The following is a 72,089-nucleotide window of genomic DNA, read 5'->3' as shown; positions in this document are numbered from 1 at the left end:
AAACTCTACCAACTAGTCTCTATGATTCTCCCCTTTGCAGTGCCTCTCAACAATTTCTTTTATTTATTTTCTATGACTCTTGTTATTTTTATTTTAATTGTTGTTCAAGTACATGTTTCTGCCTTTTAGCCCCACCCCAGCCCACCTCCCAGCTCTCCCCACCTCCCTCAAGTATAAAGTACACATAGACGCCCTGGCTGGTGTAACTCAGTGGATTGAGCATGGGCCTGTGAACCATAAGGGTCACTGGTTCGATTCCCAGTCAGGGCACATGCCTGGGTTGCAAGCCAGGTCCCCAGTAGGGGACACATGAGGGGCAACCACACATTGACATTTCTCTCCCATTCTTTCTCCTTCCCTTCCCCTCTCTCTAAAAATAAAGAAATAAAATATTTTTTTAAAAAGTACACATAGACAATAACAAGGTGGGGAGGTAGAAACGGGAGACAATTTCTTTCAAATGTAACTGTTGTTCTTTCACTCAGAGTCTCTGTGTGGCTTCCCAACCACATTTACATCACCATCCATAGTGCTTAGCAAGGCCCTATGGCTAACCTATGGCCCTTGACCTGCCCTCTGGCTAACTCTTAGACCTCATGTCTAACTTTTCATATTCTTGTTCAAGCATTCCAGACTTTTTCCCCACAAAATTAACCTATTGCATTTTCTTCTGGAGACTTATACTAAATTTATCGTCAGGGTAGAAAGCTCATGCCCAGCTCATATTTAAGAAATAGCAAGAGATGAAGTGTGGATTTGGTGGGGCAAACATAAAATATCAGTATGCCATTGTTTTTAATTGCTAGAATTATGTAAGAAATATTGATGCGTGACTACTTGTTTTCCTTTTGCAGAGCATTTTGGGTATTCTTGCATATAACACACTCTATATGAATTTGAAGTCAACTTTTAAATTTGCATACACACAAAAGTGTCTATCATTATAATTGGACTTTTTGTATTTATAGATTAATTCATGAATAATTCATATGGCTGTGCTTTCTCTTAATTCTCTGCTCAAATATCATCTTTATACAGGTATTCCCTGACAATTGTATCTAAAGATGTGTTCATACTTTCCTAAAACTCTATTCTTTTGCTGTTATTTTTTACTACTGAAAATCACTTTACTACTGAAAAGACCCTGTGTTAGGGTCTTTTTTTTTTGTCCTTCCACTTGAATATAAGTTCTATAAATTTAGGTGCTTTTTCTGTTTCATTCATTATTCAGTACTGGGTCTCTAAAACTTAGAACAATGCCTGGGGACATAAGGCCCTAAAAATAAAACAAACAAAACAAAATCCAATTCTCTTTAACAGAATAATGGAGAAAGAAAAGCTACCTCAGTTTGTACGTGAAGCAGACTAGTAGCAACTTGGCCTAATCTTAATTGAAGTGCTACATCAGGTATGTGGGTTGTAATTAAATAACAGAATTCTGTTCTGCATTTGTTCTGTTTTGCCTGGCAGCACCCTATTTTTCAGGCTCCTGCAAGTTGAAAGTTTTACACATTTAGAAACCATCTGGGTTCATGAGGAGATTCAGATTATTTGTGGTGACAGGAGCCTCTCTAATTCCACTCCCTCTATTACTAGACCATGAGTTGAACATACATTGTCTTTCACCAGAATCAATATCTTATCTATTCAGCTCCCTGAAATGAGCTTTTAGTATCCAGGTAGTTTTAGATAGATGACTTCCAACTTTTATTACCTTTAGTATTGCCTGCTAGGATATATTGGGAACTTCAGGTACAGGTATAGGCATACATCAGACTGGGTGACCTTGAGATGAAAAAATCGATGGCGAAGAAAATAACGGTTGAGTACTGAATAACGGTTGAATTTAGCACTCATTTTCAAAGCAACATAGTACATATAACTGGTTACAAAAACAACTACATGGTAAACTCTCTGAAGCACAGACCTGAGGTGTTCAAGCTGTGAACTATTTTGTGAGAATTTTTACTGGGTTTAATTCATTTATAAAGAGCCCTTGTAAACAAGGGCCCACTTACCTGCACCTTTGAAGTTTCTATGGAGTCTTGATGCTCAGTTCTACATGTGATGGACAAAGTTACAGAGACTTATATGAATGTTTAAATTATGAAGCTACATTTAGAAAATCTTCGCTGAATAAGAACTCCTTAATATAAAATTACATGAATAATTATATTCGTTATCCAGAAAAGTGAAATCTAGAGACAGAAATGAGAATAGTGTTTAAGTAGGCCTGGTGATGACAATTCTAATTAAATGGAAATTTCTGTATATTTACAAAAAAATCGTTGAGTTGTACACTTAAAGTGGGTAAATTTTTATTGCAGGTAAATTATACTTCAATATAGCAGTTTTAGAAATGAAATAAATGAACCAAAATGTTTGATTAAGGCTCATGTGTAACATTAAATAATATATTTTATCAAGATTGTAAAATACTCTTTCAAATGTGCAAACAAGGATGGGCATATTTAGAATCTGGTTCATGGCTGACCAGCTGAGGGAAAGCCCTTATAGCAGGAAAGACCAAAGAAATGTCCCAGAGTGCTTCCACTCACTCAAGTCCTGGGTGGTAAGTCAGGAAGACCTGCAGAAGTCAGTGACACCCTCAAAGTCTTTGAAGAGTCAGAAGTAATTTTTTTCTATGATTTACCTATTCAGTTCACCTGTAGGGCCATTCAAAGCACAGGTAAACAAACTATGGTGGGGGATAGTGAATTACTATAAATCTAAATAGTGATACCATATATGCAACTGTTTTCTGAATATGTTTCCTTTTTATTGATTTTTTGGGGAAGAGAGAGAAGAGGACAGAGAGGGAGAGAGAGAGATAAAAACAATGATTTATTACTCTATTTTTAAAATGCATTCATTGGTTGTTTTTTGTGTGTACCCCAACCAGAGATTGAACCCCCAAACTTGGACTAGATGTGTTTCTGTAACAGAACATAAAATCTGGTACATGTATGTCACTATTACTGTGGAAGATACATTCTTCTCAGTTTCCATCGATAGATTATCAAAGTAACACATTTTGTTAAGGGAAGAGAACCAATATTCATTCACAGTTTTCTACTAAGAATCACAGTGATTCTCTTGTTCTTACCACATTATACTCATCTGAGGCCTCAGGCATCTCTTGTGATTTCATGGGACATCACAGTGGTTCACATATTGATTTCATTATGGTAGCCGTTTCTAGTTGTTCCACAAGTATTTTAGACAAACTAGTAAGTTGAATGTATCCTGGAAATGGTAAAAAAAAAAAACCTCCTAGATTAAAGACATGCCACATTAATGAGGATTTACTTTATGAAATAAAGGACCAGTTATTGTTCCTCACACAGCCACCACTGTGATAGAGTCATAGGACTCTGTGAATCTTTCATACTTGGGACTAATGTTCTAGTGTGTTGCATACTGACCTGCTGCTTTCACCACATAACTATTAAATTCAGGGTTTCAGAAGTACCTAGACTAGATATAGTTGTTGCATGTAGCTCAAGGTCATGTCCTCTGTAGAAGAGGACTATCTGCTCTCTGAAAACCAGGTCCTTACTAGCTATGGAGACCAGTAGAATTGAATGCAGATATGTATATGTGTTAATTATGCAACCAGAGCAGGTCTCCGCCAATGAAATGTAACACGTGCAATATAATTTAGTGTACATTTGAAATTGTGTATTTGGATTTGGACCTTAGCTGATCCAGGAGGAACAGTAATTTACATGAAGAAGTTAAAGTATTTCATTTACTCCATGGAAGGAATGCTTCTCCTTTAGTCCATACCTATGGCTCCATGGGGGTTTCCCTAACTGAGAAAACTAACTGGATGTATTGCTGCAAACCAAACTGAACTTCCACCACACTACATCCTAATCAGAGATGCCCCTGAAGGCAGTGGTCAGAATAAATTCTCCCAGTGTGAATAGGTGTGAGCAACATGTAGGGAGATATGGTCTGATTTCATATACACAGATACTTGAGCGGCCACAGATGGCTGGCTTGTTGATGAGGTGTCTGATTGAAAAGAGGAAGATTGGGATGCAGTGACGCATGCACTGGCCTGCAGTGCCTGTGGCGTTATGGATGGAAAATCAAGACAAGTTCACATGGACTACCAAGTCCTGTGGAGGAAAAGGGGTGGCAGGACTACTCCCTCAAGGGAGAGATCCTCAGAATGGCCTGGCCACCCTCTCAAGGGAAGAGCACTCCAACCCTTGCCTAGACAGGCTTTTATTGGGGTTTTTGTGCAGGAGTTCAGGTACAACTTATTAATCATTTCAGGCAGTAAACAGTAGACAGCATACAAAGAACTGTTAGGGCTTCTTCTGAGTCAGGGTCTATCTGCTAAAAGGCTACAGAACTTTGGGAAAACAAACTCATTTTCTGCCCAGGCCTTTATCATTTAGCTAAGAGCATTCTTAGCAAAGCAGGCTTCACAGGATTTTACATATCCTTTCTCAGGCCTAATTACCCAGGGAGCCCACCATTCCCAGCACAGGACCGCACCACCCCCCGTCATTGTTTTCAGGGTTAAGTCAGGTGGAGGAGGCAGTTAGCCAAGGAATTCTCAGAGACTTCTAGCAGACAGAGGACTTGGGCTTCGTCAAAGCTGGGTGGGGGGGTGAAGGTCCATCACCCCCTCTTTGCTGTAGCCCCCCCGAGTCCTTCCTTGAGGGCCTCCCAAGTAATCATGCCTGGCTTAGGTTGCCCCCACTCTGAGGGGTCATACCCACCACTGACTAACTGACCAAGCATTTGGGGCAGAGATGGATGAAGCAGAAGCAGCGCTCCTGCCAGGGAGACAAGCTTTGTCTCCTTAGTGGCTCACAGTCTGAGGGTCACTCACTCAGCCTTATCCATGATGGACAGCTACAACTCCTAAAACCAGGCAGAGTGGTTTCCAACAATGCAGTGATAAAACAGTAAGAACTTTACAGGAGAGGCGCGTGGATAAATAACAGGTATGGGTATAAAGCATGAGAACCTGTGTCTCACCTTATTCTTATTACTTACCTAAGAGTATCCAAACTAGAGGATTCCCTGTTAACGGTGTTATCACCAGGAAAGGTAAGAAGACCTCTTAAGGATATTAATGAAAACTTCTCCTCAGCTACCTCAGTGCTTGAGCAATGGGCCCATGAAGGAAGCAGTCCAAGACCAGGGTTTTCCTTCCTTTATGTGGGATCTAGCTGCTGCTACTGTTGCATGCTTAACCTGCCAATATTGGAGGTGAACATGGAGCACTTCACGGGGCAAAGTCAACTAATGGAACCACCAATCACATGGCTCTAGTTTGACTGATTATATCAATCGTGTCCCAACCATCAGGGGACAGTAATTCACCCTGATTGGAATTGGCATCCATTCCAGGTATGGATTTACCTTTCCTGCCCCAATGCCTTTGCTGGTATTACTACCATCTCAGGCCCTATATAATATCAAATTATAATGCAGTGTGCCATATAGCATTTCTTTGAACCAAAATTCTCATTTACTGATGGCGGATATATCTGTTTTTATTATTTAAACTCTGTGTGTGTGTGTGTATATATGTATCTCATATGTGTGCATACATACATATCATATACTCATTAGTATGTATGATACATAATTGTGTATGTATAATATGGATGAGCAAAACGATATAAAAATAAGATGGATAAAAACATATGTGCATGTATGTGTACAGTCATTCATTCATTTATTTCACAAGCATGTATTAATCCCTTATAAGCTGGTCAGTGTTAAACCCTTGGAAGCATAAAGATGAGAGAGGATCATCTCGGCAGTTGAGAAATCTCCTGTCTAATATACATACATTTTTGTTCTAAAATGAAAGTACAACATCGTACTAGTGCACAAGTATTTAGTAGTTTTTTGTGGTTATAGAATAATGAATAATTGATTATATCAGGGAGTGGTAAGTCAAGGAAGACCTAAGAGGTAAATGTAGTTTTGTTAGTATTGATTCTTCAAGCAGAAATGACATTCAAGAAAACTGAATAACATTCAGAGAGAAGTCATGGTAGGTTCAAAGAACGATGTGATTTGTTGTTGCTAGAACCAGAGTAGAATTTTAGGCAACTAAGCATGAAAGGTAATTCAGAGTTAGATTTTAATAGGCCATGAAGGTAATGTCACCGAGTTTGAATTTTATCCCATAGACGATGTGTTGTCACTAAAGCTTTCAGGGTGAAAAGTGACAGAATACAATCTGTGTTTTAGAAGCATCAGTCTGCCAGCAGTGTTGATAATTCACTAAAGGGATGTGAGATTAAGTTTTGTTGGTCACTTGAGGGGGCATTGACAGAGAATTGTTGAAAATAAGGTTGCTTTAAAGAGAGTTATAAGTTAGGTTTTATAAAACTGGTACAGAAAGCACCTGTAATGAAATATGATGTGTATCCTTATATATACTATTTGTTCATATATTTTAGTATTTCCCCCAAATATACAGGCTCCTTGAAATTAAGAATTTATTTTACTATTTTTATTCTGTATATAATAAGGGCATTGGAAATTAAAGGGACATTTAGAACAAGCTTAATTTAAACATTTACGAGGTTCTGCAGGAATATTTGTGCCAGTCATGAGATGACATCATGCAGCATATTTTTCCTTCTGTTCAAGAAGCCAAACAGTTATAAAAAAATGAATGAAATTCCAGTACAGGAAAGTTGTGGAGGTGTCCAAGGATATCATCAATTTGAGAGAGTTTAATAATTTAGCAAGTTGAAATGTGAGGCACATTTGATGTTTAGGGGATGAAAGGAACATTTTGGAAAGTAATATATATATATATTATGATTAAGGAGTTTGCACTTTATCCTAAGAGAAATAAAGAAAAATTAAAACAGAATGGCATCATCCGTTTGATATTGAAAAAATACTCTGGCTTATTTCACTCAGCATAATGCTCTCCAGTTCCATCCATGCTGTTGCAAAGGCACTGAAATAGAGAACAGGGAGACAGTGACCAGAGGGGAGAAGGGAGGGAATTTCGGGGGGAAAAGGGGAGGAACTTATGGGAACTAGTATAAAGGACACATGAACAACAACAAGGGGCGGGGTAGAAATGGGAGGAAGGTGGGGATCGCTGGGGGGGGGTGGGCTGGGATGGAAGTAGAGGACGGAAAACTGTACTTGAACAATAATTAAAAATTATATAAAAAAAGAAAGGCACATAAATGCTGCTAACAGAGCTCTTTGCAATGTTTCAAAATAAATAAATAAAACCTTCCCTGCCCCCCCAAATACTCTGGCAAAAATGTCGCAACTTATTAATGGAACTACAGTGGAGAGAGGGAGAGGGAGAGGGAGAACAAGAGGGAGATCTGGTGCCATTTCATTGGGTTGGCCAAAAAGTCAGTTTAGTTTATTCCATAAAATAAAAGACACATTTTTAAATTTTCACCAATAACTTTATTGATTTGAATATTTTGAGTATGTCAGCCTTCTCCCGCATGGTATAACATTGATTTTTCTCAATTAAGGTCTCAATTTGATCACTATCAGCTTGAACTGGTCTACCCAACATGAAGTGTCATCTAGAAAAATATCTCCAGCTTTGCAAACCACTTTTGACACATTCGATCAATTACAGCACCTTCTCCATACACTGCACAAATCTTTTTGTATGTGTTTCAGATGTGTTTTTACCTCAATTGAAATTATAATATGCTGAAAATATTATGTATTTTCTTCCACCTTCGATATTAAAATAGGTACACAAAAATTCACCAGTTTTGATAAGTTTTTTTAACACATGCTGATATGACAGCTGTCACAATACAATCTAACAGAATTGTTTCAAATGAAGTGAAAGACAACTAAGTGCTACTAGAGCCATCTATGGAAAATAACAAATTAATTTTTTGGACAACCCAATATAATAGTAACCTAAAGCAAAATATAATCAGAATTAAACTAAAGGGTCAGTACAGTTGCAAAACGTTATACTTCATTCTTTATTTTTCACGACCAAGTAGTATTTCATTGGGTAAGTGTACAACACTGTTATCCACTCAAATGTTGATGGACACCTGGGGGCTTCCATATCTCAGTTATTTTAAATAATATGGCAATGACCATGAGGAAAGAATACACGAGTAACAAGATGTATTCTTTGGAATAAATACAAGAATGAGGAATATTCTTATATATATTAGGAACAAATACATGAGGAACAAATACAAGAATACATGTACCCCATGTATTCTTTCCAATTAATGTTTTGGGTTTCTTTGGGTATATACTCAGAAGTGGAATCACTAGGTCATAAGACAGTTGATTTTTTAAGTTTTTGAGGAAACTTCACACTGTTTTCAATCCCACCATGAGGGTTCCCATTTCTCCACATCCTCTCCAATGCTTGTTTGTTGATTTGTTGGTGACAGCCATTCTGACAGGTGGGAGGTGGTATCTCATTGTGGTTTTGGTTTGCATTTCTTTGATGATTACTGATGTTGAGCAACTTTTTATATGTCTGTTGGCCATCTGTATGTGCTCTTTTGAGAAGTGTCTATTCATGTCTTCTGCCGACATTTTAATTGAGTCATTTGTTTATTTGGTGTTGAGTTTTCTGAGTTGTTTATAAATTTGGGATATTAACCCCTTACAGATATATCATTGGCAAATATCTTCTTCCATTCAATAAGTTGTCTTTTCATTTTGTTGATGGTTTCCCTTGATGGGTAAAAAAATATTTTAGTTTGAAATCTTAAGTTTTGTAACAGCATGGGTGGACCATAATACCCAGCATGAGGGTATTATGCTAAGTGAGTAAGTCAGACATAGAAAGACAAATACCATGATTTCACCTATATGTGGAATCTTAAGGACAAAATAAACACATAAACCAAACAGAAACAGACATAAATATGGAGAATAGACTGATAGTTACCAGAGAGGAGAGAAGTTGGGGTGAAAAAGATGAAGGGATTGAGAAGTACAAATTGGCAATTACAGAATGGTCACAGTGATATAAATTACAGCATAGGAAATATATATTGTCAATAATATTTTAATAACCATGTATGGGGCCAGGTGGGTATTTGAAATATGGAGAGGACCATATGTAAAGTATATGATTGTCTGACTACTATGCTGTACACTTGAATAATATCAAATATAAATTGTAATTAAAAATAGGATAAAATCAAATTTAAAAAGAATCAGTAGAAAAGAAGAGAGAGAGAAAGATGTTTATTGAATAGGAAGAGCTACTGTATCTTGATGAAAATTGAATGTTGACAGAGGGCCAAGATTTTAAGAGAATTCTGAGGCTTCTGGCCTGGGAAATTTGATAATGGTAGCCAAATCATGATTTAAAAAACAAAGGACAAGGAAATATATATATATATATATAAAATAAAAATATATAAACTCACATATATGTATTTCTTTTATCTGTGCATCCATATCTGCGTTTTGAAAGGAAAGCCAGATGTTAAAGCTATTGAATCCAATTTTACACATACTGAACATGAGGTACCCGAGAGGTCCTGATCTAGAACATGCAGACATCTTCAGGAACCCTTTGGCAGTCTTCTCACTGTTCCCCAAACATGATACTGTCCTAATGTCCTCTTTTCAATATAGCAATTAACACCACTTACTGAATTCTATGCATCAAGTTTACTTTTTGCTTTTGTACCATTACTAAATTATCTATACATATATTTCTAAAATAAGCATATGAACTATAAATCCAAGCTCCCAAACAATTTAAACTCATTTTAATACTTCTTATTTGATACATGGCAAAATTTTTTCTGAGTGTTTTGATAAGAAGCATAGCTAATAATGGACATGAACCATGCTAGCAGCTTGCTTCTGGAACGTGGAAAGGAGTTTCTGTGACACAGTGGACTAAGTTGATGGCTTTCTGACTTCAGAGTGTAGCATTATCAGATTTGAGGTAATTGGTCTTCTTTATGGACAGAATCTTCTACTAGCCCCTTCTACTAGCCCCCCTCTTTTTTTTAAAGATTTTATTTATTTATCTTTAGAGGGGAAAGGAAGGAGAGAAGAAGAGAAATATCAATGTATGGTTGCCTCTCGTGAGTCCCCTGCTGAGAACTGGCCTGCAACCCAGGCATGTGCCCTGACTGGGAATCGAACCGCGATCGCGTGGTTCGCAGGCCTGCGCTCGATCCACTGAGCTACACCAGCCAGGGCCTACTAGCCCCTCTTTAAACATTTTTGAAATTATACAGATATTATCTGATGATCATCAAGCTTTCCTTGTTTACTGTGGAATCTTAGTGATCTTTATACTGCCCAACTGAAACCTAGGGACCTTTTTCAGGTTTATTAAGACCTTAATGAAATCACAATTAGATGCTGCTACATCTTGTCAATGATGCTTGGTTTCATGGTTCAGCTTGGAGAGCTTTATAGAATTTGATCTTTTGAAGCAATAACAAGTTTTTTAGCATTGCAGAGAAGTGTATGGAAGATATTTTGCTATGGATTTTAATGTATTTTGAAATACTTAACTGACATTATATGCACACAATTTATATCAATTTCTAGATTTAATGACTATGATTGTAATGATGGCACACAAATATTGAATACTATTGATGCATGTTTCAGTAACATCGGTACTGTAGAGACAGATCATTAATAATATTATTCTAATATTATTAAAATATTACTGGAAATAATTTGAACTGTGTGTGCCTACTAAATGCTTATTGAACTAAGGTAGGTAGCAGGGTAGCAGGCAAGAAGAAAGGAATTAAAGAACGGAAGAAGGAAAAAAGAAGGTGTCTGCTACCTTGGGATATCACAGACTCCTGTTTGGAGCACATGGGGACACACCCTCCCCCTTTCAGAAAGGTTGACATGATAGCATCATCTTTGTATTCAAGATCTCTCTAATGTGCGACACCTTAAGGCAGGCCGGTACTTAACTGTTAAAATCTGAAACCAGACTATTTAAGGACACCAGCAGACAAATATACAGAAAGGACCATTAGGAAATAAGATAATAAACTCCCCACCACAACTGCTCAGGCTGTGTATGAGTGAACATCCCTTCACTGCTCACCAGGGTTGGCAGAACAGCCACAGGCGGAGGAAGAGCTGGGGGATAGACGATTGAACTCAGCTCTTCGTAAGTGTCTCCTGGTTGTAGCAAGCAAATATAAACTTGAGATTTTAATTTGAAATTAAGATCTTAAATTGAACTGGACTAAGTTTTCAACTGAAGTAACTGAAGCATTAAGCTGAGAAGTGATAATATTAACTTTAATGAGATAAAATAATGTTTGCCATTTTCTCTATGGTAAACTACTATAATAGTCTTTGGAATATTTGAAATTTGTGGGGTTGTACTTTGAGATTTGTATACATAGGTAAATATTTTGTTCCTCATTAAACCCTATCCCTTTATTTTAGCAAGTATTAATAATTGGCTATCCTCATGCCTCCTATACTTATTAGTTGATATTAAACTGTAAGGAAGCAGTTTTCTTCTCCCCATTTAGTTATTTATTCATTCATTTATTGATATAGCAGTATAAACAGAAATCTCTATTTTCATCTATGGATTATAAACTATAATTATACTTATTTGTTTTGTTGATTAAATTGTTCTAGAATTGGCCAGTGACATGTCATTCAAGCTGGTTTCGGGTTAAAGACTGTTGATTTTCTTTGTCTTTAGTAGTGAGATTTTTGCTGGTCCTCCTTGTAACAAAGTGATTTTGCATTGAATCCTAAATATTTTTGCTGTGGTGGTTTGTGCATTTGTGTTCTATTAAAACCCTATAGAAATGATTTAATTTTTTCCCTTTAGTAAGCAATCAAATTGTTCAGAGTGAGACCATAATAACTAACACAGTTCCACACACAGGCAGCTTGCAGCAAGCGTAAGACTTCACACACAGATTTAGGATCGATCCTTTTTTCTTCCTTCTTTCTTTCTTCCTGAGGTTTCCTCACATCCTGTGGCTCCTAGACTCCTTTTTCCAGATTCTTGGGCTAAAATGATGTTTTAATCTCCCACACATTTTCTTCAAATTGGTCTCCTTCGGGGGTCAATCAGAGAAAGATAGCAGGAATTCCACGCATAAACTTCAAACTGTAGGAACATCTACTGCTCAGCTCCTTTGGCCAAATAAGAACATTTTTCTTTCATGAGTTTAGGTACATTTTATCCTCTGCTGATTTTAGAGAGGAGCTTCATTACTGTAACTTGATTGGACCCAGGAGGGTAAAAAACAAACAATCAAACAAAGGATTACTCCAACAATCTCTCTTCCTGGGCCTCCTTCAAGACAGATAATACTTCTCTTGAAGACGTTTCTGATCTGTGCTCACTGCGCAGTTCTGGGACAGCAACAATCACAGAGTCCAAGCCTGACTGTATGAAACAGCGGTTTCAAAAAAGATACCATCACCTTGTCAGCTCTTACTTGAGTTTTGATTTCCTTTCCAGTCTACTTGTCATTGTATGTTTTTCAGTCCAAACAGGTAGCTGTTTATTTATTTTCCAGGGTTTTTATTGTAATCAGTGGAAGATTTAGAGCTAGAATGCAGTGATTGTTTCAATTTAGACCTGAAAACTGTCCTTTAATTTTTTTTAAGATTTTATTTATTTATCTTTAGAGGGGAAGGGAAGGAGAGAAGGAGAGAAGTATCAATGTATGGTTGCCTCTTGTGAGTCCCCCACTGAGAACTGGCCTGCAACCCCAGGCATGTGCCCTGACTGGGAATCGAACCGTGATCGTGTGGTTCGCAGGCCTGCACTCAGTCCACTGAACTACGTCAGCCAGAGGCAAAACTGTCCTTTAATTTTAAAAATTATTTTTCTGGGTATAGAATTTTAGGTTGATAGTTGGGTAGTTGGGTGGGTGAGTGAGTGTGGGTGTGGGTGTGAGTGAGGGTGTATTTTAGTGTTTTAACTTAATGAGACATTGCTGCATGTCTTCAGTCTTACACGGTTTCTGATGAGAAATCTGTAGTTTGTATCTTTTTTCCTGTCTATATAATGTGCCATTTTTTTTTCTGGCTGTTTTCAAAATTTTAAATGTGATGAGCCAAGGTGTTTTGTTTGTTGGTTTAAAAGAAAACATTTTTATTTCAGAACACTTTAAGGTATATAGAAAAATCATAAGGATAATACAGAGTGTTTCCATATATCCCATACCAATTTTTTCTATTATCAATAAATTATATCAATATAGTATATATATTACAATTAATAAACAAATATTAACAGATCATCATTAGTTAAGGTCCCTACTCTATTCAGATTCTCTTAGTTTGTACATAACGTTTTTTTTCTCTTACAAGATCCCACCCAGCAGACCATATAACATGTACTTGTCTCAGACTCTTCTTGAGTAAACTCTGAGATATCAATTACAGATTTATAATTTTCCTTTTGCCTGAAGGACTTCATTTTATCATTTTTTACAATACAGGTCTGGTCACAAATATGTTCTATTTTTTGTATCTTAGAAAGTGTTTATATCTCCTTCATTTTTGTAAGTATATTTTACTGATTATGCTATTACAGTTGTCCCACTTTGTCTCCCCTTTCTCCCCCTCTGCCCTGTACCCTACTTCCTCCAGCACCTCCTCCCTTAGTTCATGTCCATGGGTCATACATGTAAGTTCTTTGGCTTCTTCATTTCCTGTACTATCCTCAACTTCCCTCTATTTTGTACTTATCAATTATGCTTCTTATTCCCCCATTCTCCTCCCTCACCCTCCTAGTTGGTAACCCTCCATGTGATCTCCATTTCTGTGATTTTGTTCCTGTTCTAGCTGTTGGCTAAATTTTGTTTTGTTTTGTTTTTGTTATTTTTTTCTTTTAGGGTCAGTTGTTGGTAGTTGTGAGTTTGTTGTCATTTTACTGTTCATAATTTTGATCTTCCTTTTCTTAGTAAATCCCTTTAACATTTCACATAATAAAGGCTCGGTGGTGATGAATTCCTTTAACTTGACCTTATCTGAGAAGCACTTTATCTGCCCTTCTATTCTAAACGAGAGCTTTGCTGGATAAAGTAATCTTGGATGTAGGTCCTTGCCTTTCATGACTTGGAATACTTCTTTCCAGCCCCTTCTTACCTGCTAGGTCTCTTTTGAGAAATCAGCTGACAGTCTGATGGGAACTCCTTTGTAGGTGACTGTCCCCTTATCTCTTGCTGCTTCTAGAATTCTCTCCTTCATTTTAATCTTGGTTAATGTAATTATGATGTACCTTGGTGTGTGCTTTTTTGAGTCCAACTCTCTGAGCTTCCTGGATTTCCTGGGAGTCTATCTCCTTTGCCAGATTAGGGAAGTTCACCTTCATTATTTTTTCAAATAAGTTTTTAATTTCTTGCTCTTTTTCTTTTTCTTCTGGCATCCCTATGATTCAGATGTTGGAATGTTTAAAGCTGTCTCAGAGGTTCCTAAGCCTCTCTCTCTCTTTTTTTTTTTTTTTTTTGAATTCTTGTTTCTTTATTCTGTTCCTGTTGAATGTTTATTTCTTCCTTCTGTTCTGTATTGTTAATCTGAGTCCCAGTTTCCAGGTTCCCTGCATATTTTTCTTTATGTCACTTTGTATATCCTCTGCTTCCCTCGTTATTTTGCATCTGTACTCAATCATTTTTTTGTGAGCATCCTGATTACCAATGTTTTGAACTGTGCCTCTGACAGGTTGGCTATCTCATCATAGCTTAGTTGTATGTTTTCTGGAGCTTTGATCTGTTCTTCCATTTGGGCCACATTTCTTTCTGTTGCATGTCAGCAAGGGGTCAGAGGAGGAGTAATGCTGCTTGCCTGTTTCTCGCCCCTCTTTCAGTCACTTCCCACACTACCCACAAGTAAATTGTGCCCTTTTCAGTACTTCCCTGGCACTGACTCCTGGGTGGGCGGGCTCGTGTATATTCTAGAACCCCTTGTGTAACGTGGGCCCCTCCAACATATTCTTCTATAAGACTGGGAATTTCTCCCACCACCACAACTTCCACAGAATTTTATAGTTAGAGGTTTTAAATCTTTCTTTTCCTGCACTGCAACTCTGAGTCTCATGGTCTGTCTTACTTCCCCATTATTCCTCCCGATTTATCTGCATATGAATGTGGAACTGCCTGGTCCTCCAGCTGCTGCCCTACTGTGAGTCCTCCCTGTCCCAAATTCCTGGTTCCAACCCTTCTGCTGTATGAATATTTCCTCTTTAACTCCTTGGTTGTCAGACTTTCATACAGTTTGATTTTCTGGTACTTCCGGTTGTTTTTTGGTTTTGAATTGGTTGTTGTCCTTCTTTTGGTTGTGCAAGGAAGTGAACTATATCTACCTATGCCTCCATCTTTTCTGGAAGTCTCACCTTCATTTTTAAAGAATAATATTTTAAAGATTTATTTAAAGAAACCAAGAGTTTTAAATAATTCATTGGACATAGAATTCTAGGTTAGTGGTAATTTGAATACTTTATTTTCCTGCTGAATAGTCTCTGATCTTTCTTATGAATTTGATGTTTCATTAATTTGGAAAGTCTTAACCACTGCCCTGGCTGGTGTGGCTCTGTGGGTTGCTCACCAGCCTGTGAACTAAAAGATTGCCAATTCGAGTTCCAGTTGAAGCAGATACCTGGGATGCAGGTGGGTGTCCAACCGGGGGTGTGCAAGATGTAGTTGATTGTTGTTTTCCTAACATTTTGATGTTTTTCTTCCTCTCTTTCTCCCTCCCTTCCTCTCTCTCAAAAAATCTTTTTAAAAAAAACAGTTAAGAGTTTTAAAAAAGTCCTGGCCACTAATACGTCATATATTTCATGTGTTGCATTTTCTTAGTCTTCTTCCAAAATTTCGTTTTTAATTTACATTATACCCTTTGGAATTGTTTCATGTTTCTAGGATGTTATTCTGCTGTGTGTGTGTGTGTTTAATTCCTTTTTTAAAAGGGAAACCTTTTGCAATTCAGTTTGAGAAGTTTCTAGTGACTAATTTTTTGCATTGTTTTAAAATGTTTTTCATATTTTATTTTTTTACTTTATATATTTTTTAAAAATTTTATTTAATTATTTTTCAAGTACAGTTTTCTGTCTATTACTCCCATCCCATCCCACCCCTGTGCTCCCCCCCTTTCTCCCATTTCCACCTTTCTCAGTTGTTGTCCATGTATTCTTTATATATGTTCCTCTAAATCCCTTCCCTATTTCCCCTGAAATTCCCTCCCCTCTCCCCTCTGGTCACTGTCAGCCTGTTCTCTAGTGACTAATTTTTAAGCTCATGAATTATTAGTCATACCTTCAAGTTTACTGATGAACTAACTTATTGAAGGCTTTTTAAAATTTCTGTTAGAGTGTTTTATTTCTAGCATTTTATTTTGATTATTTCTTAGAGTTTCTTATCTCTCTGCTTATATTACTCATCTGTTCTTACACGTTGTTTATCTTTTTCCCATTATGGCTTATAACGTATTAATCACAGTTACTTTAAATTCCTACCATCTAAATTGTATCTGAGTCTGATTTTAATACCTACTTTGCATCTTTAGGCTGCATTTTTATTTGCTGTTCCATTGTTGTATAACTTTTAATTGAAAGCCAGATATGTAGTATGGAGTAATGTTAACCTGGCTAGCCGTAAGTTATGTTTACTGTTTTGCTCTAGACATAGATACCTGAGACTGCAATTTCCTTCTGTCTTTGTTTGTGTCTCCTTTCTTAAATTTGGGACTCCCTAAATAGGTCTGGGGGAAAGGGAAGCATTTTATATAATACATTATGATTAAGTTTCAGTAACGTGGGGCTGTGACCTTCACAAGTGTTTCCCAGTGGTATAGCTTCCCCCTTACACACACACCTGAGATGAAAAAACAAAGAATGCTAGAGTGATCAGGAATGGGGTGAATATCCTTCTATTAGGATAGGCTCTGGAAAAAAATATATTTCCCTGGAGAATAGGCCTTTTTTGAGATATATATTCACAATAATAACTCATTTCTTTCTATTGTCAGAATCACATGGGAATCTTTCTTGAATTCTTACCTGCAGGACCTAATGGGAATCCTAGGGATAAAACCCATGAAAATTTTAACTAAGTTTTCCCCTTAATAACATGGCCCACAGGAGTTGTTCACTCTCATTCTACTAGACACTCAGCTTCCCACAATTGAACAAAATTACCATTTAAATGTTTTTACCAGTTTGTGTCTGCAGCAGCTTCTTCTCCAGGTGAGTAAATCTTGTGACTCTCTAGATTTGCCTATCTTTCCAGACCTCAGGATGAAAATTTGTGGTGCAACCTGAGGTCTCTGATGTATCCAAGAAAACTTATTGAGCTTCAGTTCTTTGAGCATTTTCCTCCTACGATAATGGGAGTGACAACTTCTAAGCTCTCCAGATGCTGGAGCTGAAATCACAATTCCCAAATGCTATTTCATTGGTATTTATTCATCTTTCTGTTTTCTGATCTTATTGGATCTTTGTTTGGTGTTTGTTATGAATTTAAAAGATTTTAAGCCACTGTTTCTTAAAATACTTCATCTCCCATTTTCTTTCTTTCCCTAGGATTTCAATTACAAGTACATTAAGCCATCTGATATCATTCCACAGTTCTCAGATGCTGGCTTCTTTTCTAATAACTCTTTTATCTCATGTGTCAGTTTGGGTAATTTCTATTAACCTATTTTTTTATTCCATCTGCTGTGTTTCCCGAAGTGCCCTAAGGGTGATGGTGTTTGTTGCCTGTTCTTATACAGATTAAAGTTTTAGTTCTATAGTAGAGATCAAAAAATAAAAAATAAAACCCTGTTCAGATGGAGTTTCCTGTCTCTCTGATAGAAAATTTTTTCTTGTTCTCCCCCAGCAAGGTATGTATCCTCAGAGGAATTTTATCAGGGTTCTCACCAATGTTCTTTCTATTTGTACTCTTGATTGTCTTTGTCTTCATCTCCTCTCCTTTACCCTCACTGCATCCCCCTACTCCTTTTTCCTTCCTTCCTTCCTTCCTTCCTTCCTTCCTTCCTTCCTTCCTTCCTTCTCCGTCCTTCCTTCCTTCCTTCTTTTCCTTCCTTCCTTCCTTCCGTCCTTCCTGTTGTTTTATACATACTGTGGGCAGTGGAAAATTGTCTACAACATAAAAAGTCTCTCTGTTTCTAAGACTTCCAGGGCTCCACAGGTAGCCACTACTAACTCAGTGACTTGTCCAGCTGATTCATTATGTCTCAGGTAAGCAAGTGCGTGTGGTCCATCTTTTCCTGCAAGAGTTTATTATTAGATTTCTGGGTGGTTGGTTGCCTTGTGACCTTAGCTCTCTGCTGAGTTCAGGAGGACCCATAAATTTGCGATTTGTCCAAACATTTGGTATTATTGTAAGACTGCAGTAACACCCTGAGTGGAATCTAAAATTTAATTTATTTGATTACTTGATCTAATTTGTTGAGTTTGAATTATCTTAAGCAAGAGCCTACAGATTATTCACTTTAGTAGCAGATTTTATGTAAAAAATCTCCAAAGCTTTTATGAAGCTAAATGATTTGGTTGTGAAGCTGAGCTAAAAAGATTTTTAAAAAGCAAAGCAGGAGCAGAGAAGAATGAAAAGAAAAGAAGAGAGTTTTGTTTTCACATGAGATTTATAAAGAGTTGGAAACCAGATAAGACTGAGAGATAGAAAAAGAATTACCTTTAATAAAAGGGTTTCCCTTTCTGTTGTGTTCTAAGTCCCATGATAAACATTATGGTAGTTTCTCTATTACCAACATTTCGTTTACAGGTTCACATATCACAGTTTGCCTTGTTTCACTAGACTACTTAAATAACTCTCACATTTGTTCTCTCTTAGGCTTCCACATAGATCATTTTCCTTTGTCTTTAAGGATACTTTAGCCACTAAAATGACTTTCTGTGTGAGTTAAAAGCCCAATTTATAACCTCCTTTATTTTCAATATTGATTAAACTGAATGTACTATCTTTCTTTTTCAATTATTGGAAACTTTTTGCCCATAGCACTTTTCTTTATAAAATGTACTTTTTTTGTTTTTCCTTCTTCACAGAAAATGACTTTAATTCAATCCGATCTAATATCTTTCTTCTGTATTCATTTTAACCTATATTATGTATTACAACCAGTATTTCTACATGCATTGTTATTAAATAAAAGTCCAGATAATTTGTTGAGTGTTCAATACATATTGGCTGTTTTAGTAACCTAGGATTAATATTCACCTTTTATCAACCCCCTCTAATACTTTACTTCTTGTTTTGTAGCTGTCTTTACTTTGGGTTGACTGATCAATCTAAATATACAATTGTAACTGAGTATCTTGACAATAAAAATCAGCTGGTGTGGTGATGTGCTCAGAACTCAATTTAGGGATGTTTAATTTTGCTTTGTTTTTACACATATGTAACCAGAAACTCCATCTTCCACCCTTTTAGGAAAAGAAAGTTGACTCCTCATGAAGGTAGTGATAATATTTTGCGCCCAGCATTCTGGAAAATACATAGGCCTTGTGTTTTTAATTTCAAGGACTTTCTTAGCACTGGGAAAGGAAAATTAACTCTAACATGGACAGCTCGTTCCTGATGGGTTCAAACATTTCTATTTTATATAACCAAAATAAGTTTGCTTTATTAATTAAAGGAATAGAAGAAAGAGTTACAACTCGGACTGGAGAAATTATGTGGGGGAAAAAGAAATTACATTAGGAATTGAAATGTTTTAGTTCAGACTTGACAGCTCCAGGCGACTTGGTTGTGCATTCTGGTGTTTGTGGCCCTGGAAGCTCTGAGGCTACTCCTTAGACTTGAAGGCTTATACCTGTATGGGAGGTCAACAATGACCATCCTGGGAAGTGCAGCCTCTTGGTCTGTGCCCAGCAACTCCCAAACAATTCTATATTCAAAGGTCTCTGAACACATAGTGTGGGGTGAAGGACCTCAGATACTTCTATTCTAGAGAACAGGTAATGTAGCTCTGTATATATTGAATCTAACCCAAAGGAAATAGTGTTCCTATTACAAAATTGTACAAGGAACTATAAAATGGAAAAGTCAACAGTATATATCTTTCTGATATAGACAGGTATAAAGGTATGAATAAAATTGTATCTCATATAGGATTATTTGTTATTGAGGGTCTTTTAAAAGTCTTTTAAAAACCAGGTGATGAGAAGAAATCATTGATTATGACCAAATTCAGACAACCTTGATTCTTTATTGTTTCATCATTATAATTGCAAAATGTACTAAATTCTATGGTTTATCATGTGAAATAAAAACCATTAAAGTATTTTTTAGAATTTTAGAATTTTTTTGGATTTAAGGTATTACATTTTTATCTGATTAATTATAAGTACATTCACATAAACTCCCATTTTGACAAAAATCTTTGGAAAATTCACAATATCAATTTTTCCCCTGTGTATTTCCTCCAGTCTTTCTCCATTTTGGTTTTCTAATACTTTTAGCAGATACTATATGTAATATGATGCTGCATATCCACTCACCTACCTACCTGATGTTTCTTTATATAGTACAGATTCTCCATACTGTATCTTTTAAGTAAAATTTCAATTCCATTTATTTTTTCTATTTCATATATATTTATTATTAAAAAACAAACACTACTCTTGAAAATGTAACAGTGATGGTTTCAGTGGGGTCACTCTCTATTGTATTATTTTCTATTCAGATGTAAGTAAACATTTTCAGCTATCTTAAGAATGGTAATTCACAGCCCTGGCTGGTGTAGCTCAGTGGATTGAGCATGGGTCTGTGAAGCAAAGGGTCACTGGTTCAATTCCCAGTCAGGGCACATGCCTGGGTTGCAAGCCAGGTCCCCAGTAAGGGACACATGAGGGACAACCACACTTTGATGTTTCTCTCCCACTCTTTCTCCTTCACTTCTCCTCTCTCTAAAAATAAATAAATAAATAAATAAATAAATAAACAAAAAAAAGAATGGTAATTCACAATCTTCTGTATTAAACTAAAATATCCACTGTATACATCCATTTACATTACTCTTTGAAAGACATGTTATGTGTAAAAATCAATATTTCAATTAATTTCACTGTAATAAATTTTCTTCAAATAAACACTTAATATTTAATGCATGTTAAGCATTGTAGAGTTCAAAAATAAATATTCCACATGCAGTGATCTCAAATAGTTTAACTATGTATACAGTGTCTATTTGGAAATAGTCCAACTATTGTTACTAATGAGATTGCATGACATTGATGTAATGTGGCAGCCAAGGATAGTGCACTGGAATGTACATGTGTGGGCAATGCTGACTTCACTGCACTAGTCAGTGGGGGTAGTAGATGCCATTGAGTGAACATGTGTACTCTGTGGCTGTCACATTCAAAATGAGTCAGTGGAGCAACAAATCTGCATTGAATTTTGCTTTAAGCTTGAACATTCCTTCATGGAAACTGTTCAGATGATTCACAAGGCCATAGCTATGGACAACTGGTGATTGGCAGCCTCATCGTGACAATACACCCACTCATGCATCACATCTCGTGCAGGGTTTTTTGGTGAAATATCCAATCACCCAGGTGACTCAAACCCCCTACAGCCCAGATTTGGTGCCCTGTGACTTCTGGTTTTTCCTCCAAACAAAAATTACCCTTGAAAAGGAAAAGATTTCAGACCCTGGGTGAGATTCAGGAAAATATGATGGGGTAGCTGATGGTGATTGAGATAATTGTGTGAGGTCCCAAGATGCCTACTTTGAAGGGGACTGAGGTGTCATTGTCCTATGTACAATGTTTTTCATATCTCCTTCAATAAATGTCTCTATTTTTCATATTACATGGCTGGATACCTTCTCTACAGACCTCATATATCCCTAGTGTCGATCTAGACGGCATATTTTAGATATATAATAAAACTATGTAGCTATATATATTTAGTATATATATTTATATAGCATATGCACTTTCAAAAATGCAACCAATTATCAAACATAATATGTAAATATTTCAAAATATTTAGGTGGTTTAATATTGCTTTTAAAATCATGAGTTAAATTACCCTAAAATTGTGTATATACTCTAGTTCAGAAACAGTGGTGATTTTGAATAAATAAAAATATTGCAAAACATGAATTATCGGTCTCTAAAATTAGAACTTTGCACAAATATTTTCTTAAATCTATTTTTATTATTATTGAAGAACTTTTGGGTCACAAAGACTTAAGGCAAATACTTTATCATGCAGTCTTCTACAAATTCCATTATTAGCACATATTACTGAGCTACATTCTTCTTTGCTGTTTTGTTATTATTTAATGATTGTCTTAAATTTAGGAAAAATTTGTGTTCATGAGGAGTGAAATTTGTGGTGCAAAACAATTGTCTGTTTATCTGGAAGTTATAAGATCCTGAATCTATCATGTTCTTTTAACTTACACATGCATTACAAATACCTAAAGAGAATGCTTTCATTAATCAGGCAAAGTGAATGAAGTTCAGTAGACCACATGTTGCAGTAAAAAATGTATATATTTAATTTTTGACTTAGCAGGTAGTGAATTGTACCATTCTGGTTGATCATGAAGTAGCCCATGCCACAGATTTATTTTCTATACAAAATGTATTTGGAATCCTGCCTGTGATGTACGTCTCAAAATGTTTATGAAGTTCTCCAATTTTTTATCAGGAAGTGACCTTCACTAAGAAATTTGCTGAAGTTTTGGAGCAGTAAATCATGTGAATACAAATCTGTGTAAATATGCCTTTAATGTGTTTTAAAACTAGAGGCCAGAATAAATTAAACAAGTAAGTGTAGTATCTTCAGAGAGAAAACAAGAAAGTAGATCAGTCCTTGCTCAGATAGTGTTGTAACTTCCTGTCTTTAAGAGGTCTTACTGTGCCTTTCTTAGCAGAAAAGTAAGTGTAATTTAGACAAAAGGAGGACAAAATTAATTGGTTTTTAAAAGAGAGAGAGCTCCTAAGGGACATAATGCAACTGCCCATTCCTGTTTTCTGCAACTGCACCAGGGCACGTTGCCTTTTGAGAGATGAATCATTCTCACTTTTACTAACTCTGGTGTTTTGTGTTATAAACCTAGTACTCACACAGCACCCATTAAAAAATCCAGATTATCACATTACATGTTAAATTTGGGGTACATAACGAGAGAAAAATGGCCAGCATTTTGCTTCTAACCAGTTAAGTGGAGGGATGATGTTGGTATTGATCTCGCTTTCCTGAGTTCAAAGGAATCGTTCAGTGAGGCTTTGTGGGAAAGGTAATAAGACCACCTACGCTCAGCAGGAGACTTTCTCATATTTCGCACCCTACACGTTAATTCAAATTAGTCTGTTCATGTTACTTCATTATCTATTTCTAATTTAGGGCCACAGATGTTGCCTTATATTAGGTACTGCGTATGTTTTCTTCTATGTATAGTAATTCCCATATAAAATCAGGAGATTATGTCTGTGTGTCTCCATTCTCACAATGAGGTAAAGGAATTTAGATTTCTCTGTGGCGCAGTCTGCATAGTTTCCTAAAACTGCTGCTGACAGAATGTATTTCACTGGCAGTTTAGGTGATAATGTAAGAAACCAGAATATATGCCCTGTCTGTTTGCCACTATCTGATGGAATGTCTGTATGATTTTTGTTGGTTTTGCTTTATACCCATGCTATAATCTGGATGGTTGTGTTCACCCCCAAAAATTCACATGTGAAAATCTTAAGTCTCAAACATAATGATCTAAGGATACGGGGCTCTGGGGAGGTGCTCAGTCAGCTGTGAGTGTGGAACCTCACGAATGGGAATAGTGCCTATGAAAGAGGCTCCAGAGAGATGTCTTTGCACCATGTGAGATTAAAATGAGAAGTCTGAGCCCCAGAGGGGGGCCCTCCCCCAACCATGCTGGGACCCTGATCTTAGATTTTTCATCCTTCAAAACTCTGAGCAATACATTTTCGTTCGTTATGAGCTACCCAGACTTCTGTGTTTGTTACAGCAGCCCAGATGGACTAAGATAACGCGTTTATGGAAATGCAGGTAGTCAGTCTGACATCCTGACGTTCACCAGATGTGTCAAGTAGAATGTGTTAGGGCACTGAGAACATGCAGAACTCTGTGTCTAATAAAGATGAATTCCATCAATTCTATCTTTATTGAAAAGCCTAAATACCAGATTCTCTGCCAGACTTCTGTCTGTGTTAGGGAGAAGGAGTTCCTCTTGAATCTGGGGAGTACATTGTTTTCTTTTTTTTTCCCTCTGAACTAAAACTAGATTTAAGGACAGAATCTAAGAGGATTTGGAAAGTGATTATAATTTTCTCCAACTTCTACATTGGTGCATAGATTTGGGTAACCAATGTCAAAGGGGAAACCAAAAACAAATTGTTACACTTAATTGTGCTTTACAATTGCATGGCTTTTCATAGTTATTTGACATAGTGTTTAATTACTGATTAAAAAACACTTTATGAATCTCAGAGAAAATGCCTATTTGGCCCCAGTTCAATTAAATGAGTGACAAGGTAGGCCCCTGACTAAAAGGAGGCCATGGACTTCCACTGTAGAGCTTTGCTGACCCATTATCCTATTTCCATCACTTACAGCAGTGGATATAATCCTGTGAAATGTTGTTGAGGAAAAAAAGGCCTGCTCTTTTTTATTTAATTATTGTTCAAGTACAGTTTTCTATCTTTTACTCCCATCCCAGCCCACCCCCACAGTGCGACCCACCCTCCCTCCCACTCCCCTCCCCCCACCTTAGTTTTTGTCCATGTGTCCTTTATACTTGTTCCTGTGAATCCTTTGTCTTTTCCCCTGAAATTCCCTCCCCTCGCCCCTCTGGTCCCTGTCTGTCTGTTCTCTGTTTCAGAGTCTTTGGTCATATTTTGCTTGCTTGTTTGTTTTGTTGTTTAGGTTCCCATTAAAGGTGAGATCATATGGTATTTGTCTTCCATCACCTGGCTTATTTCACTCAGCAAAGGCCTATTTTGAATAATCAGGTAACATCCACGTCTTCTCTGCTAGACTTAACACTGTTACCAGTGCATAACATATTTTCAGAATCTTTGAATATCTAAAACCTGTAAATTTACACACTAAGCTTGCCATTTCCAGTTACCTGTCCATTTATCCATCTTAGGGGTTTTAACAGAGCTATCATATAACAACATATATTCAGGAAAGTAACAATTCAAAGAAACTTGAACTATTTCAACAATGAGCCTATAATCCAGTTTACTCTCTTTGATTGAGATAAAGAATATATCATTTAACTTTACCATATAAGGTACTAAACAGTTCAGATATGTAACATGATATGAAAGTTTTAAGTTAAAAGTAGTTTTATGAATGTGTTTCTTACATAAAGTGACTTAGTTTGGAAAACTTTTTTCTCTTAATACTGAATGGATTGAAGATGATTCATATTTTTATAATTGAAAGTTATTTTTAAAATTATTTTAGAGACACTATATAAGGAGTTTGCAATAAACTAAATCTTTTGTTAGTTAATTATATTTGCTTATTTTTTTTCTTCAGTAGGCATAATATTTATATCTTTCTCTCCTCCTGGAAAAGACTTTTGGGTTAAGAAAAAAGTTTGCTCCCAAAACATTTTTATCAATGTTATCTGTGTTGCTATGGTATCTTGGAATTGAAAGAAAGGTATTACCTCTCCAGGTCCTGAATGCCTTTTGATGCCTTTCTTCTTGCCACAGAGTGAAGGTTGCTGTCACAGGGTCCAAAGGTAGAAAGAGGAATGAACAGGAAAGGAGATAGTGGCATCAGTAACAAATCCTGCAGGTTTACAGAATAATCCCAAACAAGGAAAGATGGTGCATAGACCACTGGCTCAACTTCAAACGAGCCCCTTATTTAGAAGCACAATCATAGATCGATTGCCATTAGAAAGTAGGAGCAGACAGTCCACACAGTGTTGCATAAGAACCATCTGAACACCTCCATGGTCTCAACCATAAGAAGAGGTTTGCAAGTCCATTTCACCTTTGTGCTAGGGCAATAAATTCCACCATCCCAATTCCAATGTGTCCTGGGAAAGTTAATAAATTCATTCTGCAGTTTTTATTTTTTAAATGTGCTTTATTAGAAATAACTTTATATAAAGTTATAGGCTTTAATATTTATATTTGACATTTGAACAAATATTAAAATTTATCAACTACCTACTTGGTACATGTTTTTTGGTACATACCAAATAACTCAACCTTTAGCAACTCAACTTTTAGGGTTAAAGAGAGACAGAACACAGTTTCCCTTGATAGGCCTTTAATTCTTGCAGTGGAGACATATATGGGTCTCTACAATAAAAGATGGGAGGTTGCAGGTGCTCTGGGGTAAATATGTTAGGAAAATAAATGTATCGTATGTGAGAAGAAGAGGAAGGAGACTCTAGGTTCAGATCTCCTGACAAAAGTGGGTAACACGAGTAAGTAGGAGAGGGTTCAGTAGAGGTCAAAAAAATGGCGATAACTCAGTGTGCATGTCAGTTTCGCCCTTACACGTGGCAGATGTTGTGTATGTGCTGGGGGAAGTGCAAGGTGGGCTAAATGGGATCGGATAAGTTTTGGTAGTAAAGGGGGAAGTGCTAATTGTATCAGGTAGCCAGATAAAACCTGCCTGATAAAATTGCAAATGAGGGGAAACCTAATGTAAGGGGAAGAGTGAACTCCACGGATGGGTATCTGGGGTTCGGGGGAGGGTTGAATCTTCCAGGAAGGGAGAAGAGCAGTACAAAGGTTCATAGTCAGGAGGGAAACTACTGAATCACAGGGAGAAGTTTGGTGTGGCTGGAGCGGAGGGAAGTGAAGGTGTGGAACGTGGTGGTAAGATGTGACCTAAGAGATAGTAGATGAGTCTTGCTGAAAATTAAAGAACATTCCACAGACTATGGTAAACTGTTCTGACTAGTTTGGGTAATAATCTTTTAAGTTCAGGCAATTCAGTAGCTGTTTTCTCCCACTGCTTCTAGAACCATTGTAACACAAACCCTATTGGACTTCCTGAAGTCCCCCTTTCAGGAATCCAGACCTGAGTGTGCCTGAGGTGGTGGATACCTCAAGCTGAAATTCCTCCTGAACAAACCCTGGAAGCCCTTCTGAAACTGCATGGTGCTGTTTGCACAGTTATGTCTGCATGGCTGAAGCTTCTTCCAATTCCTGAAATAAAGAATTTAGGTAGAGAAAAGACTCCAGCTACCACAAAAAGTTTATTCTGCTTTTTATGTTGTTGTGAAATATCATGCCAAAATATTAAAAATGTAATTTCTTGTTGTAATTAAATGGACACCCTTGTAAAAAGTTAAAAATATTATCAGCTTGCAATGTTACCAGCAGCATGGTGGGGACCCAGGTTCTCTGCACCCTCACCGGCATTCAGGGTTGGCACATTTCTCGCTTTGGCCCCTCATGGTGTGCAGTGGTGTCTCACGGGGCTGGTATGAGACATAAAAGTTATCTATTGGAAATAGGTATTATATGCTGAAAATATGCTTAAGTTGTTCAGATCATTTTGGTCATGACACTTCTTACAGCTAGAGTGTAATTTATTTTAGGGTTTTTTTTTTGTTTTGTTTTGTTTTTTTTTTGCATAATGCCGGTAACGGAGGGAGATTGCTTAATGCTAGACTAATGGGAAGACTTTGGAAGAAATGGATCCATTTGCCAGGGGGAAATCTATTGTTAATACTGACTGTCAGCAAGAGACTAATTTTGCTTCAAATATAAACAGCTTTATTATCACAAATAAACTGCCATGCCACTGAAATAAAAATTACTATCTCTTATGCTGTTTGTGTTGTTATGGATTGTATCTCCCTAACACCGTTCTCCTATTAATAAATTGAGCTCTAACCCTTAAAGAAGACAGCATTTGTAGATAAGGCCTTTAAGGAGGTAATTAAGGTTAAATGAGGTCATAAGGTTGGGGCCCTAATCCATATGCCCGGAAGAGAGAGATACCAGGAGACGTGTGCCCGGAAGAAAGGTCATGTGACCACAGAGCAAGAAGGCACCTGTGTGCAACCCAGGAAGAGAGCACTCATCAGAGTAGAACCCTGTTGGCAGCTTGATCTTGGACATCCAGCCTCCAGAACTGGAAAAAAATAAGTTTCTATTGTTTGTTTAAGCTGCCTAGTTTTTGGTATGCTCTGTGACAGCCCAAGAAGACTAATACACATGCTAATGTTCATTTCTTTAAATATAGAATTCCAGATATGGAAAAAGTGACTCCATTAAGGCTACTGTGGTGCCTTGCTGTTCTTACAGTGATAAATATGAGAGTGTGGGCTTTCAAAAATAGTCTCTAACCATATGAACAGGCTGGGTTGGGCTGAATAAAATGATTGAATACTACTAGTAAGTCTTTCATACTGTTGAGCATATGGAATTAATTCAATAGATACATTCTATTATTTCAATATAAAATTATGCTTATGGATTAATATGCCATGTGGGTTTTGATCTAATAGCAAATCTTTTGTCAGACGGACTTTTGGAAACTGAATTAATTTTTTCATATTTTATAACAGGGCAGCTCACAGAAATGGGCAATTTGGTCATATACATCTTCTTGGGAGCTGCAGCTCAAAGCATATTGTATTGATTCCTACATAAATAATACAGTGTCTTTCCTCACCTGATTCTTTATGCTCACTTATTTTGTATGTTTCTCCTGCAAACTTTCATTGACTTCCTATTGTTCCTCTCCATCCAGTTAACTCTCCCTAAAATGTAGCACCAATACCCTGTCCACTCATCTCCTACCTCTACACTGTTTTACTCCGTTAGGTAGCTGCTCCTTTGCTGTCTGGCATGTATGGTGCTCTTCTCTCAGTGGGTTCTGCTCTTAAGTAATCTCAGGTCCCTGATACATCAATTACCCAATAGTCTCACTGGAATTTACTATGAATTTGAACTTCTGTCCAGGCGCTCTCCCTTTGTGTTTAAATTTATTGATTATATAGGTACCTTATTTCCCATTCTAATTGGTTTTTATCCCTCTACTTAATATATTCTATAAAAACACCTTATCGAAGACATTCACATTTCCTCTTAAGTATTCGCAAGAATATTATTCTCTATTAGTTTGAAGTTAGAAGCATGTTTTGGTAATTGCTAATTTTTGCTTAAAGTTGATTCTAAATAGTGGCCATCACTAATCGATGTATTTTTTCATGGAAATAGGTAATAGCAAATGTTAGTTCTATTCTAAATCAAAGTTCATAGTTACTTTACTGGGAACACAAGCAATGCATTAGAGTAGACATGAGATGGGAAGGATACTTTTGCTGAATGCAGAAAAGTGAATTAATGGAGACAGGGTTATATTTAATGGCATTTCTTGCCTAGAAGAAATGTTTCTATTAGCTAAAAGATAAGATTTTATAGTGGCAGGATACATATTTTATTTATGGCATGGTCAATATGCTGGTTAATTTTATGTGTTCACTTGGCTAGACTATGTACAGTGCCCAGTTATTTAAACAAAGACTAATCTAGGTATTGCTGTGAAGGTATTTTGTAGATGTAATTAACATCTACACTCAATTGGCTTTATGTGTATGGCATTGGAATTGGATAATGAGTAGGAGCTGCAGACATTTAATGAACAGGACAAAGAAAGTCTGTATGGCCTTGAAGGGATATATGAATGTTAATGGTGATTTTGTTAGACTCAGAAGGGAATAAAGAGAATAATAGGAAATCTGTTATCTTAAAGCATGAATTGTCATGAACTGAGTGCTAGTGGAAATATGAAATTAAAGTTAATGATAAGACAGATTTGTGTACCTTGCTTTTGGAGACTGTAGGGAAGGTGACCTTTATTACAAAGTGGCAAAAATCCCAGCCGGATTGTGTCATGTGTAAAGTAGAACTTGCAAGCAATGAACTTGGATGTTTAGCCAAGGAGATTTCAGGCAGTGTGGAAATTGCAGCCTGATTTCTCCTTGATGCTTATACTAAAATATGAAAGAGAGAAATGCAGGAAGGAACTGTTAAGCATAAAGGAATCGGCACTTGATGATTTGAGAAATAGCTTCTATAGTTGGTGTGCTCTGGAAACAAGGCCACAGGTGTGACTGAACAATCTTATGTAAGAGAGAGTGTCGTGCACCCTGGCTCGTGGGGTCCAAGGCGTTGTAGCTGAAACAAAAGAAATTCATGTGGACTACCGAATCCTGTGGAGAAAATCCTGGGCAAGCAGCTTCTCTCTGAAGGGGAGCAAAAGCCTCAGCTCTTGCTTCTAGGAGCTTTCATTGTCTTTCTGGGAACCTTACAAGAAGGTCCTCATTAACCATGCACAGGTTCACATTAGGTGGTTACCTTTTATAGAAAATAAAGGAGAGAATGTCAGCAATCACATCACAGAAGAGGGATATTTGCAAATGAAAAGGTAAAAGTGGTGAGCCTCATCCTTGGAAGATTTAGCATGGATTTTAGGAAGTTACTTTGCAGTAAATGTTTGCCACCGGAGGCTGGGCCCACACCAAGCAGAATGGTCTCCTACAAGAAAGCAGTCCTGTGTTTCATGGATCTGATGTACCCTCTCAGGAAAAGAAGGAATAGTGACGTGGTTACCTACCCAAGGAGGATCTGTGGAGAGCTCTGTTGTGTAATGGTCTCAATTCCTTTGGCAGCCATAAAGGATCAACAAGGCATTTTTTGAATGATGTGTCAGCAGACACACTTCCAATTTGGACAGAAGAGGACAGAGATGGAGCAAGAAGAAGGAAAGCTGTCAGACTTCTGGGATTCCATAAGCAGCAAATAGAATAATGGAATTACGCAGCTACAAACGTACTTTTTGAAGGAAAAAAAAAGAAAAACAATGACTTGTGCATCACAACGCAGATGCAGACTCAGGGACCAGAGTTAGGAGAGCTGACCCAGCTCATGGCAAGACCTGCAGGTCCTCTAGGTGCCCAGAGGACCGATTAAGCCACTGAGAATGATATTCAGGCCTTGAAACGTATTGAAAATTGCCTTGCTGGGTTGCAAGTTTGCTTTAGATCAGGGAACCCTCTTCTTCTTCCCAGAAACTTCAAGGGGAAAATGGTTCTGCCAGCACCTCCATTTCAAGCTTCTGGCCTCCAGAACCCTGAGGAAACATATTTCTGTTGTTTTAAGCCATTCAGTTGAGGTGATTTGCTATTACATCCCTAGCAGACTAATAGAACTTAATGGAACAGTTAACTAGCATTGATTCAATTGTATCATTTGTAACTTAAATTTCCTCTAATGATAAGCAAATACTGCCTATAAGTCAAGGTGTTTGTGGACTTGAAAACTGAATTGTTCAGTATACCAGGTTATAAACAAAGTGAGTTATGCCTGAAAGTTGTAAACTGTTTCAAAGTAAGAGTAATAAATGAGATGTTTACACTGAGAAAAAATCAAATATAATTCTTCATTATATTGCTAGAAATCAGTAGTGCCTTCTATTGTGATTTTAGCACAGCTTCCTGATCTCTACAAGTTTTTTTCTCTTCCTTTCCCTTCTCCCATTCCTCTTCTTTTTCCTCCCTTTTCTTCTTCTTCAATACCTCCCAATTTGAAACCTCTAAGTGTGTGTATATATATATATATATATAGAGAGAGAGAGAGAGACAGAGAGAGAGAATGAGAATCAAAGATTTCCTTGAAAGTAATTGAAATGTGTTTTAAGTTTCTTAATGTATGGGATGAAAAAATGAATTGTAATTCTGGACCAAAAGAGAACATTTATTTCAGTCAACTTAGTGCTTACATTTCTGTTAGTCTTAAAAATACGTATATTTGGGGGGAGAGAAAAATTTATGATGTGTGCATAGAGAACAGAAAATTTCTAGTCTCATTAGAATTTTTAACAACTCATTGGTAAAAATAACTATATTCATTTGAGATAAATTCATGTGATTTACTTACAAATTCTAATAGCTTTAACAATGTGTTTATGTAACATTTGGAAATGTATTATAATTTTAATCAACAGGAACAATTGTCTTAATCTTTAAGTTACATATTTACCGTTTAAGTCAAAAAAACAATTAATTACTTACCATGCACTTTTTATCCTTATGAAAAATTCATAGGCTAAAAGCTCTACTGCAAGTAATTAGAGAAATTATGTATAATCACTTGCCAAATTCTGTGTTTTAAATCAATCATCTTTGTGTTCATATGTTTGAAGTAATTTCAGAAGTAAATATTCACAGAGCCCAACAAATGAGATAAAATATAAAACAAATACAGTAAAGTACATTACGAATGAAATGGAATGAAGCAAATCTCTTCTGTGAGCTTTCAAGTGTCTTTACAGTAGGTGGAGTTATTGAGAAAACTGCATTTTGACAACTACATAATATAGTTGAGGATCCTGGAAAACAATATAATTTTTTAAAAGCAGTATGTTTATTGCCTTTTTAAAAACAAGTTTGATTTCTTATTTCTTGAGGTAGTTTCCCGTTAATTGCATTCCACTTTGATTATACCTTCACTTTTTCCTGCTGCACTTGCATAAGCTAGAAGAAACATTTATTTCAGTGCGTATCTTTTGATATATGGCTTTGTAATGTTTCTTCAGACATGAGTAGTGTATAACACTAAATAGATTATAAGCTATAGGACAGTCACAATCTATTTCATTCTAATTCACCTATATATCCTACACATAGTTAGAATTCAGTAAATATTTATTTTTAATGTAGATGCAAAGAGAACATCTATCACAAGTTAGAGAACACAGAGATTCTTTTTAAAACCTTCATTGAAACTTAAATAATAAGAACTCGTTCAACACAAATGCTGTATAAAAACCGCCTTTGAGTATAAAAACCACTAGGAACTGGAGTATCAGGCTTTATATCTTAGTAGGTTTGGGCTGCCATGAAAGCCTTCCTATGCCGGGGACACCCGAGGTTGCTGTGCTGTCACTGAAGGGTTCCCTGTGAGGAAATGTGACTTCCTGCAGTGGTCTCAGTGAGGAAATCGTTTCTTCCCCAGCTCCTCAGAAACAGTGATAGTGTCCTTGGAGAATTTCTGATCAATAGACTGGTCTTGCCAGTTTTGCTGGTTCATTCTCTTAAAAGAAAAAAATCCAAGCCAAAAACTTAGTGTGATTCAAGATTGGTATTGACCTTTAGCACCTGGAAAATGTAAGTAAAAACGTGCTCTATATTTATCACCTGAAATGCATTTACCTCAGAATTCCCAGAGATTTAATTTAGCTAAACATGAGCCAGCATTCAGATCATCAAAAACATGTAGAAGTAGGGCAGCTTTTCTGTGATAACCTTAATAAAGTTTAAATTTTCATCAACAGTAATCATGCACATAATTGTTCAGATTTTCTCCTCCTTTTCCTTAAAATGAGGCTGTGGGTTTGTCGTAGTCTTGAATCGCTTCTTTTTCTTTTAATTTTAATTTTTATTTAATTCTTGTTCAAGTACAGTTTTCTGTCTTATATTCCTAGCCCTGCCCGCCCAGTGCTCCCCACCTCCCTCCCATCCCCCCCACCTTAGTTATTCTCCATGTGTCCTTTATACTTGATCATGTGAGTCCATCCCCTTTTCCCCTACGAATCTCTCCTCTCCCCTTTGGACCCTGTCAGCCTGTCCCTTATTTGAGTGTCATTGGTCATATTTTGCTTGCTTGTTTGTTTTGTTGTTTAGATTCCTGTTAACAGTGATATCATATGATATTTGTCTTTCACCGCCTGGCTTATTTCACTCAGCATAATGCTTTCCAGTTCCATCCATGATGTTGCAAAGGGTAGTAGTTCCTTCTTCCTTTCTGCAGCATAGAATTCCATTGTGTAAACGGAATTTATGCTCGTCTTCTTTGAGTAGAGTTGAGTGAGTTCTTTGGATGTTTTGGAGATTAAATGATACCCTGTCTGAGGTATCATTGGCAAATATGTTTTCCCAAGCTGTTGCTTCTCTTTTTATCCTGATACTGTTTTCTTAGCCATGGAAAAGCTTTTAATTTTCATGAGATCACATTTGTTTATTCTTTCCTTTATGTCCCTTGCTCTAGGGGACATATCAGTAAAAATATTGCTGCATGGAATATCTGAGATTTTCCTGCCAATGTTCTCCTCTAGGGCTTTAATGGTTTCACGGCTCATATTTAAGTCTTTTATCCACCTTGAATTAATTTTGGTGTATGGTGTAAGTTGGTGATCGAGTTTCATTTTTTTGCATGTAGCTGTCCAGTTCTCCCAACACCATTTGTTGAAAAGGCTATCTTTACTCCATTTTATGTTACTGCCTCCTTTGTTGAATATTAATTGACTGTAGAGAGTTGGGTTTATTTCTGGGCTCTCTGTTCTGTTCCATTGGTCTATGTGACTGTTTTTATGCCAGTAGCAGGCTGTTTTGATTACAGTGGCCTTGTAATACAGTTTGATATCAGGTATTGTGATTCCCTCCTACTTTGTTCTTCTTTCTCAAAATTGCGGCTGCTATTCGGGGTCTTTTATGGTTCCATATAAATTTTTGAAGTGTTTGTTCTATGTCTGTGAAATATGCCATTGGTACTTTAATAGGTATTGCATTGAATCTGTAAATTGCTTTGGGTAGTATGGACATTTTGATTATGTTAATTCTTTCAATCCATGAACACGGTATATGTTTCCACTTGTTTGTGTCCTCCTAATTCTTTCTTCAGTGTTGTGTAGTTTTCTGCATACAGGTCTTTAACCTCCTTGGTTAGGTTTATTCCCAGATATTTTATTTTTGTTTTTGCTATATCAAATGGGATTTTTTCCTTGATTTCTGCTTCTGCTGATTCATTGTTGCTATACAAAAATGCCTTTGAGTTCTGAAAAATGATATTGTATCCCACTGTTTTGCCAAATTCAAGCAGTTTTTTGGTAGAGGCTATAGGGTTTTCCATGTACACTATCATGTCATCTGCAAACAATGCCAGTTTTGTTTCCTCCTTTCTGATTTGTATGCCTTTTATTTCTTTTTCTTGTCTGATCTCTGTGGCTAGAACTTCTAATACTAAATTGAATAGAAGCGGTGAAAGTGAGCAACCTTGCCTTGTTCCTGATCTTAGTGGAAAAGCTTTTACTTTTTGCCCATTGAGTATAATGTTGGCTGTAGGTCTTTCATATATGGCCTTTATTATATTGAGGAATGCTCCCTCTATTCCTGAGAGGGAAGTTCTATTCCCATTTTTGTGAGTACCTTTGTCATAAAGGGGTGTTGTACCTTTTCAAAAGTTTTTTCTGCATCTATTGATATGATCATGTGGTTTTTGTCTTTGCTTTTGGTTATGTGATGTATTACATTTACTAATTTACGAATATTGAACCATCCTTGCATCCCTGGGATGAATCTCACTTGGTCGTGGTGTATGATGTTTTTGATGTATTGTTGGATGCGATTTGCCAATATTTTATTGAGGATTTTAGCATCTATGTTCATCAGCGATATTGGCCTATAGTTATCTTTCTCTGTTGTGTCTCTCTATGGCTTTGGAATTAGGATGATGCTGGCTTCATAAAAAGAGTTGGGGAGTTTTCCCTCCTTTCAGATTTTTTGAAATAGTCTGTGATGAATAGGTGTTAGCTCTTCCTTAAAAGCTTTGTAGAATTCTTCTGAGAAACCATCTGGCCCAGGGCTTTCGTGTGATGGGAGTTTTTGATTGCTTCTTCAATTTCATCTGCTGTTACTGGCCTGTTCAGGTTTTCTGCTTGTTTTTCATTGAATTTTAGAAGATTATATTTTTCTAGAAATTTGTCCATTTCACCTAGGTTTTCAAATTTCTTCACATAGAATGCTGCATAGGAATTTCTTTCAATCCCTTCTATTTCTGTGGTATCAGTTGTAATCTCTCCTCTTTCATTTCTGATTGTGTTTTTTTGGGTCCTCTCTCTTTTTTTCTTGATAAGCCCACTTAAAGCCTTGTCTATTTTGATTATCTTTTCAAAAAATCTACTCCTGGATCCATTGATCCTTAGAATTGTGCTTTTAGTCTCTATGTCATTTAATTCTGCTCTGATCTTGCTTATTTCCTTCCTTCTACTTGCTCTGGGCTGTCTTTGTTGTTGTTCCTTGAGTTCTTGCAGGCATCGGGTTAGGTTGTTTGTTTGAAATGTTTCTTTCTTCTTTAGGTAAGTCTGTATTGCTATGAACTTCCCTCTCAGGACTGCCTTCACTGTTTCCCATAAGTTTTGGGTTGTTGTGAGTTCATTTTCAATTGTTTCCAGAAACTTTTTGATTTCTTCCCTAATTTCAATCTTGACCCATTCATGTTTGGTATGAATGGGTCAAGATTGGTATGTTGACCCATGTTTAATAGCATACCATTTAGTCTCCCTGCTTTTGAATGTTTTGGGTTTTTTCCTGTGGGGTTGGTTTCCAATTTCAGTCCCTTGTGTTCAGAGAAAATTCTTGGTATGATTTCTATTTTCCTGAAATTGTTGAGACTCGTTGTGTGTCCTGTCATGTGGTCTATCTTTGAAAATGTTCCATGTGCTCTTGAAAAAAATGTGTATTTAGCTTCTTTGGGATGGAGGGCTCTATATATATCAATTAGGTCCATTTCGTTTAGGGTGTCATTTAATGCTGCAATGTCTTTGTTGATATTTTGTTTGGAAGATTTGTCCCTTTTTTGACAGTGGGGTGTTAAAATCCCCTACTATAATTGTGTTGCCGTCAATATCTTTCTTGAGGTCCTCTTGGATTTTCTTTATATATTTGGGTGCTCCTATGTTGGGTGTATATATATATTTACAAGGTTAATGTCTTCTTGGTGGATTCTTCCCTTGAGTATTATGAAGTGTCCTTCTGGGTCCCTCTTTATGGTCCTTTTTTTTAAGTCTATTTTGTCTGATATGAGAATTGCTCCCCCAGCTTTTTTTTTCTTGTCCATTTGCTTGGAATATTTGTTTCCATCCTTTCACTTGTAGTCTGTGATGGTCTTTTGACCTGAGGTGGTCTGTTGTAGGCAGCATATGTGGGGGTCATGCTTTCTTATCCATTCAGCTATTCTATGTCTTTTAATTGGTGCATTTAATCCATTTATGTTTAAGGTTATTTTTGAAAGATACGTATTCATTGCCATTTATGTACCTGTGTTCCTCTCCGTCTCTCTCTTTTCCTTCCTTTCCTTAAAGGAGCCCTTTTAGTAATTCTTGTAGAGCTGGTTTGGTGGAAGCGTATTCTTTTAGACTTCTTTTATCTTGGAAGCTCTTTTTTTTTTAAAGATTTTATTTATTTATTTATCTTTAGAGGGGAAGGAGAGAGGGAGAGAAACATCAATGTATGGTTGCCTTTTGTGCGTCCCCTGCTGGGAAATGGCCTGCAGGGAACCGGCCTGCAACCCAGGCATGTGCCCTGATTGGGAATTAAACCGGGTTCCTCTGGTTCGCAGCCTTATGCTCAATCCACTGAGCTACACCAGCCAGGGCATGTCTTGGAAGCTCTTTATTTGGCCTTCTATCTTTATTGAGAGCCTTTCTGGGTAAAGTAGCCTTGGCTGTAGGCCTCTGTTTCTCATTACTTGGAATATTTCTTACCCTTCTCTTCTTGCTTGGAACGTTTCCATTGAGAAGTCAGTAGCCAACCTTATTGGACCCCTTTGTATGTTACTTCCTTTTTCTCCCTTGCTGCCTTTAGGATTCTCTCTTTGTCTTGGAGTTTTGCCATTTTAATGATTATGTGTCTTGCAGTAGGCCTCTTTGGGTTCCACCTGTTTGGGACTCTCAGTGATTCCTGGATTTGTGTGACTTTATCTCTCCTCAACTTAGGACAATTTTCCATTATTACTCTTTCAAGTAGTTTTTCCATCCCTTCTTCTTCTTCTTCTCCTCCTGGTATTCCTATTATTTGGATATTATTACGTTTCATATTGTCTTGCATTTCTCTTAAACTCTCCTCATTCTTTCTGATTCTCTTTTCTATTACTTGGTCCATCTGGGAGATTCTTTCTACCCTGTCTTTGATCTCGCTTATGCAGTCTTCTGCCTCATTGATCCTACTCTACATACCTTCTAAGTTGTTGTTCAATTCAGAAATTGTATTCTTCATTTCCTCTTGGCCTTTGCTGATGGTTTCTATTTCCTTTTTCATGTTGGTATAGGTTGTGGAGAGTTCATTGTAGCTCCCCTGTAGTTTCTGGTAACTCGTTGTAAGGTCTTTGAATTTATTGATAACCAGTGCTTTGAATTCAATATCTGATAGTTGACTTGCCTTTTTTTCATCTAACATTCTTTCTGAGACTTCCTCCTTTTCTTTCATTTGGGGATTGTTTCTTTGTCTTCCCATTGTTTGTGATGCTCTTCTTGTTGGCCTCAGCTTCTTGTATTGATCTGTTCTGGGTTCCTGGGTTTATGGTGTGAACTTCTGTGGTAGGATACCTGTGAAATTCAGTGGTGCAGTCTCCCGCAGGTACCTTGATGTTCTCCACTTCCACCTGCTCCTCTTATTGGTTTCCAGTTGGTCAAACCTTTTCTTCTCGTCTCACCAGCTGCAGCAGCCTGAGGGGCTATTAGTGTGGCCTTTCTCGAATCTTGGTGGATACAACTGTCTTGCCAGTGCCTTTCCAAGATTCAGACTGGCGCTGCTCTCCCGCGCCCCACTGAGAGCAGATTTTTCCCCAGGCTTCCCAGCCCTGGCCTGGCATGAGGGCGCACACTTCCAGCCAGGCTTTCCTGGTCTCTCAGCCTGGGCGTGGACCTTTCCTAGTGCTGTGGCTGAACACGCAAGCAACTCACAGTTCTTCCAAGCTGACAGCCACAGCCTAACTCCCAGTGCTTTTCAGTCTGCGCCTGGCTGGGTAGGGCTGGAGCTGCTGACTGGCTCTCTGCCAGGGGCCTTGCTAGTAGCCACAGACTTGCAGGGTCTGTGGCAGACCTGGCCCAGGCCCCGCACTACAGGGGATGCATGGGTGGCTCTCAGTTCTCCCAAGCTGGCAACCGCAGCCTGACTCCTCGGGTTATCAGAGCTCTCTGGTTTGCTTCCCAATGCCCACTCCTCTCACTGCCACTATTGGCAAACCTATCTCTCTTGGTGTTTTCCAATCTGCTCCCTGCCAGATAGGGAGGGTGCCAGTGACTAGTTCTCTCCCAGGGTTGTTGTTGCCTGCCCTTGGCTCTGAGAGACCGGGGCGGCCCGGCCAGGGCCCTGGCGCACCCAGCGGAGGGCCTGCAGCCTCTGCGTTGTTCTCTCGTACCTTGTCTCATACCTTGTTGATCTGCAGTCATCTCCTCTCCTCAAACTCTTCTGCTACACTTTCTGGAAACCTGCTTTCCTACATGCTGGGTCCCTGTTGGCTATCCACTGCGCTCCTACACAGATCAGCCCGGTTTTTCTCCAGTGGGTGGAGGGAAGCGAAATCCTTTGTCCTACTCCACCACCATCTTACCCCTCCTTGAATCAGTTCTTCAGTCTACCCTGTTTTCATGATATTTGTGTAACTTCAGAACTTGGGAGAAAAATTAACATAAAAATGTTAGTTATTGAAACCCAAACCTTTTTTTATTTAGAACAAGATAATTATGCCGTTATTAATTCATATCAATATAATTACCAGAAACTTTCTTTTATACAGTCCAATAAAATAAGCCAAAAATAGAGTTAAGGGGATTAGAAAGTAAGTTATAATACAATAATTTTCACAGGTAAAATGCTCAGACACATAGAAATACACAACAATTTAGGTAAGTTAGCAATTTGGCTGTATATAGAATCAATATACAAAAGCAAGATTCATTTGTAGGCCATCATAAACTAAAGATGATTATCTAATATCAAATACTATTTATAGTATCAACAAAAACTATCTGCCTAAACCCAACAAATAAAACAAGTAAAATTGAAAAACGTAAATATATGGATAGAATAAAATGGGATGTATTCCAAGTATGCAAGGCTGATTCACTTTTGAAAATCAGTTAGTATAACCCACCAGTGCAACAGAATAGGGAAGAAAAATCATATTAACTTGATGGAGAGAAAGCTTTGGACAAAATCAAATCCTCATTAATGGTAAAAGCTCTCAGAAAACTAGAAATAGACACTTCCTCAACTTGATACAAAAAAATCTGCAAAAACATACGGCTTAATTTATCATGCTTACCTGTGAGAAAGTCAATGATTCTCTCTGAGAATGAAAACAGGCAAGTATGTCTTCTCCCGCTGTTCCTACTCAACATCCCACTGGAAGTCTTAGCTAATACCATAGACAATAAAAATAAATAAAAGGTGTAAACATGGGGAAGGAAGAAATAAAGCTGTCTTCACCAATGACATATGTGTCTATGTAGAAGTAGCTCCAAAATAAAAATGGGCACAGTTATCATCAACATGTAACTATTTATATACATACTATTTGATATTCTTATTTATCTTACTCAACATAAGGATCTGGGAACACTGAAGGAGGAGTGAGTTTTCTTTTCAATTAGAAACATGCCATTCCCTTCCCCGATAGTTGGATATTTGGGGGAATTTCTGTTTTTAGGTTCTATCCCCTGATTTTTTCTAATTCTATAAACATTACATTAAGAGAAGATATCTTTGTATTTTGCCAAGTCCAGGGCTTTATACAACCTACAGAGATTTTTATTAGTCCTTTATCATGAAACCCACCTGTTGTGTCAGTAATTCTGTTTTACTTTTTGTTCCTAAACTGTATTTGTAGGGATAATCACTAACACATTTCAATAGCCTATCGTGTGCCAGTGTATGTACCTTATCTCTCATACGTGTAAGAAAACTAGACCTTAGAGAAGAGAGAATGATTCCCCATTTTACAGGTTTTTTGAATTATTCATTTATCAAAGTATGCATATACAGGGTCCAGCAGAAGTCAGGCCTGCTTGAGTGTCATTGGAAGGGTAACAAAGTGGGTGTCATAATTTATAGTTTTAATTTGAACATTTCACCTAAAATGTCATATGGTGTGCTTGAGTGTGATATTATTATGTGACAGAATTAAATGCTTCTGATTTTGTAATAAAAGATTTTGTAATCAGAAAGGGGCCGTATTTGTGCCGGACCCTGAATATTCTGTGCTTCCCGTGTAACAAACACTGGCTTCAGTATGTACTTGGCTCCAACAATGATCACACCATATAACAGCTCCAGCCTGGTGAAGCTTATATTCCAATGAGGAGAGATAGGAGACAGACAACAGATATACGTGCCCTACATGTTAATTGTGTAGCATTTATATAATTAGAAGATACAGATGTTTTGCATGAGAAAAATAAAAATAAACAGATTTTCACATACAAAAGGAACTGAAGATTGTCTTTAAAGTTCATTGTAGAATTGAATGGGGAGGAATTGTACACTTGAAATCTATATAATTTTATTAACCAATGTCACCCCAATAAATTTAATTAAAAATTCAATATAGTTAAAGTGTCAGCATCTCACTGATTCTTCCTTTATCTAGAAGTTTGCATCTACCTGAAAGATTCATATTTATTAATTCTAAATTCAGCAGATGATGTATTTAGTCACCTATGAATTAGAGTTAGTGGAAAAAGAACACTTTCCATTTAACATAAAAAATATTTATCGAACATTTCCACATATTCTATCATTCCTAAGTGTGTGTGTAAAATAAGTGAAAAGATTTATCAATGAAAGTATTTTATTGTTTTAACATCTGTGAGGTTCTGAACTCAACAGAATTCCTCTGGAATAAATGAAAGAACTCAGCGCTGTCAATGGGAGGAGGCTGACAGGTGAACCACAAGAAGGGTTACACCCAAAAAAAATATGTACAACAACTCACTGGAACTGTAGGAAGCTGTTTCTGTATGGCAAGTCACAGAGGAATAGCTAAATTTGGAAGGCTTCTTGTGGATTGTGTATTTTGAATGATTCAACAAGCCCTCAGAGAAATAGGCTGTCCCTAGATGCTGGTCACTGAGGCTTCTGGAAGTTGGGTATAGTCATATATTTATAACCCAGGAGTGTTAGAGTATGATATGGCCAATGGGTGGGGTGTGCATTTAGCAAACTTCCTGTAAAGGGGAATTGAGACAGTTTTGAGATACGAGCTCAAAACTGGGATAAGAGAGCACTTTTGAAATATATTAGTACAAAAAATATTCTAGTTAGGGAGATGTGCATGACAAAGAAAGAAGGTCACATAAAATGTTTCTCAAGTTCATACTTATTTACCTTTTCCCATTAATTGCTTTATAATACCTTGACTGTATTAATGAGAGATTCTTGAATATTTTCTCTGCTTCCTATTATTCTTTCACAACCAACTACCAGTATCAAAAACAGAGAATTATTTCTACTACACATGTCTGCTCATTTCAATTCCCTGCCTTCACCTGTGTTGCCATTATTTATGTCAAAAACCTGGGAAGCTTTGATAAAATATAGATTACTCTGATTAAACATATCTAGAATGAGGCATAGGAATCTGTATTTTATAAAACTTCTAGTCAGATATAAAAACATATGCCCTTTAAGAATAATGTGTAAATTATTCAACTTGACATTTTTTAAGGCCTTGCACACTCTGTACCTTTAGTTTTAGACCATTTCCTGTCATTTATACACATGCTTCCTAGTTGTTAGACTAGATTTTTTTTGCCATTTCCTGAACATAACACTTTCTTAATGAATTTCAGATCTTTTTGCCATGGAAATATCTTTTTTTCTTACTGAAAAGACATGGCCTATTGGAGAGTTCAGATGAGAATAAATGTACACATTGTGGCTAGTTCATGGATAAATGGATTTATTTTAGGTTATTAATTGACTTACAGAATATTTACAAAGCTATATAAAACTCAAGGAACTTTCCAGAAGAATCTTTAAAGCTACACCTCAAAAGTAGACGCCAGGGAACTGTTTCCTCTTTTAAAATTAGGAAGCCATCTTTGGTAATGAGAAGACTATAAATTCTGCTCCTCACTGCTGTCGCTACATTAACTAGGAAGCCACCACAAGGGGAAGTCACCACATGAGAATTTTACTTGTATTGCTGCAAGTTCCAAAATCTTAAGGTGTTATCTCTGATCACATAAATGATTGCATAAACAAAATGAATTCCCTCAAGGCTACTGCTCAGATACTCTCGGTAGTCAAAATGGTTAAAGTCAAGCATTCTTTATATAAATTGCCTAACTTTTCAGAACAGTTAGCCCCGTCATATATAGTATCCCCATTGAACTCTATTTATAGTGCCATATTAGCATGCATTACTGTCCTCTAGATTTATTTGTTTGTATATTTCTTTCTGTTGCTAATTCTTTATTTACTTTAGAATAGTAGTCCTCAAACTTTTTGGTCCAAAATTTCCTTTTTGTTCTTACAATTATCTTCCAAAGTGTTTGGAAGAGGTTTTGCTTATGAAGCAATATCTATTGGCATTTATCATGTTAGAAAATAAAAGAAAATTGAAGGATGAGAATTCAAAAGCACTTATTAGCTATCAAAGCAATGAAGCTATCAATGTGAAGCAGACTCTAGAGGCCCTCATGAAAGCATGAGAGTAAAAAGGCATATGTATTTAGTAGTTTATGAACAGCTTTGACCACATTGACCCCACAAAAAAATGTGCAGAACTCCCAAGTTTCCTGGAATCACTCTGAGAACCACTGTCTTAGGGCAAGACAAGATTAGTGGCATTTGACCCCTCCTTGCACTATGGGAGAGGTCAAAATCTTATGGGCAAAAGCTTATGGTCTCTAAGCTTAGCCTATGAAATGTTACATAAATGAGATATATAGTCCTTACTGTTTGGGGAACCTCTGATTTTATGACTTTATTTTCAGGAGAAAAATAAACTATTTACCTAATTATACATCTATATATTTATATGCAAGATGAAACCATATAAAATTATCATTTTAACCCTGAAATATTGAACATTAGGAAGATAGCTTAAACTAAGTAGGATACACTTTAAGTAAATTTAAAGGTGAACATAGAGATGTATATTAATTTATAGTACACTTCACTTTTACCCAAATTGAATATACCATGGATTATATTTTATATTCAAATCTATTTCTACTATGATAAAATCTATTTATCATGTTTATTTCTAAGGAGAGGTTTGTCTTTTTTCCATACCAGTATTATAAATAAATTTGTTCATTTTGGAGTTTTCAAAGCTAACAAATACCTCTAGTCAAATATGAGAGAACTTCTGCCAACATTCAGTCTTGCAAATCACGAAGAGTGAGTTCTAATCCCACATTGCCAGTGACTCGTTCTGTGGCATTAAACAGGTCATTTTACTCTTCTGTCTCAGTTCTGTCATCTGTAAAGTAGAGATAATATTGTTCAGCTGAGCACATTGTTCTAGCCTATATCCTCTGCACAACTTCACAAAAGAAATTCTGCATATGAATTGGAATATATGCCAACAGAATTACAAGTTTTTAAGTTAAACACATGCAAGAAAAAAACAGTGGAAATAATTTTGAAAATGCACCACATTCATTTTAAAATTAGAACCAATACATTTTATTCTAGGAGATCCATCTCCACATTTGTAAAAATTTAAGTAATTGTTTTTTCTTTTATTATGAGAAATTCAAACATCAAAATACAATTTGTACCTTTTCTTTTGGAAATGGTATAGCCTCATCACAACGAGTTTTATCTGTTAGAGTTGGTGCTCCTTGACTCGTGGGAAAAACTGTTGGGACAGTAACAGAGAAAATAGAGAAGAGTAAATGATTTTTGTCCCTTGTTCAGTTATGAAGTGACTTACTCTCATCCTCACAACATTGTATGCTACTAGTTTAAGAAATGAAATTTCTGAATTTTCTAGAGGTAACTGTCCATTTTTCTTAGACATAGTAGCCAAGACAGAGACTATTGAAAAAATAAGAAAACATATATGTATGTATTCACTTTTTCATATGTAAAAGTAAATTACTTCCTGTTTACTTCTGGCCATCCCTGATATTTGCATCATTGATAATATTCGTCTTTTTTGCTGCTACTTCAGGTGTCATCAATTGTATTTTCCAGTTACAGTTTAGTCAGAAGAAAGTATAACATAGTGATTAGCATCACAGGACCTGGAATCATGGAGATTTGGGTTTGAATTCATTTTTTCCATTTATAAGATATGTAGATTTTTGCCCTGGCTGGTGCTGCTCAGTGGGTGAATGCCAACCCGTTAACCAAAGGTTCCCTGGTTCCATTCCCAGTCAGAGCACATGCCTGCGTTGTGGGCCAGCAGGGGGCGTGAGAGAGGCAGCCACACATTGATGTTTCCTCTTTCTCCCTCCTCCTCTCTAAAAATAAATAAGTAAATAAAATCTTTTAAAAAGATATATGGATTTTTTTATATTTCAAAGCTACTTAACTGCAGTGAATTATAATTGTACCGAACATTAAACAATGTGCTTCATTATACAGAGATGAATATTTGCTGTAGAAATTAAATGAGAAACATTCTTTGACTAGCATAAACTCTGATTTATATTATGTGTTAGAAATGCATTATCTTGCAGATACCTAAATTCATTCCAATTTCATTTTCAAGAACTTTGAAGAAAAACAGGCAAACAATTACTAGTAGGCTTTATTTCTGGGAGACAGAATTGAGTATTTAAAATATTTTTTATTTAGACAATTCTGCATTTTTTAAATGTCTATGATTAGCACATCTAACTTTTCTATAACGTTCTCTGTTTATCCTATTGGCAAGTTTTTTCACTTTGTTTTCCTCATTAAAACAAAAAGAACCCTACCTTATTAGACTCATAGAAATAATGCAGCATGAACACGGAATTTGTGAAAAAAATATTGTATCACTTTCCAGATCTATTGAGACGACTATATCTGCAAGTCCCATCCTATACAACTTACTCTGTTTCAGGTTTGTATCTTTAATTCACTATGAGAAGAGAATAGAGCAACTGTAAGATAAACCTAGATATCTGAGTGACACTGGCCTGGGACTGATTGGCGTCCTTGGCTAGAACATAGTGTAGACAGTGAAGCCTATTGGTTCAATTCCCAGTTTGGTCAATTCCCGTTGTTTCAAATACGAAGTCGTTGTTCTTATCTTCATTCCCATTTCTAATGATTTTTTTAGAAATCTGGGTGCTTTTAATATTTTTCTTTAGTATGGTTTTATCAACTTGATTCAATATTTCTTGGTGTGGTTTGTGTTTTCTTTTTGGTGTTCCTTGAGCTTCTTGAGTATTTCATTACACAGTGATTTTTTGATACAGCTCCCAGAAAAATGGATTCTAAACTAGGACTCCTGTCTTTCAAAAGTAACATTTGGCTACTGCCTCCTCCACCCTTACCTTCAGAGTTAAGGGCTCTTTATTTCATTTTGAAAACTTTATTTTTGGTACAAAGGGAGTAATCAGGTACCATAAGAGAGTACTAGAAAGCTGATACAAATGACCGTTGGAAAGCACAATCAAACTGGGGGAGTGACCAGTTTTCACCTGAAAAATTACATTTCAAAGTATGGCTGAGTTTATGCTTAATAACAATGGATCATGAATAATGAACTACTAGCTCCCTCAGAGGCAAAGGGCATACTGAAAATGAACCAGTAGGGTTTCATGTATGGAATACACTCATCTCCGAAGATTACTGTCAGAGGGTGAAGCTGAAGTTGGGGGCCCATTTCCTGTGGGGAACGAACAGTGGGCACAGTTTGGGTGGCAAGGAGCGGGATCAGCGTCCACCTGAGAAGAATGGGCCCTGCAGGGTGGTCGAGACTGAGCTTGTCTTCATCTCCCAAGCTGTGTAGTTTGGGGGAAATTATTTAACACCTTGAAATTTCAACTACTTCATATATAAAATGGGGCAATAGTCAGAGTATTGTTACAGGAATTAAGTAAAAATGGATTACAAACATGTAGCATAGTATAGGATGCATGCAAAAAGTTCAAGAAATTTTAGTTATAATTTTACTCACAACTCAGGTCAGGCACACTAAATAATATGACTATGTAGTGTGATAATTTTTTCAATTAGAACTTTGATTTTATAAAAAATGTATATACATGTTAACTTTTATAATGTGACAGGTTATACTAAAAAACACCAGAAAACATTTGCCTATGGTTAGCTCTACTAGAAGTTTAATTAAGAAACTTAATCTTTGGGGTTCTGTGTTATTTGCATACTTCTATTTAGACACTAATAAATAAAATTACAGAGTAAAGACACTTTGTATGGTTCTCAGCTACATGAATTTCCCCTTCCCATGGGTGCTTGTGTAATTTAAAAGCCTTCATTTGTGCAAATTAATTGCTTTTTATTTAGAATGGTGGAGCCAAGTAGTAAAAAGAACATTTTTGATAAAAGTGGAGTTAGGAAATCTTTGCCTTTGGAACATTTCAGGGCATGTAAAGATTTTTCTGTGATATGGAGCAAACTCTGTTATACTGAACAAAGAAATTCAGTTCTTAAAGTAAAATGAGAATACCAAAGCAAAAAATTGTAACATGTAATCTAAGACAGTCATTCTTATTTGCTGCCCTTTTCTCTCTTGAGTTTTTATGAAGATTAAATTTCATTGGATTGATGTTCAAGATCTGACTTAAAGAAAGGTGACGCCTTTCATATGTTTCCATAGCAGGCTTGCCTTATTGCTTAATGTTGGTGCGAAATGCTTCTCTCTTCTATGTGCCCAACTTCTTTCTTTTTTAAAAAAAAGATTTTATTTATTTATCTTTAGAGGGGAAGGGAAGGAGAGAGGGAGAGAAATATCAATGTATGGTTGCTTCTCATGGGTTCCCTGGTGGGAACCAGCCCGCAACCCAGGCATGTGCCCTGACTGGGAATCAAACCACGATTGTGTTGTTCACAGGTCTGCGTTCAATCCACTGAGCTACACCAGTCAGGGCTCTATGTGCCCAAACTTCTTTCAATGCTCATCACTTTACATCTCTTCATCCAAATCTTTTCTCTTGTAGTTTGACACATGCACACATTAAAAAAGCCCAAACATATTCTAATGCAGTGCTTTATCTTTTCTACTTTTTCTTAAACCATAGCCCACAATAACAGTATATCAAAATTCAGAAAAGATTACCTATTACAAACACATACATACCTGTTTGTGCATGTGCAAATATATACACACTCCAAATACTTTACATGTGAAATTAATTCAATCTGTTGTATTTTACTCCATTTTGTTTCATTTCACTTAAAAGTAAGTTTTGGAAAATTCTCTTTGTGAAGGAAAATGAATGCTCCTGAAATCCAAGTCTTTTTATACATATTCCAAGAATCATATGGATGAACACATAGGAAAAACCACACAAAATTCATGCTAGGAGAGCTAATATTTATATACACATACTTCAATTTACAATAAATAGAGAAATTAATATACGCAGTTTGAAAAGTTAACTTGTAGGAGAGGGTTGTGGGTGCAAAATATTGTTGGGACAGAGATAAATATTCCATGAGGAAGAGCAAATTCTACCCTAAACATGCCAGTACTATGAATAAATTTGTTCATTTTGGAGAGAAAGAAAAATCGCAAAAGTAGAAAATAGAGCAATTTTAAAGCTGCCATTATAGAAACTGTATTTCTCTGTAACAACAAAAGAGGATGAACTTGAATTAAACAATATTGGTGAAATCTTATTTTGCCTCTCCATCTGCCCAAGATATGAATCACCCCTTTGTCCAGCCTATCCACTCTGTGTCTGCTACCCACCCACCTGTTCATCCCTTAGTAGTCCTCCTGGCTTTCAGATCAATGTGGCTGTGGGGCCAGCTCATTTAGAGCCCTGCCTCTCCTACCAGCCTGGGCATGGCTTTTTTTTATAACTACATTCTTAGTTATAGGAATTCTGTACCTTTTGTCTGCCGTTGGTCTCAAAGAGTGGTGGTTCCATAATTTAGCTGTAATTTTGGTGTGGTTGTGGGAAGAGGTGAGCACAGTGTTTGTTTACTTTGCATCTTGACTAAAAGTCTGCTACAATTTATTTATTTATTTATTTGTTTGTTTGTTTTTAGAGAGCGGGGAAGGGAAGGAGAAAGAGAGGGAGAGAAACATCAGTGTGTGGTTGCCTCTCATGTACCCTCTACTGAGGATGTGGCCTGTGACTCAGACATGTGCCCTGACTATGAATCCAACTGGCAACCCTATGGTTCACAGGCTAGCACTCACTCCACTCAGACACACCAGCCAGGGCATCTAGCACTTCTTGATTGGTTGTGTACAACAGTCCACAAAGTTCATGAATGAACAGGATGTGGTAGCATCTGGTAGCTGCCTTTCTAAAAGCTGGTCGAAAGTTTCAACAAGCATTCTCAATATGAGGAATATTTTGTTAGTTTCAGCCCACATCTGTTAACCGATTACTTCAGTTGTCTCTTTGTCTTGCTCTCTGGCCCACTGTGACTTAGTTTGGAACGTCTCAGAATTTTCTCCTGTCAGAGTCAAAACAGATTATGCATAAAAGTAAGATTTTAAGAATACATGCTTAGAGAGAAATTGATGATTTTCAAATATGTATTTTCTTAATCAGCTATTATAACTCTCTCAAATTTCAACCCACAAATTCAAGAAAATTATTTTTAAAAATTCATTATAAAGCCTTACATTAGAGTCAGATTTTCTTCGACGGTATATCCAGATCCTGAAATCCAAGCATCTTTGTGATCAAAAGGCTCTCAGATAATCTGAGTAGTCAATGATGATCTTCTGATTACTGTGGGCTTCCTGTTATCAGCTTGACTTTTCTCTGTGGTTTGCGTACCTAGGTCATCATGCTAGCTATTGTCTGAATGTCAGACACTGTGAAGATGAAGTTAAAGATATATTTTCTCTCTTTTCTACCTAATTCTCTCCCTCTTTTTCTATTTATCTTATACGTGTTTATAAAACTATGCAACTGTTTTCAAGTTAAAAAATTTAAAAAAAACATAAGCATATGTCTTAGAATATATATTTCTAGATGCTGGATCTCAACTTTTTTAAATTTTTATTTTATTTTATTTTAAATGTTCAAGTACAGTCCTCTGTCTCCTACTCCCATCTCCACCCCCACCCAGTTTTGGCCCATGTGTCCTTTACACGTGTTCCTGCAAACCCTTCCCCTTTTCCCCTGAAATTCCTTCCCCTCTCCCCTCTGGTCACTGTCAGCCTGTTCTCAATTTTAGTGTCTTTGGTTATATTTTGCCTGTTTGTTTTGTAAATCTCAACTTGTTATTGTAATGTGAATGCAGTGACTATAATAATTATCTTAAAATATGTCAGTATTTAAAATTGTCTCTTAATAGTCTTTTTTAAATATGTTGTGTTTCTGTCTTTAAATATTAAATTATGAGTATATCAAAACAAAATTTAATGTTTAAATTAGTAGTTGGTAGCCATTTAATATATTTATTAATGACAGAATAAACTGATTAATGCTCAGGTATAGATAATTTGTTAACAAATATGTAAATAAAATTGACATTTATATAGATATTAATGTGATAATATAAAAAGGATAAAACCATATAAAATGTTATGAAACATATTTTATTGAGTGTATTTATTTCACCACAATTTTACAAAGTATGTGCAGTTGATAAGAAAACAGCAAACCAAAGAAAACTGAGAAAAATGGCCAGGAGGACAGAAGGAAAAGGAAAGTAAAGTCAGATAAGATGCAGAAAAAATAGTGTATGTGATTGCATCAAAAATTTTGTCCACACTTTCAACTCTTCATTTTCTAAAAGAAACCTTAATAAGAAAAATCTGATTACTTATATCAATGATCAGGTTAATGAACCTGTAAGATGAAAACAGATGACGTGCTAAAAAATATAAGATAATGACAAATAATGATAAGCTATTACTTTGTGCTGGGATATACATCCAGCTGTAACTAAATAGTTATGAGAGGATTTCTGTGTCCAGAGATAAAGAAATAATAGAAATAAAAATGCTCCTGATGGGGAAATACATCGTAGTTGGAAAAGAAATATTAAGGCATTTAAGACATATGGGCCCAGATCAAGTGGAAGACTGAAAACTNTGATTACTTATATCAATGATCAGGTTAATGAACCTGTAAGATGAAAACAGATGACATGCTAAAAAAATAAGATAATGACAAATAATGATAAGCTATTACTTTGTGCTGGGATATACATCGAGCTGTAACTAAATAGTTATGAGAGGATTTCCGTGTCCAGAGATAAAGAAATAATAGAAATAAAAATGCTCCTGATGGGGAAATACATCGTAGTTGGAAAAGAAATATTAAGGCATTTAAGACATATGGGCCCAGATCAAGTGGAAGACTGAAAACTAAGACTCATATTCAGTGTTCCTTTTTTTCTGAAAGTACCAAGAAATCCAGAGGTGGAAGCTGAGAGGTTAAGATTCTCTGGTTCTTAATTCCCCATCAGATGAAGAGTGTACAAGCGAGGAGCCCCCAAAACAAAAGTTTCTTCTGGAGGGCAGGCCCCTTGAAGTACAGACTTCCCCAGCTAGGTGAATGTTCTAGGAACCCATCCGTATCAGTGTACCAGCTGGTGTTGTTGTGAGAGGCTGCATTCAGCTTCAGTGAATTGTTTTTGAAGACTTTCAAAGTCTTTGCCCCTTTCATGATGGGTGATTTACAAGTGCAACTGCCCACACTGCACTGAGTGTATGTTCAGCAGTTTTTGAGCGAAAATGGCGTGACAACTATGCCCACCTTCCCTACTCACCTAATTTTACCCACAGTGACTTTGTTTCCCCTTGGATGAAAAAAAGTCCTTAAAATGAAATGTTTTGCTGATGTAGAAGAGGTAAAATGTAAAAGAGCAGAAGCACTAAAAGGCATTAAAGTCAATGAGTTCAAAAACTGTTTTAAGCAGTGGAAAAAAGTCTCAGTAGGTAAGTTGCATCAAACAGAGAATATTTTGAAGGTGACTGAACTTTACATGTGTAAGGATAAGTACACAACTTTTAGTAAACAAATTCTGGTTTTTTTTTGTTCTTTCATCATATAAAATGGACTGCAGAAGAAATGGTTGCTTTCAGTTAAACTCCAGGACTTGGTTTGGATTCCTGAAAGTTTATATCACAGAGGAAGGATTCAATGTATTAAACTCACTTTCAGAGAGACTGAATGAATCCCAACTTTGAAACAACTGAGTCATAAAAGTGTATTGGTGTCGTATTATCAGTACAGATTCATGGCAGAAAAAAAATGTAAACCCTTTCTAGAATGGGGGTTCTTTACTTGGTTGATGTTATGGTCCTTTCAAAATCCATATGTTGAAGTTCTAACTCTAGTACTTCAAAACGTGAATTTATGTGGGATAGGATTATTGCAGACATAAATAGTTAAGATTTAGTCATACAGGAGGAGGATGTGCCCTTAATCCACCATGGTTGTTGTCCTTATAAAATGGGGAAATTTGGACATCCATGTACAAGCCACAGAATGCATGAGGCTACCAGAAGTTAATACAGGGACCTGGAACAGAACCTTCCCTGGAGCCTTTTGTGGGAGGTGGTAGTGTCGGGAAGTGTGGCTCTGCAAACATCTTAAGATTTCTGGCCTCCAGAAATGAGACAATACATTTTTATTATTCTAAACCATGTCGTTAGTGGTATTCATTATAGAAACTCTACCTAGGGAATTAATAGAGATGGGAAAAAACAGATGATTTGTTTTCACTAAGCTCTAGTTCAAATTTAAAATTTCCTTCAATTGAGAGTGTAGGTAACATTCAACAATGTTATTTGCAGTGCCTGAGATATGCCATGAATAGAAAATATAGATGTGTTCATATCATTAGTGTTGTTGGAAATATGTCTTGATAGTAATGATGCTCATCATTAGTTTATTTAGACTAGTTATTATAAATGCAGTTAGATTTTTGTTAGTTTAAATGATAAATGACATTATTAATAAATAACATTTATTAATATATAATAATTATGTTAAGTTGGTAACTATTTCAATGTAATTGGTTTCCTGTGTAACTATGTAATTTATAATGCATGTTCAAAATATTAATCTAAGAAGTGGTTTAGATATTCATTAAGACTGTCAAGGGTGTTTCTGTGATAAAATGTATTAAGAATCTTGTTCTAAAAAATAAGAATATTTAAATTGATAATAGCTGGGGTTTTCTGAATCTAATAAATGCCTTCAAGCCATAGATTTAAGCTAGCAAGAACATAAGGAATCTGGTTGACAAAAGCACACGTAAGTGTGTCTTGATTAAACTTCTGACTAAAAAGAAAGACAAAGGAACATCTTATGAGCAGCCAGAATAAGCATAGATTTTCTTCGAAGGAACCACCAACTTAGTATTATCAGTAGAATTACTGGTGGAAGTTTAAAAACAAGGTACCATCAGAAAGAATAGGAAAAATAGATAGTATTCTAAGAAAGAGAGGGCTAGTTCCTGTTTCCACTAACCAGCATGGATATCCTCACATTCATAAGCATCAGGTAGACTATTCAGAAAGGCTTTGCCTAAATAGACCTACATTCAATGTGCTCTTCTCCAAAAAACAAAACTTAAAAGAAACAAAACTGAAGAAACAAACCTGAAGAAATAAACTGTTCATAACTAACTAAACAGTTTCCCAGAAGAAATCTCAAAAATATTTATAAGACTACAAAAATAAGCAGTACCAACTAGGCAGAATCTCAATATGTAGCATCCACTCATAATTGTCATGCATGCAAAGAAACAAGACAATCTGACCCATCTGACTACTAATAATTAATCAGTGATACCATTCCAGAAACAACACAAATTGCATTGAGAGTAGAGGGTGTTAAAACAGTTGTTAGAATTAATTGTATTGCATATGTTCAACAATCAAACGTGGGGATCAGCAAACTTTTTTAAGAGCCAGATATAAGATAATTAAATGTGTGGGCCAGTCTGTGTTACAACTATTCAAATTTGCAGTTCTAGTGTGAAACAGCCATAGATAATACATAATATATATTTGTTGTTATATTTATATATAATATATTTTATTATTATATTTATTATATTTACTTATTGTAAATATATGTAAGTAATATATATTTACTTATCGTCCCAACAAACCTATTGATAAAAAGGGGTTCTGGGCTGTGTTCAGTCTTTGAACTATAGTTTACTGAACTCTGATTTAGGAAAAAAGATTGGGTATTTTAAAAACCTTAATTGAAAATAGAAAAGATATAAACTATCAAGATGATAACTATAACATCTAATGTATAAAATATACTATATGAAATTAACAACTTTTTAGACATTGCAGAAGAAAATATTAGCAGACTTGAAAAACTTGACTAGCACAACAATGTGAAAAGAATCATACAATGGAAAAAACTAGGAAAACACCCACAGTAAACTGTGTGTGACAATTTTAAGCAATTTAATATATATGTACATATATATATATATACATACATATACATGTATATATATAATTGGAGTAGCCAATTTTCTTTAAGAGGCATACGGCATCATTTGAAGTACTAGTCATTATAGATTATCTAAATTTGATTAAAATTATAAACATAGAGATGCAAGAAAGCTCAAAGACTATCAAGCAAAAGAAATATAAACTATATAAAATGCAAAACTTTAAGGTTCTTAGAATAAAAGATGAGAATATCTTTGTGACTGAGGAGTAGGGCAAAGGCATGTAGATTGAAGGAAATTAAAGTACTTAAAATAAAAGATTATCTGGACTTTATAAAATTTATGTTCTTTTTCTTCAAAATATGCTGTTAAGATGAGAAATCAAGTCACAGACTGAGAAAAATGTTTGCAATATATTTAAAAATAATCAAATTAGGAATATGAAATATCTTTCTAGAAATCAACAATAGTAAATATGGTTCCATTAAAATGGATAAAACATAGTTTCTATGGATGTTCAAGTGTTACATTCAACATATAAAATGATGTTCATTATCACTGAACATCAGAAAAATGCTAATTAAAAACAAAATGAAATGCCACTATCTAGATTGGCTAAAATGGAAAAGAATGCTGAATACGAGAGAAAAGACAAAGCAAATATATTGATCATACATTAGAGTTAGTAGAATAAAATGCTACCACCATGTTGTTTAACAGATATAAAGTTTGTAATAAAGGTAGATATACAACTTCCTTATGGGAAAATATTTCACCAACATTTACCGCTCAAAGTAAAACTGCTCAAAGTAAAAAAAAAAAAGACTTTCGTAAAAACCTTAGAATGTCCATTCATAATTCATTCATAACACAAAAGATGAATAAATAATTGAATAGATAAACCATCAGTCCTACAGAAGAATGGATAAACAAATTTTGGTACATTCATTCACTGGGATGCTATTCAGCAGTAAAATAGAATGAATGATTAATGCATACAACAACATTAAAAACTAATAAAAATTATACTGTGTAAAAGGAGGCAGATAAGAGTATGCATGTTTTTATTCTGTTTATGTAAAGAATAGAAAATGGATCTATGAGGTAAAAATCAAAATTGATTACTTTTGGTAGAATGAAGAGCATTGTCGTGGGAGATCTGTAAAGAAACTTTTTATCTCTTAGATGGTATTTGGATGACACAGATATATACATCTGTCAAAACTCATCAAAATACACAAATAAGAACTCTGCACTTTATTAAGTATGCATGTATCTTAATAAAAATTAAATTCATACAAAACACCAAATGACAAGCTAATTATTAAAAATTAGATTTTAAATTATTTTTTATAAATTGTACTTATCTATATTTAAAATGAATAATTTCTCTAAGGTTTGATTTTTCCAAGATACAAGCTTTTTTAATATTTGAAAGTAGATCAACTTAATTTATATTAAATAATAAACTAGAGTAAGCTGAGAAAGCTAGTCTAATTCAGCACTATTTAGAATAAAAGTCTTTAGCAAATCTGTAGTAGAAGAGAAAATGGTTAATCTGATGAAAGGTACAATTAGAAAAATCATATTTTAAAAAATCATTTTATTGTTGTTCAAGTACAGTTGTCTGCATTTACCCCCTAGAAGGCCACAAAAATTTATATGGAACCATAAATGACCCCAAATAGCCTCAGCAATCCTGAGAAAGTAGGAGCGATCACAATACCTAATATCAAACTATATTACAAGGCAACTTTAATCAAAACAGTGTGGTACTGGCATAAGAACAGACACATAGATCAATGGAATAGAACAGAGAGACCAGAAATAAACTCAAGTCTCTATGGTCAATTAATATTTGACAAAGGGGGCAGAGGCATAAAATAGAGCAAAATTGCCTCTTCAACACATGGTGTTGGGAGATCTGGACAGCTACATGCCAAAAAATGAAACTCAGTCACCAACTTACACCATACCCCAAAATAAATTCAAGGTGGATAAAGACTTAAATGTAAGTGGTGACACCATAAAAGTCTTAGAGGAAAATTACAGTTAATTTTTAAATGTTAAAAACTGAACTAAGGAAAAAGACCCAAGGTATCTACTGCCACCCCCTACACTGAACACTTTACCATTTCTAGCCTGTGCATTAAAGGAAGAAAACTATATCATTACAATTAGTCAATAGAAAGGAAGAACAGACTTGCTGTCATCTCTAGATGATGTGGCTGTGGACTTGGAAAAGTACAAAAAGAGACCTGATAAACTACTAAATTGATTCAAAATGCTGCTACAGTAAGTTGTATATTTGTGTACTAAAACAATCTCATATTTTAATTATATTTTAATTAAAATAACTAGGAATAAATCTAACAGGAGACATAAAATAGGACTATATACAAAATACATAACTTGAGAGATATCAAAGATAAATAAAGGAGGGAATATTATATTCATTAATTAGAAGATTCAAGTTTGTAAACATGTCAGTTCTCTCTGAATTGATCAATATTTTCAGTGAGTTCTCAGTGAAACTTTAAAAGCTTTCAGAAAATTTAAAATAAACAAACGGATTAAAAATGTATATGAAACTGCAAGAGTCCAAACACATCCCAAAACAAACTTGACAAAGAACAAGTTTGGAGGAATTAATTACTCTACCAGCTATCAAGATAGTGTTATACATTTTTTGTCTTTTATTCCAAGTCTATCCATTTTCTTCTGATCTATAACTCTGATCTACAAGAGCTAAAGCCTGTAAATATTTCTCCTTAGCTGGTTGGCTTCATATTAGACTTGCTGGGTGCTGAGGGACACTGTGAGACAAGAACGGGAGAAGGGTGCTGGCTGCCTGGTTGTTGTTAGTTTTCTTTTCCTGTTCGTGACAGATAAGGAGTTGGCGTGCAGGGGGCTCAGGCTTCACTCACAGCAGCAGCCAGGACCCGCACTGGTCAGTTGGCACTCTGCTGTTTTCCCCACTGCCTTCTTCTTTTTAATTTTTTTCACACATCTTTAACCTAGAAGTTGTAGCTGATTTCTGTATTTGTTACTTCTCGACTCCTTGGAATTCTGTTCCACCCATTTTTGTATTTGTTAGCAATTCTTCATGATACATTTGTCCTGTGTCCTGAAAAGATTTATATAAAAACCAGTAGTAAATATACAATGATTATCATTGGCTCAAATATAAGCAAATAAATCAATTGAAAAGCATAGAGAATCACAAACTAGAAACCTGTGTATAAGGCTACCAGTAAAGTAGAGGTGGCATTTCAGAGCAGTGGAATATAAGGATTTTAAAATATTTTGTGCTGGGGCTATTTGGAAACACACATTAAATTTGACTGCTATCAAAAACTGTTTTCAAAAACCTACGTTAGAAGGTTGTGGATCAAGATAGAAAAGCAAATCAATATATCTTTTAGAAGATAATATAGGACAATATTCCAGTGAGCTCAGGAAAGGATTTATTAAACAGGGCCCCAAATTCATATTCTAACATCAAATATAAAGAAGAGCCAATGAAACTAACTGTAAATCAAACTGATAATATAACTAAACAACGGCAAGACAAAAATAATTTCTTCAAGTAAACTTTGAACACAGTATTTTCACTATATAACCATATAGGAATTTAAAATAAAATCATAGACATGAATATAAGTTGACTTTAATAATTGAAGCAGAAGACATAAAAGCCTAAAGTTCTAATATTCTAATTTTCTGCTAAATCATAATTAGAACTTTTCTTCTAGAAAATGCACACACTAAAATTCTGGAAATTTTATTTAATATTTAACTTCATTTATTTATTCATTTATTCAATAAATACATAGTAAGTACAAACTAGATATTAAGATTATAGCTGCTCTAGTAGTAAGCAGAAATTGTGGAAAGACAGTGTACCAATTATCCATCGTCACAACAGTGTTCCATTGTAAACTATAAAAGCTTAGTTACATTAATCCATTTGGCTTATAATTCTGTGGTTTAGCAGGGATCAGGTGGACATGGCTGGATGGGTTAAGCTTTGGGTGGGCTTTCTGTGGAGGTTGAGCTTGAATACCTTCGTTGGGGGTTCTGCATGCACTCAATCCGTGGTACTGGCTGAGGAGCAGCAGTGTCTGGAGTTCTTAGGAAGATGTCAGAGTTGCAAGGGAGAGAGCCCAGTTGCATACACAGTTGTGCTTCCTGATAGCATTCCATTAGCCACAAGGAGTCACATTGGTGAACCCAAAGTCAAGATGTGGGGAAGCATGCTCCACCCACTTAGTGGGTAGGACATCAAAGTTACATGAGAAAGGATATAGATAAAGGGAATGTGGGCCACATAGACAAGTTGCTACAGACCGTTTGACTGTATAATACTATGGGAAAGTACATAATTCTAAACACTAACCACAGTGTGGTAGCATGATGTCAGTATCTGTAGAACCACACACAGATTTATTTCTAGGAATGGGATTTACTAGCCATTAAGTTAGGGCACTATCTGTACTTTTCACTTTTTTTAAATTTTTTAATTTAGTTATTGTTCAAGTACAGTTTTCTGTCTTATATTCCCAGCCCTGCCTCCCCCCAGTGCTCCCCACCTCCCTCCCATTTCCACCCCCCACCTTAGTTATTGTCCTTGTGTCCTTTATACTTGTTCCTCTGAATCCTTCCCCTTTTCCTCTGTGATTCTCTCCACTCTCACCTCTGGTAATAAACCTAACCAAGGAGGTAAAAGACCTATATGCAGAAAACTACACAACACTGAAGAAAGAAATCAAGGAAGACACAAACAAATGGAAACATATACCGCGTTCATGGATTGGAAGAATTAACATCATCAAAATGCCCATACTACCCAAAGCAATTTACAGATTCAATGCAATACCTATTAAAGTACCAATGGTATATTTCATAGACATAGAACAAACACTTCAAAAATTTATATGGAACCATAAATGACCCTGAATAGCAGCCACAATTTTGAAGAAGAACAAAGTAAGAGGGATCACAATATCTGATATCAAAGTGTATTACAAGGCCACTGTAATCAAAACAGCCTGTTACTGGCATAAAAACAGGCACATAGACAAATGGAATAGAACAGAGAGCCCAGAAATAAACCCAACTCTCTACAGTCAGTTAATATTCAACAAAAGGGGCAGTAACATAAAATGGAGTAAAGATAGCCTCTTCAACAAATGGTGTTGGGAGAACTGGACAGCTACGTGCAAAAAAATGAAACTTGAACACCGATGTACTTTTCATTTTAAAGATTATAATGTAGTTTGACTAAATTTTATTCATCCTGTCAGCACCCATGGGTAAATTGTAATGTGTAGCACTTTTCACCGTTAGGTTTAAAACTGTTTGGCGTTTGGCATTGGCCATGCAAACACAGTCGCCATTTCCTTCCCAGGGATGATGAAGCACAGTAATAGTTTCCTTCAGCTGTCACATGCAAGACTACATAGCAACCTCATTGTCTTCGCAATTGTGCTAATTAGCTGCAATTTGTCCTTGTCATCTTACCTATTTCTATCATCCATGACTAAAAGCCAGCACAGATAATAAATACTGGCATAATAAAATAATCAAATCAACCAAATTGCCATATGGCATTTAAAGGAATGACAAGAGTCGCAGCAGTCTTTCCCTGGGGTTTTCGGGAAATGGCAAAGCCAAGTGATCGTCAGCTGCCTTTCTAAGAAGATACATATATAATCCTGCCTTAAACTGGAGAATGGATTAGATGGTTCCTGACTGGAGTGGTTCATGGTAATACAGTGATGGATAAGAACTGACAGTTTATAACTTTTTCCTGTTGTTATAAGCAAAGCCAAACAGAAACACAGGAAATCAGTGTCTGATATGGCTGCCAACCCAGTAAAGTAAAGCAGCCGGCAAAGCATTAAAAAACCACGACACGTTCCCTGTGGAAATGCACTTGCTTGGCCGCCCTGTAGGTGATGTTGATGAACGGGCGGAGCGGGAGTAGGAGCCTGCAGGAGGGGATGCACGTGAGCGCTTTCCCACTCACTGTAATCTCGTGTGTTTCTCTTCAATCACAATATAGATGTGTTTCTCTTCAATAATAAATTCATAATAATAATTAGTTTTGGTTAGGGGTTAAATGTTAATAATCTTTCAGAAATAAAACAGCCTGTGAACATACTTGTAATAGTTACAATTTTGTCTCTGTAGCAAGGACATTCAAAATTTAAGTGAATTTGACTTTTGATAAGTTACTTTGCTTCAGTTACTTCTCTTGTAAAAGTCACTAATAGTACCTATCACCGGCAGTTATGGTGAGAATTAAATGAAATAATATGTGCAAAGCACTGTAATGATGTGTGTATTCAACTTTAATTTTTAAATACCATTGTTAGTAGTATAACATTGCATATGTTATTATATACTATAATAAATTATATTATAAAAAGGAACATTATATGTTCCTTTTTAGATTCAGAATTTTATTGCAGTAGTCAAATTTCATAATGCATTGAACAAAAATTGTTTAGTAGTAGCTACTTCTAAAGAGTACATCAAAATCAGAAAATATGACTACTCGTCACGCCTTTTAGGGAAAATGTAGTATGTGTGCCATCTGCCCTGACAAATTTCAGTTAAAATTATGGGACACACACACACACACGCTCCTGCTATTTTATATGTTTTGACACTTTATTTTTAGTCTTTATCTTGTTAATAATCTTTAGTGTTCTTTGGGGATATTCAGCTCTACCATTTGTATGTAAATAAGGAAATCTTAGAGTTGGAGGAGCTTCAGAATCAGTAAAATATATGGTTCTTTGAGATATCAATGATTGGGGTGATAGGGAAGTTGAACAGTATTAAAGGGATGAGAAATGTGCAGGTGATTCCAATGAGGCAAATGGGAAAGGGAGGTGAGAAACTAATTCACAAACAAATATGTTCGCACACATGCATGTCTATGTGTTTTCTATTGCTGCTGTAACATACCACAAACTTATGACTTAAAGCAATGAGAAATTATTACACTTCTGGAAGTGAGAAGCCTAAACGGAATTTTGGGGACTGTATTCTTTCTTGAAGCTCTAGGGGAAACCTGCTTCTTTCACTTTCCCAGTTTCTAGAAACTGCCTATATTTCTTGGCTCCTGGGCCCTTCTCCCATATTCAGAGCCAGCACCATAGCACCTTCTCTGTATTGGCTTCCATCTTTACACCTTCTCTCTCTAATTTTGATTCTCATGCTTCCCTTTCATAAGGCCCTTTGAAACTGCACTAGACCCAAGTGGATAACCCACAATAATCTTCCCATCTCGAGATCCTTAGTGTAACCCTATCTGCAGGGTCCCCTTCACATGTAAGGTAACATATTCACAGGTTCTGGAGCTTAGGGTGTGGACATTTGGGGGATATTATTTGTGCTATCACAGTGTTACAAGCTTTATGAGCATGATAGAAAGCACAGAATCAATAGTAAAAACATCTAACATGCCCTATTTAATCAAACTCTGGTTCAGTGGGGAATAATAGTACATGTAGTTTTTAAGCGAGGTTTCAGATGTGGTAAACATGAGCAGTATAGTTGCCGAATTATAAGCTGTTGAACATATTCATGAGAAAAATAAACCTTTTTATGTTTATTTCTCTGTATTACTATGTCTACACCCTACCCCCCAAATACTCAACAGAAAAGCAAAACTAATGTGGTTAATTATTGGATATAGTAGGACTATGGATTTCATGGAACAATTAGAACACCCAGTTTTTCTCTACATCCAACTTTTTAAAATGAAGTTTGGTTTCATGATTCAGAGAAGACACAATGTGAAATATCTCATTTGCTATAAGACCCTGAAATATATAAAAACCTAGTACATGTGATGTTTCTGTTTCTAGAGCACACGTGTCACCTATTTATCCTATTTGTTAGGGTAATTGGTGATATGGGCTGTGAAAAGATTCACAAAGAGAAGAAAGTGCAGAGAGTAAAAGTTTTTTATTTTTACTTTCCAAAGGGAGGAAAGGGCCTAGGTACAGAGAAATGCACCAGCCCAGAGGGGTTAGGGCTTTGGGCTCTCATTGGGTAATGGGGTGGTTGTAGAGCAGAATGCTACAGTTGGGCTGCGACTGGTTTCGATGTTATCTCTGGGTGCAGGGTCCTGAGGTTGCCGTGGTCTGGTGTGACCTGTCTGTAAGTTCCCAGAGCCCCTGAGCCTTCAGGGCACTTCTAGTAATTTTCTAGTCCTGAGTATAAAGGCTCATAAAATGTTTAGGGTGAGTCATGCTTTATGGGGTCCAGCTAGCTCTGGGAAAGAGTGCCTGAAAAAGGCACTTTTGTTCTATTAATATTATTATACCAAACAACTGATAAATACAATAAAATAAACACTCAATAAAGTAATGAACCAACTAAATACCTAACAGCACATCGCACACTGCATATACAGATGGATTCACCATCACTGGCCTTCCTTCCTTCTGATGAACACAGGCGGACCTCAATCCTGTAGCTTCCCGGAGAGTCGTGGAAAAGAAAGTAGTCACATTGGCAACAATCAGTGTTCTTCTCATGTTCCAGGCATTCTTTCAGGGCCTCGCATGTATTAACTCCTGTGATCCTTATAACAGATGTGTGAGGTGAGTATGCTCTATACCCATTTTGCAAATAAGTAAAATAGTCAATAGCAGCTAAGCAACTTGCTCAAACACACACAAGTCCTCAATGTCATTAATAAGTTCTATGGCTTTAAGCAAAACAATGTATAACACTAGTTTTACCGTAGAGCAGGGGTGTCAAACTCATTTTCACCTGGGGCTACATCAGCCTTGTGCTTACCTCCAAAGGCCTGGAATAATTTTAGGACTTATAAATGTAACTACTCCTTAGCAGTTAAGGAGTTAAAATTACATTCAGCCCTTTGAAGGCAACCGCAAGGCTGACATGTCCCCCAGTGAAAATGAGTTTGACACCCCTAGGATAGGGTAATTGATGTAAATAAGAGTTAAATTCCTGTGGTATCTCATTAACATTGAAACAAAATGCCATTGAATAAAACAATGTTATTTGAGAACACATTATAGCACTTGAACTTAGTATGCTTGCCATGCAATTAACTATCTTTCTACACAGGTGCCCCAGTATAGTACACAGCTACACGAATGGAAAACAGTGAACAAATTTATTGTTTACTTATTATTGTTAATTTTAAATTCAATAGCAGTTAACTTGGGATTGCATTTAAGAACATATAAGGAAGTAAAAATTTCATAGTGTCAGCATTGCCTTTAACAATGTGATCTGAATAGGGAGGCTGTGGAAAATTTTCTAGCCAGATATTCAGCATATTGCTTTTATACGACATGTCTTTCTTTTCCTTTTCTGCTTTGCCTATTTTGGATTCTGTCAAGCTAGTTGTGGCATTTAAGCAATTTCTGGGTGTAGTGAACCATGAATTAAATTTCCATAAATATTGTAGAGACAGGAAGTCAGGTAAAATAAAGATGTCTGTAAAAGTGAGTGCATGTGAACATACTCATTTTAAAGCCTCTCTCTGTAACTGTGCTACCTGTTGGGTATCAACCATATCAGTTATCAGGCTATCACAGCACAATATTTTCATCAATGATTGCTCAACAGTGTGCCACGCAATAATAAAAACACTGTGGTAGGAATAAAATGGTAGCTCTGAGGTACTCCGAGATGTGGGCTACTAATTTGTTTTTTGTCATAAGCAGTATATATCCCCACCCGTATTTTTCCAGGGGTGAAAGAAAATACAACTCTCTACTCTAACACTTTTAACTGAAGCTTCTCTTTCTACAGACTTCTGATATATATATACTGAAATGGTTTCACGTGCTTGGATTGCCTATGGTGAGAAATCACTCCCTATGGAAAACATCATTCTCAATATGACTTTATTCACTCTCTGGGTTGCAAAGGTTTATTTCAACATGTAGCATATAGTGCTTTACAATCAGTTTACATTTGTAAGAAATATGTTGTATTTATAACATGTTTGCAGATAACAATAAGAAAAGGCCATCAATGTGAAAGATTTTATTTATTTTTAGAGAGGAGGGAAAAGAGGGAGAAAGAGAGGGAGAGAAACATAATGTGTGAGAGGAACAACAATTGGTCTCCTCTCTCATGCCTCCAACAGAGGACCTGGCCTGCAATGTGCACTGACTGGGAATCGAACCAGCAACCTTTTGGTCTGCAGGTCAGCACTCAATCCACTGAGCCACCCAGCCAGGATGAGCCATTACTTTTAAAGGTTGAAAGTTCTTCTTAAATATTCAGCATGCATTGTGATGTACCTGAATGATGCCCCATCTGATATACAAGCTTTTGTGTAACTGTTAGAGTAGGCGTAAAATGCTTTTCACCACCCCCAAAACCTTCAATTTGTTTACAAAGCTCTATCACATCCTGTCCACTTGAGAAAGTGAATGAGTGTTTACTAACGCCATTCATGAGAATGAGACCATGACAAATGGAGATGCTTGTGCCATGGATCATGGTGCTAATGATCAATATCCATAGGTTGTAGACGCTACAGCTCCTATAAAAGAAAATTAGCTAATGCTGATTACAATTTATCAAGTTGCCATTGCTAGCTAGTGTGCTGTAACTGCATTAATAATAGGTTACAATAGGTTTGATTGTAAAAAGGTTCAAATAAACAATTTTGCAAATGGGATGCTAAATTTAAAGTAGTATGCAAATAACTGAAACACATGAAGTAGCCATGTGAGATGAATAGTTTATATATTTTTTTCACTACTCAACTGACACCAGCTTTTTTTCAGAATTATTTGATTAGAGAAGGTCAAATTTTGTATTCGAAGGTTTATTTAAAGCTAAGTATATACTGATTATTAGGATTAGATTTCTATAAAAAAAGAAGGCTGATGTTAAAAGTAAATATATTTTATATAGAATTCTTCATAAGTCAAGCTTTTAAAGTTATTGCTTTATGAGACAAGATATACAATCTATAAAATCCTGAAATATCATGAAATCCACTTAAATATTGATCTAATAAATAAGCCTGTATAATGTTATTGTCAAGTAGATAAAAAAGGTAACTTTCCTGATTGTTCAGGTAGTTGGATTTATTGATAGATATACTCATATGACCCTGGCTTGGTTTCTCACTTCCTAATATATACAATCAATTCTCTAGATTAAGTCTATTTTAATCTTCAAGTGGTTTCTCTTTTCCAGCAAAACCCTAACTTCCTATCAAGTTCTTGCTATCGAGAGTGGTCCCAGAGAACAGATACTCATGCAGGGATTCTTGTGCTGGTTTACTCATAATGTGTAAGGAATGAAATGAAGGTCTTGTGAGTAGAAAAAAAAAGCGATGAGCATACGTCTCAGTCTCCCACAGTGCCTATCCCTGCTGTGTTCCCGACCACACTTCCCTCTACTCCATGTTGCCTGAGATGTTTCCTGTGACAACTATAAAAATACGGGTCAACCCTGGTTGACAATGGGTGTGCACAATCTACTTGCTTCAGCTTAAACAGAAATACTGGTGCAGTTCTGATCCCTTCAGAACATGGCTCTGAAGGGAGGAAATTCTAATAGGCAGTGTTTTAGGCAGTAAGCCTGATGTGGAGGGAGAAGAGATAGCTAGTGGTATAGATCTGCACTGATTAATTGGCAGAAGTTTGTTGTATTGTCCAGATTTCAGAAAATCAAGATTGGCAGAAAATAGGTGAGAGGGGCTGGCTTCAGCATTGCAAAAGTGTCCCCTTTCTTCATACTCCAGGGCTGATGGTAGCAGAGGCCCGGACACAATTAGGCTCACTAAGAGTAATGAGAATTTTAGACTCAGGACCTACAGAGCTGGATACTCATGCTTAATTGTCTGAGAGTTTGTGGATACCATTATTGTAGAGAATGAAAGGGCCAGAGCATCAGTCAGGAGGCCCAGCACACAGAGAGGTATGAGTATGGCTGGTAGACACTGACGGCAAGAGGAAAAAGAGGTGGCCAGCCAACAAGCAGATTACGGAACTTGTACTACAGGGGCCAGAGAGTGATCACCCCAGTGAAGTGTCACCGTCCCTTTCCCAGTTTTCTTTCCAGAGTAGTTTTCACCCTTGGAAGCCACTGAATGAAGATGAAGTCTCATCTCCAGGACAAAGAAACCCGACATTGCATGGTCTTTACAAATGGCTGACTATGATTCCCTGAGTGCTTCCTCAAAGGTATCTGTGGCCACCAACTCGGGGAACTGTATACTGTGGAAAGAGAAGTACTCGAGCATTTCACAAACTATTAGACAAAGGGGTTCAAGTTGATACCTAAAGAGTAAAGGTGTCATCATGGTTAGAATGGGAGCATGTGAAGTCCAGCGGATAGAGGGCATCCTGGCCCAAGTCAAGCTTATTGAGGGTCCACTAGATCTATATATCCACAGGGTGTTGTACTTACCCAGTCGCAGAATGTATGATTGGAATTGATACACTTGGTACCTGGAGTAACTCTAAGTTGTGGAATACAGGCTATCATGATTGGGAATGCCAAATGAAAACCTCCAAGACTATCCCCTTTCCCTGGCCAAAATAATAAGTCAAAAATAATATTGTAGGGGAAGCACAGAGGAGATTAGTACCATCCTTAAGGGTCGAAAGCAGGGGTGTCAAACTCATTTTCACTGAGGGGCACATCAGCCTCGTGGTTGCCTTCAAAGGGCCAAGTGTAACTTAAGGACTGTGTAAATGTAACTACTCCTTAACAGTTAAGTGAGAGCTCGGTGCTCCCGCCAGGTAGAACAAGGTGCCAGGCTGGACAGAACAAGGTGGAGGGCTGGATTTGGCCTGAGGGCCTTGTGTTTGCCCCCTGCGATGTAATGGATGCAGGGATGGTGGTTCTATCCTACTTCCAATGATATCTTCTTCTAGTATATCATTCTGGCTACTCCTGCAGAAGTCAAATGGATCTGGGAAGATGAGGGTAGATAATTATATATATTGTATCGAGTAACAGCCTCAATTGCAGCTGCTTTGTCTGGTGTGATATCTCTTTTCCAGCAAATTAGCATGGTGTCTGAAAAACAGTAGGCAATTACTGATTGGGGAATGCAGCCTTTTGTACTCTGACTGGAAAAGAGGATCAGAAACAGTTCATATCAGGACAATAATATAGGCCTACTGGTTTGCATTGGGACTGTATTTATTTTCTTGCCCTTTATCATAGTATATTTCATTGAGATCTAAATCAGGGGTCAGCACACCATAACCTACAACCTGTTTTTGTAGCATATGTGCGTGGTGTGCATTTTAAAGACACTGCCAGATTTTAAGTGAGAATGGTTGTTCAATTTTCCTTCTTAGCCTGAAAAGTCTGAAATATTTGTTACCTGGCCCTTTATGGTAAATGTTTGTGAACTCCTGATCTAGACTAACCAGGTGGCACAAAGTTGGCTAACGATATTTTTCACCTTGGTTTGAAATTTTTATTACTGAAGAAATAAACCTTAACTTTTATAGTAATACAAGGCCTGGTTACTCAAAAAGGCTATAAAGTCTCAGTTCTTTGTAAACTTCTAGCATATTTTATAAAGTGTTTTGGTTGTTTGTTTTGTTTTCATTGTAGTTTCAAGATTTTTAACTCATTTTTGTCTTTCTTGCTTTCCCTAAAACATTCACATTTTAGTTTCTATTTGAAAACTTGATTCCCTAATTGTATTATTTTAGTCAGTTTAGGAGCATTGTAATTGACGCAACTAACTTTTTTTAAATTTTAGCCTAAGCATTTGCAACCTGTTTTATGTTATCAAGTACCTCTTGCAATTATTCCCACATTTTGTTAATTTTCTCTGACCTTATTATTGTTTTTGCAAGTTTTAATATAAAGGAGAGTTTGACAATTTTGTTTCAATTTGGGGGGAATGTTTGATAGTTCCTGCAAATACAGGCATATATACAGATACACATGTATATAAATATACAGTGAAGTACATTTATTGGTTTTCTTGGTTCACTCTGCTGTGAAGAAAAGATGTGCCTCAGGATGCTTCAAGATTTATTCACCTTGCCAGGCTGCTTCACTTTGCTATTATAGCTTCCTTTTCTGTCTCATATGCTTCTTAATTGCCCTGATGATCTGTGTTGAATTCAAAGACACTCTTAATTATTTGATTTGCATAAACTCTGCCATTGAAGACAATTGAATAAATTTAAAAGAAATAATGAATTTGCAGTTGGAAAGCTAGCATTAAAGAAGGCCAAAGAGTAAAAGGTGTGGCCTAATAAACAAGGAGGATTTAAATGAGGAGTTAGTATAATGAAAATCATATTTACTTTCAAACAGCAACTTGCAAACTAAGAGCTTTCAGAGAAACCTAACCTAGCAAAGAATCAGTAAAAGAGGAATGTAAGGCAGTCCAAGGGGATTCATTCCCAGAGCAAAAGGGAACCTCAGATTGGAACATGTAACTAGTAGTAAGTCATGGATGACCTTATCAGAAAACAAACAAGCAAACACGGGAATAAATATTTGTCATCAACTTGTGTTTATGTTGTATTTGTTCTCTATGTTACAAAAAAATAGTTGGAATAAAGAAAAGTTATCACTGCAAAAGTTGTCTTCTCTGCATAACTTTTTAAAATTTTCATATATTTTTAAGATATTATTTATTTATTTTGGAGGGGAAGGGAAGAAGAGAGGGATAGAAATATTAATGTATGGTTGCCTCTCATGCATCCCCTGCTGTGAACTGGTCTGCAATCCAGGCATGTGCCCTGATTGGGAATCAAACCATGGTTGTTCAGTTCGCAGGCCAGAGCTTGATCCACTGAGCTACACTAGTCAGGGCCTCTGCATAACTTTTAAACAGAATTTTTTTTCCACTGAGACAGCGTGGGCACAGCTATAAAGACATCAACATTTTCATCCCACAGTTGGGTTCACCTTTATGTTGACTACTTCTTACTAACCATCATTTTTATTGCACAGCAAGAATTTCGAAAAATGGAGAATTTGTATCACTTGTCTTGGTGAGAAACCTGATAAAAATGTGGTTTAGCCTTTTCACCAGTATTTAGCCTTGTTCTCAGTATTTGCATAAACAAACTAGAGAGGGAGAGGGGAAGACTTCAACTTACAGAACCACGAAAAAGTTAGAAAATCCTCCCCTGAATAGTAAAAAGTATAAAATTGGCAAAGTGTTTGGAAACCATCGTAGTATGTTCTCTGGTAATAATCAAACAAAGAGGAATGTAATTGTAAAAACTGCCAGCAATTTTGGTCAGAGTAACAAAGTTTGTGACATGCTTTCGCTGCTATGGCTTTTATAAGCCCCACCCAATTCAGGGAGGAAGAACGGGAATGCTACCAGGGTGGACCTGGCCATGAAAATCAGCAATCATGTTGCCAGAGCGGGTGGACTCTCTCTAAGGCAATAAGTGGTCACTGGTGGTGTTATCCATAAAATTTGCTAACTTGTAGGAAGCATAGCAGAAACCCACGTACCCACCAGCCAGTAGTGGCAGTCACAGCCGGGGCAAATGGGAGAACTGCCGGAAGTTTAATGACAGATTAGAAAGAAGAAGTCCACACATACGTTATCCAAACGTGCCTGACTGATAGAAAATGCCACACACACGCAGGGGAAACTGAGAGGGCCTGGTGTAAGTGAAAGGCAAAGCAGATTGGAAAATTGGCTGAAGTTTAAATAAGGTCCCAAGAGACACATGGGGCCAGAGGTTTGTGAACACAATGTCTGCCCAAAGAAGTAGCTGACCACTGAAATATAAAATAGAATAAGTAATGTAAAGTAAATGGTCATTAATAAGAAAAAAGGCAATAGAAACTGACCTTGAGTAAGCAAGATATTAGATTTAGCAGACAAAGACATCAAAGCAATTGCTATAAATATGCTTAAAGATTAAATGATACCATGTTTGGTCAAATGGCAGTTTTCTTGTTGTTATTGCTTTGTTTGTTTTGTTCTTTGAGGAAATCCCATACTGTCTTCCACAGTGGCTACCCCAGTCTGCATTCCCACCAACAGGGCCCCAGGGTTCCCTTTTCTCCACATCCTCACCAGCTCTGTTGCTTGTTGATTAATTGATCAGAGCCATTCTGACAGGTATGAGGTGATACCTCATTTTGGTTTTAATTTTCATTTCTTTGGTGATGAGTGACACTGAACACTTTTCATATGTCTGTTGGCCATCTGTATGTGCTCTTTGGAGAAGTGCCTATTCAGATTCTTCGTTCATTTTTTAATTGGATTGTTTTTTTTCCTGCTGTTGAGTAGTTTAAGTTCTTTATATATTTTGGAAATTAACCCCTTGTCAAATGTGTCACTGGCAAGTATGTTCTCCCATATAGTGGGTTCCCCTTTTCATTTTGTTGATGGTTTCTTTCCCTGTTCAGAAGCTTTTTGGTTTGATGGAGCTGGGAATACCACCTAAGAATCGCAGAACACCAGAATATAGTCACTCCTATATTTATAGCAGTGTTATTTAGCCAAGATTTGGAAACCCAGATGACCATCCGTAGATGAGTGAATAAAAAAGATGTGGTGCATTACACAGTGGAATACTATGTGGCTGTAAAAAAGGAAGGACATCTTACCCTTTGTGACAGCATGGATAGACCTGGAGATTATTTGCTCAGTGAAATATGTGGGTCAGAGAAAGACAAATACCAGATGATTGCGTCCATTTGTAGAATCTAATGAACAAAGTAAATGGATAAACAAAACAAAACCAGAAGCATGGGTAAATGGAACAGACTGACCGATCTCAGAGGGGTTAGGGGTTAGGGGGCACTAGAAGAGATTATGTATGTATATATGCAAAAAAGGACAGGTACGCATATTTGCAAAGCCTATGGACACAGGCAACAATATCGTGAAGGCTGGAGGGGTGCTAGGTGGATGGCGGCAAAAAAGGGGAGGATGGGGGACATCTGTAATAGTGTCAAAAAGAAAAACAGCAGTACCACATTTGAAGAATTAAAGAAAACTATGTTTACAATGGCTTAGCAAATGGGGAAACTCAAAGGAAAATAAAAATTCTAGAGCTGAAGAATACAATTCTGGATTTGAAATCAAAATTGGCTAAATGTGTTCAGTGGTAGATTTGAGATAGAAAAAAATAATGAGTAGGAAGATATAGATCAATAGATATTCTTCAATCTAGAGAGTAAAATAATTGATGAAAAATAGGGAGAACTTGATAGAAACACCAGCTTTTTCATCTTCAGATTTTAATAAACCTGGAAACCTTTCTACACATTCTCTCGGAGTCCCCACAAGGGACTGAGCTCCCAGATGACATTATTCATTGGCCGCCTTCCCTTTCCTGATTCACTTTCCCAGTCACCTATTTGCATTTCTAGGTTCCTTTTCCAGATAAGTTCATTGTCCTCACATACTACTAAGATTTTATAGGATCTCAAACCTACATGAGAGTATGTAAAGTGATATAAGTATATGTAAATTATTTGCCTAGTTGTTTATTGCCTATGTTTTGCCACAAGAATATAAACTACATGAAGGGAGAGATCTTGTTTCTCTAAACTTATTGCTTTTTCAAGCAATTAGGAAAATCCTTGTCATCATAGTAAATGCTTGCTAAATTCTTGGTGAATCAGTGAGTGAACACACAGTGAATATCCACTTGTATTTTTATTGTGCTTTCCCTTATTATTCTGTTCCCTCTAGCTTTTCTGGTTTTGTTCTTTAAAATGAAGAAGTGTAGAATTTGTATTAAACTGGCAGATGGTCTCTGTTAAAGCATCAGTGGCTCACCGGCCTTTGTTTCCTTTAGCTTTTAAAAATTCTCTTCAGACTCCATAAATTTTGTATTCCTGAGTTAGAGTATTCTTTTATCTTA

Source organism: Sturnira hondurensis, unplaced genomic scaffold, assembly GCF_014824575.4.
Source record: "Sturnira hondurensis isolate 20B ecotype Veracruz unplaced genomic scaffold, ASM1482457v3 Scaffold0006566, whole genome shotgun sequence".
NCBI lineage: Eukaryota > Metazoa > Chordata > Mammalia > Chiroptera > Phyllostomidae > Sturnira > Sturnira hondurensis.
Note: the sequence above shows the minus strand (reverse complement) of the source record.